The sequence below is a fragment of the Biomphalaria glabrata genome, chromosome 7 (genome assembly GCF_947242115.1).
Source record: "Biomphalaria glabrata chromosome 7, xgBioGlab47.1, whole genome shotgun sequence".
NCBI lineage: Eukaryota > Metazoa > Mollusca > Gastropoda > Planorbidae > Biomphalaria > Biomphalaria glabrata.
This window is the reverse complement of record NC_074717.1, coordinates 19,453,033-19,525,121: the sequence shown is the minus strand read 5'-3', so window position 1 is coordinate 19,525,121 and position 72,089 is coordinate 19,453,033. Positions and strand designations below refer to the sequence as shown.

The following is a 72,089-nucleotide window of genomic DNA, read 5'->3' as shown; positions in this document are numbered from 1 at the left end:
CTTTCTATCTAAAACATGCAAAAACATGTAAAAATCTAATTATCGTTAATATTATGTTCCGATTTTCAAGGAAAACAGAATCCAAACACCAAAGTAAGGTATGAAAATCTCTCCACATGGCTGTAGTACATCTAATTTTTATACGAGACCATCCAAAAAATTTAATTAACGGTTTTACATTTATCTGAAATTCTCTTTTTCTTTTACTATTTATACAAACATCCGGAACGATCTATTATATAAACTTTTCAATTGTGTTCATACCTAAAAATTATTGCGATGTTTTGAAACGTAAAGTAAAGGTAAATTAATTTTTAATAACTTTTAGTTGTTGTTTTTTTATATCAAGATGACGGACAGACCGACTGACAGACAAAACGCAAAAATAATGCGGCTTTGATCCTTTTTAAATAAATTCTATTAGAACTCAGTGCACCAATGTCTATGAACCCTTGTTAAATATCTCGTGTAAATAAAGGCATTTTTTTATGGTACCGGTACTAGCCTATTGTGAGGTAATGGAATTTTTTTTCTTTGACGTCATATGAATGGACTCTTTAAATGTAGGCTAATGTTAAAAGAACGCACTCGGTGTACCAATGTCTATTAACCCTCGAAAAATTGCTCGTATTAATGAAAACATATTTTAGTCTAACTAAGCCGTGTGACGTAGTGTTTTTTTTACCTTTGACGTCATATGGAATGAATTCTTTGAAAGAAATGCTAAAAGAACGCACTCGGTGCACCAATGTCTATGAACACTCGATAAATGGCTCGTAATGATGAAGGTGATTTTTAGTCTAGCTAGGCCGTGTGACGTAGTGTTTTTTTTCCTTTGACGTCATATGGAATGAATTCTTTAAATGAAATGCTTAAAGAACGCACTCGGTGCACCAAAGTCTATGAACACTCGATGAATGGCTCTTATAGATGAAGGCGATTTTTAGTCTAGCTAGGCCGTGTGACGTAGTGTTTTTTTTCCCTCTGACGTTATATGGAATTAATTCTTCAAATGAAATGAAAAAAGAACTCGGTATAGTAATGTTTATTAAGCCTGGTTATGTGATTCGCGTTTAAAAAAGGAATGATATCTTGATTTAGATCTAATCTAGATTTTTTAAAACTAGATCTAGATTTTTATTACAGTATATCTAGATCTGGATTTATATTCTAATTAAAATTATTTTAGAGTCTAGATCTAGAATTTCTAGATCTAGTTTAGACTAAAATAGACTAGATTAAGATGTAGATTTTCAATTTCTAAACTTAAAGTGTAAAAAAAAAAGTGTAGATTTTCATTTCCAAACGTTTTGATCAATATTGTAATGTTTTAATATACTAAAACTAATCTACTATTTTTTATTTAATTTAAATTTACGGCAAATGAATCTTTGAAACATTATTTTTGACCATCAAAATTAAATCACCTCTTAAATATTATTTGCGAATATGCAGATCCGACAGGGATCCGACTTCGACGGGAGCCGCCTCTGAGTTTGTGTAACACAAACTCTCTTTGTAATCTTGTTTGCTTTGATTTTGTTTATTTTGGGTGACATTTTAATACTATACCATCACTTGCCCCAGCGCAGCCAAGGGGTTTTGAGTTAAAACCCCCTACCAGGGGGGTATGAGTTTAAAACCCCTATCAGGGGGTTTTGAGTTTAAAACCCCTACCTGGGGGTTTGAGTTTAAAACCCCCTACCAGCGGGTTTTGAGTTTAAAACCCCCTACCAGGTTTTTTTGCAGTTTAATCCTTCTCTTCTAATAACAAAACAAAACCAAAAAAAAAAGAAGTTAAGGAAGATTTTGATTTTATAACCCCCTATTCAATATAAAAAAGCAAATTACACACTCAAAATATTATGAGCGTAGCCAAAGGGATTTGAGTTTAAACCCCCATTCAGCGGGGTTTGAAGCTAAAAAAATACCTCTTTAATAAAAAAACAAAGCAACTTATACACTCAAAATTCTATGAGTGTAGTCAAAGGGGTTTTGAGTTTAAACTCCCCTCCAGTGGAGTTTGAAGCTAAAAAAATACCTCTTTAATATAAAAAAAGCAAATTACACACTAAAATTATTTGAGCCTAGCCAAGCCAATTTGTTGTTTTGAGTTTAAACCCTTCTCCTACAGTTGGCTTTTCTTAAAAGTTTAAAACCCCTCCAGATGGTTTTGAGTTTAAAAAAAAATTCTAAAGCAAACAGTTACCAAATTCTATGACCGTAGCTAAATGGGGTTTTGAATTAAAAAAAAAAACAACTCCAGAGTTTTTTTAGTTTAAAATCCACAACAGATGATTTTGACGATAAAACTTCCCTTTTCGATATAAAATCTAAAGCAAACTAGTCACCTAATTCAAAGAGCGTATTCAAGAAAGGTTGCACCTTTCTACCAGTGGCGTGGCTCCATTAATAAAGTGCATTAAATAGTCATCTGTCGAAATTGAAAAACACTAAATGTGGCTCAACAAAGATGGCTAAGATAGATTTTAGGAGTCAGTTATAGAGATCGGGTCTAACTCAAGGAAATCCTATGCCGAATTGGGAGTCGACCCCTTTGTAAGTTTGTGACAAAGCGTTGCATGAGGTTTGCGGGTCATGTTCTCCGACAAAATGAATTACGCATACTAAGGGTTGCGATGACATCCTAGTACAACTTGGCGCCAGTAAGGCAGTAAGAATAGCATTTTAGGTTTTTGAAATAAAACTTTTTTATATCAGGAAACTTTAGTGTAGATACCTCAGAATATTCATTTTGTTGGCTTTCAATACCAGAAATAGTGCTTTGCCCCGCGCTGGGGGAGCTCCAAGCGCTCCCCCAGACCCCATTGCTGTCAGTGGCGGGGAGTCTACACTTTTCCCACTAACTCCAGGAAGAAACATTGTAGGGCATAATAAACGTCTATCGAAAGAATGAAGGGTCAAAATGTAATAAAGATCATGTACACACACACACACATACATACTTTTTTTTTCCCCAACCCCCCTGAAAAAAAATCCTGGCTACGCTCATGATATATATATATATATATATATATATATATGTGTGTGTGTGTCAAATGTACTTATTTATATTTATACCAATTGTAATTATTTATAAACCAATTGTAATTATTTATATTTGTATTAAGTGTACCTATTTATATTTATATCATGTGGACTTATGTATATTTAAATCATGCCTGTATTTGTGCATCCTAATCATTTATTGCAATACATTTGCTAGAAAGTTAAAAATACAACTCAAGAACAAAGTTATTTGTCCTCATTGGTGACATAAATTATTATATAAATTATACATACGTTTATACCAGATAATAAGCTAAAAATATACCAAGAACCAGCTATTGTTTGGCCATATGCTTTGCTAAACTAACAATAATTTTTAGAAGCCTAAAATTGGCCTTAGACTGGTAAATAATGTCTTGTCATATTTAGGTTACAGACTTAAAGCTAGGTCTGTGTAGCCACTGGACTTTTCCTTGGATTTCAAATGTGAAAAGAAGCCTTATTATTGTCTCTTTTTTGTTTGTTATTAACAATATTGAAGAGAAAAAAAAATAGAACTATAATTCAAAGAAAAATGGCGGTTTAATCTCCTTTTCACGTCATAAAGTGTGTTAAGGTCAGCAAAAAAACAACAATAAGTTCTTTTGCTTCACATTTATTCTTGAAACCACTTTTAGTTTAAAGAAGAATATGCTCATATAGCCCAAGGGAGTTAAAATTAAAATAAACAAGGAAACACGATAATCATTGCATTTTTTTAATTCTTAAATCGCAGAGTTTTAAAAGAGGGCTAACTGGAGTTTTGTAGTTTTCACGTTTAATGCACTTCATTTCAACTCTGTAGATTTATTACATAAATTTATATTATGTGTTTATACTTGAGCTATTTTATGTGCATATCGAAAATCGTGACATTAAAATTCAAATTTCTGAAGCAGCTCACACAATCACAACGCCCATTGGTTTGTTCTTAGGATTTATACTGTTTATTATAGCCGAAAAAAAAAACTTCTCTGCAGCACTTTCAAATTTTAATAAACGGGCCACATCTTAACGAATAACCTATCACTTTTTGGCCCGTGAATAAATGTGTATTTGTTACAATGAATTTTCACGCCCCCCCCTCTTTCATTTTCTCTCTCTCACTCTCAGAAACCCCATTTTCTTTTTTTTTAACCTTCGCATCCTAATTTTTCCCACATAGACTTATAGACTTTTTACTTGATTTTGAAAACCCCCATATATAATGCGCCCACGACACATACACGTTCTGATATTTTGTGCTCGTTAATTTTAACAGAACTTTTACCTATCCTGAGGCACGGTGGCTGAGCGGTAAAGCACTTCCAAGCAGGACGTTTTGGCGCAGCCGTTTCGGTGGATTACCATTCAGGAATCTGACTTATTATATATTCATGAAATAAGCAAAACCTTTATAAAAATAAACAAAAACAATTCGCTGGACTTTGTTAGAATTCATACTATACGTACAATATTATAGTTGAGGGAAATAAACATTGTTATAAAAGCTAAGTGCTCATTAAATTATCTTCAAATTATATCTCGCGCCAAAACGTCCCCTGCGCCATAATGTCTCTCGTCAGATCGTCACGCACCAAAACGGCTGCGCCAAAACGTCCCGTACCGAAAGTGCTGGGCTTCCGAATCCTGGTGAAGATGGGATTTTTAATTTCGGGATCTTCGGGTGCCTCTTAGTCCACTCATTTCTTAATTGGTACCTGACATTAGTTGGGGAAACATAAATGCAGTAGGTCGCTATGAGAAACAGACCACACAGTCTATAAGGGGAACTTTACTTTACCTATACGCTTCCCTCCGTCTCCATTGCATTGTATTGTTACGTATTTCTGAATTTTCTGGCTAGATGTATTAGTTGGCACACAAATAAAAACACTGTAAAGAACTTGACGACTAAACTTTCAGTTTCATATAACTTTAATGACTATTAACTCTAACAATTCGTTACTTGAACATGTAGCGTAGAAGACTGTACAATATCTGTCAGTTTACAGTTAGCTATACTTCGTTGCAATACATCTCTTCACTTCGTTGCAATTCATCTCTTCTCAACTTTCCTCGAGCCGTATTACACAGAACAGACCAACGACACACTTCCCAGTGTCGCTCCAGGTCTCCTAAAGCTAAACCAAGTCGTACTCAAGTCTACCGAATCAGAGCCGCACACGTCTTACATCGACTGTATCGACTGTAACGGCTCAAGTCCACTGTAGTTCGCTGTATAGACTTTAACTTTAACGACAGTAGTCCACTTCAGTTAACTCTACCCTAGTTAACTTGCATCGAGTCGTACACATTTCTCTTCCACAGAGCCGCACACGTCTTACATAGTCTGTATCGACTGTAACGGCTCACTCACGACTCCATACGACTGACTTTCACATTAACTTTTTGGCTTATATAGAGTCCCTAATCGCTTCTCCAAAGTTGCACAAACACTCCTAGTATTCTCTGGAATAACATGTCAGGAAACGTCACATCCTGTCTTTATTTATACACGTAGATTCCAGAAAACACTCGCTGCAGTGTCATCAAGTCGGGGTCACACGTAGTGACCTTTATCTGTCACTGTTCATTACTAACTGTCCCCCTACTTAGATCTGTTCGTCCCCTGGAACAACACGTGTGGACACGTCACATCCTGTCTTTGTTTGTACATGTAGATTCCAGGGAACACTAGCTGCTGTGTCATCTCGCCGGGGTCATACGTTGACCTCTACCTATCACTGTTCATTTGTAACACTGCCCCCTTCTTAGATCTGTTCGTCTCGAACAGATTCTACTTCATCACGATACTGATGAAATCGATCGACGATCAAGTAGGAAGCTTTGGTGGTTGCCCCCTTCTCAGAGATGTTCTTTCAATCTGGCAGTTGTCCATCTTCTTTCCATAGAAGAATGGGAGCCAAATCTTCATTTTTCAGCAGTTCCTCACAAATGTTTTCATCAATCTTGGTATGGAAACATCGATCTTCAGATGACGACATTGGGCACTCTTGTCGAGAAAATTCATCAGCATTCTAACGAGTTCGTGCTTCACTGGCTGAGTTTTACATTCTCCAGCATCTTTTTACAGAGCTTCTTCAGAGATACACAGGTTCATCACAGTACAGCAATATTCACATGTTCTTCTTACAACAGCAACTGACTTTGGGTTTGTACGATGTCTGTTGGGTTGATCTTCTTGTACAGTTCTGTCACAGATGGTTACTCACTACAGTTCTGACATCTTTAAACTACTTCTTTTCTGTCCTTCTTGCTTCTGACTTAATTAGCGTTCTTCTAAAACCTTTGTTATACTTCATCAAGCTATTCTCATGAGGAATGTTCTTAAATTATTCTTTAGTGGCTTCACACTTTCAACTGATAGGAAGGCTTTCTTCTTTGGTCTGATGGTTCCGGACAGAATCTTTCTAAAAACATGGGCTGTGGAGTTTCATCAGTGCAGGTGGGGGTCTATCAGTGGGAGAAGTGGTGGGCTTGTTTTCTAACAACATGGGCTATGGAGTTTCATAAATGCAGGTGGGGGTCTATCAGTGGGAGAAGGGGTGGGTTTGTATCTTGATCTTGTTGGAGCCATCCACGTTGCACTCTGCATATGTCGCTTTCTCCGCCTCCTCAATTTGATATTTCTTTGGTTGCGTTGATGTCGTTGTCGTTGTCTTGCTTTCCTGTCGATCAATGCTGATGGCAGCGACTTAGCACATAGGAAGGCATTGTATTTCATAGCTGTAGTCATCAAGACTGTTGATCTAACAAGTTGCTTCAGCATTATTCTTTGATGGGTGCTTTGCGAATGAGCTGCAAGTCCACTTGAAGGCAAGTTGTCAAACACGTCATCACCTTCATCCGAGTCTGGAGGACTCGACTGTGGGGCAGGTTGATAACATTCAACGTGCAAAGGTCCATCAACTTCAGCATCAGTTTCTATTGTAATTCCTTGACTATCACCAGGGCTTCTCGCGCCTACCTTGATAGCTGTACAAGCTTCTGTTAGGTCTAGAGCTTGTTGGTGTATTTCTTGGCATTCACAGTCTTCTTGCATAGCTACGTACGTACAGTTCTTGTCAAACGCATGAGTGCAATAATCAAGCTTCGAGTTCCTCTCGTAGACACTGGCAGATAGACAGAAGTCTTTAAGGCCCACAGCAACAGGCTTGGACGCAGACCCAACGTTGTCTTGATCTGTTTGGCTAGTTGCGGTACTCATATCAGGTATATCTATAGCTAAAGCTTCGGTCAAACTATAGGTCTCTTCTATTGTTTCTTCAGCGGTCTCATTCTGCTTCTCGTTGAAATAGTAACAGCTACCGTCTCTTTTCATCTCTTGTGGGCCACATTCATTTGGTTTGCTATCACAGTCAAAGACAGCACAACCATCACCAACATGCCTATCGTAATTGTCTGTATCGCCACATCCTTGGTTGGACAATTGTTCGCTGTTCATCAATGGTGTAGTTCTTTCATCTGTCGACTCAATCTGATACTGTTGGGTGTTCAGCTCGTTAATCATGATTCTAGTTTGATCTTTTATTGTATCTGTTTGTTCTTCTGTCTTGTTGGGCGTGGTAGCTATTTGTTCATTTTCATTCATGGCTTTGGTCAACTGGTTAAATGAAGAAAATCTGGTGTTGATTTCTGATTCTATCTCCTTAATGCTCTCGTTCACCGAGTTCATTTTGTATTGCAAAGTTCTCAGGAGCTCCATCGTATTAGGTTTGATTTCAAATTGACAAGTGTCTGGATTCTCATCTTCCTCCAACAGGGCTTGTCTGAGACGTGCTGTTAGCGTTTCCTTATTTCCGTTAAGCTGTAGACCTCTTTCTCGAAGCTCTTGTCTAAGTTCTTTCATGTCAAGTTCATTAAGAAGTTTGATGGAACACATTCTAGCCAGAAAGATCCCACTTCTGACACCAATTGTTACGTATTTCTGAATTTTCTGGCTAGATGTATTAGTTGGCACACAAATAAAAACACTGTAAAGAACTTGACGACTAAACTTTCAGTTTCATATAACTTTAATGACTATTAACTCTAACAATTCGTTACTTGAACATGTAGCGTAGAAGACTGTACAATATCTGTCAGTTTACAGTTAGCTATACTTCGTTGCAATACATCTCTTCACTTCGTTGCAATTCATCTCTTCTCAACTTTCCTCGAGCCGTATTACACAGAACAGACCAACGACACACTTCCCAGTGTCGCTCCAGGTCTCCTAAAGCTAAACCAAGTCGTACTCAAGTCTACCGAATCAGAGCCGCACACGTCTTACATCGACTGTATCGACTGTAACGGCTCAAGTCCACTGTAGTTCGCTGTATAGACTTTAACTTTAACGACAGTAGTCCACTTCAGTTAACTCTACCCTAGTTAACTTGCATCGAGTCGTACACATTTCTCTTCCACAGAGCCGCACACGTCTTACATAGTCTGTATCGACTGTAACGGCTCACTCACGACTCCATACGACTGACTTTCACATTAACTTTCTGGCTTATATAGAGTCCCTAATCGCTTCTCCAAAGTTGCACAAACACTCCTAGTATTCTCTGGAATAACATGTCAGGAAACGTCACATCCTGTCTTTATTTATACACGTAGATTCCAGAAAACACTCGCTGCAGTGTCATCAAGTCGGGGTCACACGTAGTGACCTTTATCTGTCACTGTTCATTACTAACTGTCCCCCTACTTAGATCTGTTCGTCCCCTGGAACAACACGTGTGGACACGTCACATCCTGTCTTTGTTTGTACATGTAGATTCCAGGGAACACTAGCTGCTGTGTCATCTCGCCGGGGTCATACGTTGACCTCTACCTATCACTGTTCATTTGTAACAGTATTAAAAGTAATCGTCCATCTCACCCCTTTGGAATGTAGCTCAATGACAATAGATCTAGATTGAGCTTTTCAATGTTATTAGCATTTTTTTGTATAGTGTTACAAAGTACCATTCCTTGCTCTCTCTCTCTCTCTCTTTCTCTCTTTCTTTCATTCTTTCTTTCTCTTTATCGACAACAAGAAAAAGATTCTAGATCAATCTTATTTATTAGGATTGTTTTTTTTTAGGCCGCGTCTAAAAAGGAAGCGTTAAGGACGCAAGTAATATTAAAATAAGTAGACTAAGGGGAAACTATGGAATTGTCGTGATATTGTTTAAAATGCTTTTTATGTAAATTTCATAAGGATCTGTGAAATAAATAGACAAAACATTGTCATTTTGGGGTGTCATTCAAAAAGGAAAACGCCAATCGCGATGAAAAAAAAAACAGCAATACCCGTAATTGTGGAACCTGGTGAAAGATCTTCTCACGCCCTAAACTAATGAGAATTACTTGAGGTCAACAATTCTCAAAATAGATTGAAACATTTGGTAATTCTTGCCATTGAACGTGATCTATGTAGAAAACAGAATTTGTATGATATACTGCATGGCTTCGTTACACGCAAGGCTCGCAAAGTAATTCTGTAGGTAGTAAAGAATGAATAAAATGCTAAGACGAATTTTTTTTCTTATACAAATTCTTAATTTGCATTTATCCGTATACCTATCCAAACTTGACCCCGCCAAATCCGTTTCGCATAGAGCATTACAACGGTTGAGTCCGGCCCTGCTATTTAGTGACAGGTAAATACAGAGTAGATTACTTGTTTTCTTCCCCCCCCCCTCTTTTTTTCACTAATTTAAATATATTTATAAATGTATAACAAATGTTCACAACAAATATAAATATTAGTTAAAGATGTTATTTCTGGTCAACTAGCTGCTATAATTAAAAGAAAACATTTATATTTGTTTATAGAGGCTAAGAATGCACTTTGTATGTAAATATCACGCACATTTTTTTAAATGGACTTTTTTATACAGCGACTTTTGTGCAGTAGCGTGACAAGTATCTGCAAGACATGGTGCTATCAGTTCCCTCAAATTTTTTTTAAACAATCAGATTTAATTTATTTTTTGTTTAATGCCCCCATCAGAATTGTGCGTTTTGTCGGTCGGTCGGTCTGTCCATCACGTTTAAATAAGAATAAAAACAATAACTCTTTAAGCTATTGTAAATCTGATTTACCCTTTAATGTTTCTCCCGTAACATCTCAATAGTTTTAAGTATCTATAATTCATTGTTCCGCATGTTTTTGTGCAAAACTAATCAATACCAACGAATGTTTGTTTGCTCTTCTAACCTATATTACATTTAATTCCCATGTTTAAACGTTGCAAAAACACATGATCAATAATATGTTGTTCCGTTTTTTATGTAAATAGCATATAAATGCTAAATCAAAATCTCTATCCTGACTGTAAAATTAACTGTAAAAATGTTACGAATATTGTTTTATAAAAAAATGAATTATGTCAAATGATTTTTTGAAATCGCATTATTGACTAATATTACACTTATATTCTTTGATAATGCGTTACTATGGTTTAATTATCAATATCAAATATTTTCATCTTTAAACAAATTTCAAATATACCGACAATAGGTTGTTCAGGATTTAAAAAAAAGAAAGTTATTTACTAGAAACGATAATTGAAAATCACTTTTTAGTCTTATTTTACATGTAATTTTCTTGCTGAAACATAACAAAAGTTTTTTAATCGATAAAGAATGTTCCGGATTTTGTTATGAAAAGGAATCGACCTAAATTACTTACATTTTCTTACAAATCGTCGCGAAAAATTTCCGAATTTTATATGAAAAATCTACTAACGCCAAATAACTGTTTGAAACCCCTCTTCTAATTAATAAAACAAATAATCTTCGCATTTACGAAAAAAATGTTGTTTCGGATTTTTTATGAAAAATATTTTAACTCTATTTTTATGAAAAAAATCTCACTTTTCTCTTACAATACATTAAATTTTCTAGCTAAGGCGTTACAAAATCTAATTATCGTTAATATTATGTTCCGATTTTTAAGGAAAACAACCTCTAAACACCAAAGTATGGTATGAAAATCCCTCCACAAGGCTGTGGTACATCCAATTTTTATACAGACCATCCCAAAAACTTAATTAACGGTATTACATTTATCTGGAATTCTCTTTTTCTTTTACTATTTATACAAACATCCGGAACGATCTATTATATAAACTTTTCAATTGTGTTCATACCTAAAAATTATTGCGATGTTTTGAAACGTAAAATAAAGGTAAATTAATTTTTAATAACTTTTAGTTGTTGTTTTTTTATATCAAGATGACGGACAGGGGTGACACCCATTTACTGTTGGTAAATTTTAATGTTGAGCAGCAGATAATAGGTATCTCTCACTCAGCGCCTCCTGACCTGCTCACACAATTTTTATCGAATCTATTGAATTTTTATAGCTAGCACCGTAATATTAGGATGCCAAACAATACTTACTGTTTAACCAATGACAACACTCTTCAGGCATAAAATATTATTGAAATCTCACATGTAAATTATGTAAATTTTGTAGAATTGGAAAGTAAATAAGTGGCCATTGAGATTTCTGAAGATAATAATTTTATTTCCTTTTTTTTATAAAAAGAGCTGTAGCCAAGGTGAAGGAAATATTACAATGTGTTAGTCGAATGATATACTTAAATATTTTAGGGGATTTTTCTTCATGGCTAGTGCCAAGAATGGCTCTGATGCTTCCTATAGGGGACGATTTTGTCACTTAAACGCAAAAAAACTCTCTATTCTTTTGTTATCGACTATTTTTAGCGATTTGTGTTGAAATGAAATAGAAATTAATAACGTAATTTATTTGTGGTTGAAATAAAGTCCGAAATTGGAGTAAAAAAAGACGCATGAAGAATTTATCTGGATTGGAAAATTGGAAAACAAGGTCATCTGTCTACAAATACAATTGACAAGAAAGTCGTTTATATGATTAATTTCAAGAAGAAAAAAATGGAAGGATATATTGCACGGACTGTTTCTAATAAAGCTGAATATTTGACATATTGTGACTATATTAACAAAGAGTCTTTATTGAATACAGAATTTCAATGAGATGATGGAAATGTAATGTAGATAAAATCCATTGCTGAAAGTACATCTGTCATGTTAAAAAGTTTATGAATGTTTTAGCAAAACGACGTAAAAGATATTAAGGTCAGTGTGGCACCTTTGTATATTGTTTGACAGCACACCTGACATAGAACACATAACAAAGCACACACTATCCATTAAAATTAGAAATTATATGATTTAAAGGGAGACAAAAAAGCTGATGAGATTAACTTATTATCTTAAAATGTCTAGAAAAGGTTTGGCTTGAATTTTTATGTGAAGCTCAAAGATATGAAAACGCAGCTTCAATGTCTGGAACCTCGGAAGAGTACATGGAGGTGTACTAGTCTAGATCTATATTAGAAGAGAAAAAGAGGTTCATTCTTATGTGCAGTGTTTCTTTTGTTAACCTTGAGCTTCAACTCCTACTGGAAGCAATTATTGATATTGCAATTAAATTTGGAGCGATCCAACTAAAAAATTCTTTAGTTCAACAACCAACGAAATGTTGTAAATGTCAGTTTCAAAATATTGGCGTAAATGATTTCAAAAGGCGACATTCAAACAGAAATACCATGACTGAGAAGAGATCTAAAGGCAACAAAAGCAATTCTTAAAGAAAATACAAGTTGACTGTGCATGATTCATTTGCCACTATAAAGACATTAAAAATATTTCTAAATCATTTATCAAAGCCTTCAACTGTTTTCTATTATATGCTTATTGGTGGTGTCATGTGAAAACGGATTTTTACAATTAAAATTAAAAACTTTTTGTTTGAGACAAAGGAACAAATGACACGTTTACAATGGGGAATTTTTATCAAAAATGAGATCGTTTAAGATATTAAATTCGATGTAGTTAATGATAAGCTTTCAAGTTTGAAATCCAGCATCAATAGTGTAATTTATTTATAATTGCATTGTTGCAAAATGGACTATATATCAATGGTAATTATTCCAAAGATTAAGGATGAGTGCAGAGTTTGACATGACTAGACAAGCCCCAGTGAACTGTAGATAAATTGTAAAAAAACAACTGAAATTCAAAATTTAATAGACACTCATCTTGTAGTTGTTGAAATAACATAGGTAATTATAAAAAGTGCAACAAACAAACAAAAAAAAAAGGGGGGGAGAGGGGGTGACACCCTGAGCTGACCGCACCTGGTGACACCCGCCTTAGTGACGCCACTGATACTATATGTATACTTAAATCTATTGCGTTTATACTTAAAACTATTGCGATGTTTCGAAACGAAAATTAAAGGTTAATCAAATTTTCAATAACATTTAGTTTTTTTTTTATTAACATGACGGACTGACAGACAAAACGCACAAAAAAATGCGGCTTAAATCCTCTTTAAATAAATTCTATTAGAACTCAGTGCACCAATGTCGCTAAATATCTCGTGTTTATAAAGACATTTTTTGGCACTAGCCCATTGTAACGAAATGTTTTTTTCCTTTGACGACATATGAATGGATTCTTTAAATGTAATGCTAAAAAACTCGGTGCACCAATGTCTATAAACCCTTGAAAAATTGCTCGTATTGATGAAGGCATTTTTTAGTCTAACTAGGCCGTGTGACGTGGTAGATTTTTTTCCTATGACGTCATATGGAATTAATTCTTTAAATGAAATGCTAAAAGAACTCACTCGGTGCACCAATGTCTATGAACAATCGATAACTGGCTCGTTTTGATGAAGGCATTTTTTTTTTGTCTAACTAGGCCATGTGACGTAGTGGATTTTTTCTTTGAAGTCATGTGGAATTAATTCTTAAAATGAAATGCTAAATCATCTCGGTATAGTAATGTTTATTAAACCTCTTTATCTGACTCGTATTTTAAAAAGACATAATAGCTAGATTAAGATTAAACTAGATCTAGATTTTTTACAGTATATCTAGATTTTTTACAGTAGCCTATATCTAGAATTTTTAAAGTAGATCTATATTTATATTCTACTTAGAATCATTCTAGGTCTAGTTTAAAATGATATAGACTAAATCAAGATATAGAATCTCAATTTATAGACTTAAAGTGTAGATTTTGGTTTCCAAATGCCTATACCAATATTGCAATGCTATAGCCTAATATAGGCTACTAATATACTAAAACTAATCTACTTTTTAAAAATTTAATGTTGCATTCAGTCTATTGATAAATTATCTAGGCTTTTTATTTTCATAAATCTAATTACATCTAAATTGTTCCAAATTTATATATTTTAGATCTAGATCTAGCAGATGTCATGCCGTAAGGGCTAATATATATATATATTTGTAACCATTTTGTTATTAAGTTAACAGCCATCCCCCGTCGTCCAGCGGGAGGTTTGGACAAGCAAGTTAATTATCTTTAATTTTGAAAGAACATCCGAAACATGTAAGACATAAATATTTTTACAGCGGCAAATAAATCTTTGAAACATAATTACTTTTGAAAATCAAAATAAAATCACGTCTTGAATATTCCTTGCAACGGAAATGGTTTTACCAGGTTTGTCGACATATTGGTAATATTTGATATCTAGAAATACTTCGATAACAGCTTTACCCGATTTGTTAAATAAGTGTCGTTCTTTAATAAATATCAATTTTTGGGTAGTGATAAGGATAATAAGTGAAAATTTTGTATTAAAAAATAAATTCGTCTTTGCATTTTATTCATACTTTACTAAGTACTAAATCACTTTCAATTTAATTTTACGAGCCATCTACAGTAGATAGTAGTTTTCCTAAAAAAAAAAAAAAAAGCTGATAAACATTCAAATCTGCCTTTTAGATTTACTATCAACTAGCAAAATATCGCTTTTTTTTTTTTTTTTTTAAGAGGTCGAGATAGACAATTTTGTCTGTTATAAGGAGATTTGCATCAGTTTTCAGAAGATTTTAATAATTTCAGATTTTCATTACTTTTTCGTATATTTTATAATTTCAGGAGAATTCAAGGAACTCTTTAACTAATAAGTTAAAATGGTTTAATTAATTTAATAATTTACACCTAGAATTCGAATCGCGCGGTGCCTATGAAAGTGCGGGGCCCACTGTGGCCGCATAGGTTGCAGTGGTCTAAGACCGGCCCTGGACATTAAACATATATGGTGATCTCCGCCGTGATCTAAGAAACATTTATCAAGTTTTATCAAGATTGGTGAAACTGGTTTGATTTCTATGTGGGACATACATAATACATACATACTCCTTACATTCTACTTTATAGATATACTAGTCGACCGGCTTCGTAGCATACGCGCTATTTTGAGGGGGCAGCCTAAGACCACTGCAACCTATGTGACCGCAGTGGGCCCCGCACTTTCATAGATCCAGCGCTAATTCAAGGTGTATGAATTATTAAATTAAACCATTTCATAACTTAAAACAGATTTCCCGTGCCCTCCTGTCAATTTACCAGGAGCTCCTGGAAATCTCCCGAAATTGCAAAATATATGAAATAGTTCTTAAAATATACTGAAATATATTGACAAAAATTGTCATTTTGGGCTGTCATTCAATTTGGAAAACGCCAATCCTACGCGCAATTAATAAAAACGGCATTATGCATTAGCCGTAATTGTGTAATCTGGTGAAAGAAGCTTCTCGTGCCTCAAACTAATGAAGAATTACTTGAGGTCAACAATTCTCAAAGATAGATTGAAACATTTGGTAATTCTGGCTATTGAGGAAACAGAATTATTATGATATATACTGTATGACTTTGCTATACGCAAGGCTCCAAAGTAGTTCTGTACGTAGTAAAGAATGAATAAAATGCAAAGACAAAATTATTTTCTAATATACAAACTATTAAATTTCACTTATTGTCCGTATCCCTACCCAAACTTGGCCCCACGAAATCCGTTTCGCATAGGGCCCCACAATGCTTAATTCCGGCCCTTGTGCTATTTAGTGACGGGTGAATATACATAGTAGATTACTTGCTCTCTTTCCGTGACTTCTTGGTCACAATGGTTAAGTCTGGCGCTGCTATTTAGTGTTAAAATGTTTGTTTGGTAAAATGTTTTACATGTTTCGGATGTTCCTTCGGAGTTGAAGATAGTTTACTTCTTAGTCCAAACCTCCCGCAGGACGAAGGGGTATGGGAGCGGGAAGGGTTTGACAGTCCAGCGCGCAGCCATTCGTAGCAACGTGTGAATACCCACTTGTTCTCCCTCTTGCTTTTTCGTGGTGTTAGTATCCGTAGAAATAAGAGAGTGATCTTTCATTTACTTCTTGCTCGTCCAATCTGTTGGGTGAAGATGAGAATTATATATATATATATATATATATATATATATATATGTATATATAGACATGGAGACGCAGTGGCTGAGCGGTAAAGCGCTTGGCTTCCGAACCGGGGACTGGGGTTCGAATCCTGGTGAAAACTGGGATTGCTAATTTCAGGATCTGAGTCCACCCATTTCTAATGGGTATCCTACAATAGTTGGGGAACTTCACTTTTTTACTTTATATATATATATACTTTTTTAATGACGTTACGGCTTACCGGCACCTTATATAAAATTATTCATTTTCTTGTATTTTAACGTATATTATTAATTTTTAGTAGTTGAAAATAAGGCAACAAACTACTGAGTACCGGCACCTAATCACTAAGTACAGGAACCTTTTTTTTTTAAAGCACTGTATATATATATACAAAATGGTATCGCATTATTTCTAAACTTTGGAAACCAAAGATCATAACTTTTTTAAGACACAAAAGTTCGATTTTCCTAGATTCAGGGCGGCTTCCCTTACAGCAGGCATGTCAAACTGGGTGTTCGGGGGCCGCATGCGGCTTGCGACCACCTTGCATGCGGCCCCTTGGCCACCTAAAAAATTATAAAAATAATGTTAAACTATTACGCTGGAAAACAAGAGATGACAAGCTACTTCAATTGAAAAATAGTATTTGTTAAACTGAACAACGAGGGTGAGTCTGCAGTGAAAGCAAGCTACATTTTGTCAAACTTCATTGTAAGCCATTGCAAATCATTTAATAAATGTGATTTTATGAAGGAGTGTGTCGTTAGAGCCGAAGTAATTTGTTCAGAAAAAGTAAAAGCATTTAAAGAAATAGCGTTAACTAGTGACACTGTGGCAGATAGAATAAATGACATGTCAGTCAGGTTGCGTGAACAATTAAAGAACAAAATGGCTGATTTTGAATTATTTTCATTGGCTCTCTATGAGTCAATTAATGTAAAGGGTGTAGCACAGTTGGTTATATTCATAAGGACCTGTGACAGGAATTTTGACATACTCGAGGAACTACTCGAGTTCTGTTCTATTCATAACACCACAACAAGAGAGGATGTTTTTGAGAAATGACAGGAGGTGATAATGCAGTACAATTTATCTTTGGTAAAGCTATCTAGTCTAACAAGGTATGGTGCACCAATCATGAAATGAAATGGTTTTGATGCAAAGTTACTTGCAAAAATAAGAGAGGCTGATGATAATTTTAAATTTGCTCATTTTCAGTGCATCATTCACCAAGAAACATTCTGCGCACAGCAATTACAATTTCAACATGTCATAAGACCGTTTTCAGTCGCTTCTCAATTTTATTCGTGCCCGTGGTTTTAATGCTCGCCAATTTTTTATGTTTCTGGATGACATTGGACATGAATTTGATTGTGTTCTCTACAACACAGAAGTCCGCTGGCTCTCATGACATATAATATTGAAGAGATTGTTTGTACTGCGTGAGGAAATCGTATTGCTTCTGAACATGAAAGTTGAACCTGTTAAACATGTCCATACTGACTAATGGGTTCGGGATTTGGCATTAGAAGTTGATCCCACTGGTCACCTGCAAGACTTGAATTTGAAACTTCAAAGTAAAGACAAAATTGTCACAACTGCGTGTAATCATGTGTGAAAAGCTTTCAAGCAAAATAGGGACTGTGGATAAACCAAATATGAAGTAAAAATCTTGTTCACTTCTCAACGAGCCAGGAACTAAAAAGATTAAATACGGTTGCGACATTTGGTGAATGTCTTACACCTAGAATCGTTAGTAGGTGCTTTCAATGACCGTTTTCGTGACTTCGTTACATAAGAGCAAGAATATTCGTGTTTTGTATCTCCATTCTCATTTGATTCTGAAAATGCTGCTGGAAATGTGCAACTAGAGCTGATAGAATAGCAGTCAGTTTCTTAGTTGAACTCGAAGTACATTGAAATGGCTGTGCCAAAATTGTACAGTTATTTACCCTGAACGGTATGTTGAATTGCGGAAATTTGCAGCCAGAATTCTAGCTATGTTTGCAAGCACATATCTCTGTGAGAAGTTCTTTTCCATAATAAAAGCTACAAAAATACCTCACCGTTCGAGATTATCTGATCAAAATTTGTCATCTGTGATGAAAGCGTCAGTGGCAAACAACTTTCAACCTGACATTAATAAAATGGTATCTCAGAAAAGATGTCAAGCATTAGGACAAAGAAAATAATGCGTAATCAAAGTATTTTTTAATTAGCCAATAGTACTACAAATTTAAATAAGGGACAGGTATGCCATTAATTATTGTATTCTATTGCATTATTTCTAATTTACATAAAACTAGTAGGCTGTTTTGCAACTGATTTTTTTGGGCTGCGGCCCCTTAGGTCATAGAAAGTTTGTTATGTGGCCCATACACCTTAATGAGTTTGACATGCCTGCCTTACAGCTTTAAAAAGAATTTATATATATCATGCTATAAGCATGAAAGTAGCGCAATCATAGACATAAATAAATATAGACTGGCAAAAGGAAGTAACTTCATGTAACTTGAAAACATGTACATCTATTGTTGTCGGATTTCCAAATTCTGAAAAGTTGCATGATGTTCAGTCTTAGAGATTAAAAAAAAAACACAAGTAAAAATATTGTAATACTTATATAGGTTACAGCTGAAATAGATATGAATACTTAACTTTAATACTGCTCATAAATGATCTATAATAAAGTACACAAAATTGCAAGTCACAAATTTTCGTTTCATAAAACTCTTGTATCGGCCAGTCTATATTTATTTATGTCTATGAGCGCAATATAAAAGCAATAATAAATATATATATGTCTGTGATTTGATCATTATCGCTAAGAATTTGTTTCAGTTTTCAATTCTAGGTTTAATATATAGATCTATAAGTCTATGGTTTCAACTTATATTGAAAATCTCATTTTTATTGCGTTTGATTTTTTTTTTTGTTTTCAATTATTACAAAAGATGTGGTTGGCCGGACAAATCTTCTCCAAGGGCAGGACTTGGCCCGCAGGCTGTAGTTTGCCCATCACTGATTACAAATTTAAATAGTCTACAAGATTGATCCAAACTGATTAATACAACCACGCTTAATAAAAGTTTGTTTTTTTTTAAAGTATTTTTATGTTTTTTTTTTTTTGTTGTTTTTTTATTTGAATGATTTCCTACTTCAACGTGCAAATAGTATTTGACAAACTTAATTTGCACGTATGACATGAAATATATTTCATGAATCTAAAAATCTCGTTAAGAGAAACGAAACAATCTTTAAAAAAAAAAACAGCACCCAAAGGCAAAAAACAAGAAAATAATTCAATAAAGTTACAGGTATGATTGGTCAGGAAATCTAGACTTTAGAGACTCCAGATCATTTAGATATGACACAGACACTTATTAATCTACTTTCAGACCTCTATTTATTACTGAATTACGGCATCAAATTGTAAGGCTATTAATATTATGATTTGATATTTGAGATAGTCTAGTAATACTACTACTAGATGTAGTACTAAGTATTATTATATATTATAATTATAGTCTAAGTCCTAAGTATAGTAATAGTCTAAATACTAGATAAATAGTAATATACTAGTATTATAGTATTAAAAATAATATAGACTCTTAACTCTAGATCTATTCTATGTTACAGTTACAATCATAATGACAAAAATGAATAGTAATACTAATAGTAGTAATACTACTACATAGTTAACATAGTAATATATAGTTACATTATCATATCATTTTATGACTATTTATGTACTACTACTACTAGTACTAGATCTAGTAGTAGTACTAGACTAGTAGTAGTAGTAGTACTACTACTAGCAAGATCTAGAGTAGAGTAACTTACGTTTATTGAACAAGTTAAGCTCTGTCGCCGACATTTTTTATGTTTGAATTTGTGTATCTCTGTAAAAATTAGACCTAGAAAAAAAACTGATTGTATCTATGAACTCCTCATCCATTTTTCTTAAAAAGAACACATGAGAAGTATGGTATTTTAAAAGTGTTATAATCTTAAAATTTTGTGAAAAGTATGGTGTTTCAAAAGTGTTATTTATAATCTATTTTTTTTTATTTAAATATCATTTTCTTTTTACGCCATGTCAAGACAGACAGATTTTAGTCATTTTCACATGCTCCACATTAAAGGAATCTATCACTGATCAGCTCTGCTTAGAAACTGACGGTGCTAAGCCCAGTAACGCATTACCGACACATTACTGTACCAGTACTTATTTAGGTCTAAGCTATTTTGAGATATAAGGCCATTAATAAATCCAGAGATATTATTTATTTGGGGGAGAGCCTAATAAGCTTTGGTAGCCAATAGATAATCCCGCCCTCCCCAAGTAATTGCAGGACACAACATTTTACTTGGTTGACCTTAAAACAAAACATACGCGGCCCTACGTAACTAGCCGCCAATCTAGCACGCTCATTGTATGTAACAGCCCAAAAGTCAGTGCTATATATTTTTCGATCAGGGCGGGGAAGGGAGGGGCTGAAAAGCTATGGTAGCTTGCGAGCTGTGTTACCTATAGATGTAGATAGATCCGCCCTCCCTAAACCACCTGGTTGACCAAAAAAACCACCTTATTTTAGAGCACGCTTAGTATTTGTCACACACACACAAACAACATATAATATCTATATATCTATCACGCCTAGTGTTTGTGACCTAATAAGCGTCTTGACCGTAGGTACTCGACTGATGGCTCCTCCCCCTTTCCCCTCAACATTGTTCTTACTACAACTTGAACAATGTTTTGGGGCTGTGTTGGTGGCCTGGTTTACACCTGTGTGTTGAGCTATACTGACCATTTTTTTTTTGTCTGTGTTAGTCTGGTGGCTGCGTTTGGATTGAGTCTTGAAATTTACGTTGTTACTTTGCACTGAAAAGTGTGAATGTTGGAGAGTTGAATTGCGTAAGAAGAAAGCGCGGGTAAGGGGGTGTAGGCAGAATAAGAAAGTGGTTAAATGTGTTATTGTTATTATTTTGTGTATTTGTGATGTTTCAAAGGAATGTCTTTGTAGCACATTATGAGCTTTATCATACTTTATGGCAATATATATAATTTTATAGACCCTGCGCCACACATCTAGATCGAGAAGCACAACTGACTCTATATATTTGAGGCTGACGTCAAATTTTAATGGTCAATCAATTATTGATGATCTTTTGATACAGTGTCTTGACTGTTTCTCTCCCCCCCCCCTTTTTTTTTTTACCTACCAAAGACATTTTTATTTCAAAATACCATATTTACATTCTATACCTCCCCCTTAGCCCTTTCGTTTTATTAATATTTCTTCACATCAAGCACATGCGCTAGGTATTTGTTTATAACACATAATTCAGAAGTTAATAGAATGGGGCATCTGAAAAAAAAAAACAAAATATGCGTTTCTGTATATTTTGAATTCATTGTTCCTGTGTGATCAAACTATATGTGTCATAAAATCAAGCTTTTAAAATGGGTACAATTAGTGCATATCGATGTAAATCTATTTACTTAGAAAAATATAGCACATTTACGGTAAACCACAAATAGCTGATACAAATTGTAACACATGAGTAATTTATGTATGTACTTTGCATTACATTATTTTAAAAAATAACAATAAAAAAATATATAATTTAAATACTTTGTCTTTTTTGGGTTATATCCCTTTGATGTTTATTTTTAACATTAAAATGGTGTTCGATATTTTACGAAGCTGAGATTGCTTATATTAAAACAGCTATCAAACACCCCCTATTTAAACCTCAATTTTCATGTTTGGGTAGCAAAGGACACTTTAAACTAATAGTTGCAAATTATTTCTTAGCATAATTAGAAGCATATTATATAGGTTTTGTTTAGCTGAAGCATCATTGGCATTAAAAAATACCCTTAATCTGAGACTCACTTCACTCTTCCCAAGAGGTCAAAAAAAGTGACATTTTTATACCAATATTACCAATGCACTTTGAATATAAGTAAAAAAATTATCCTCGGGTGAAAATGAAACTAAATATAACTTAACTATAAAGAAATGGACGATGCACAATATGAATGGACTAGTTTGCGGTGTTCGATAAGTACCTTAAAATGAAGGTGTTCGATAGATGTAAGTTACTCTAGATCTAGAATTTTATTTACCACCAATGTAGTTTAACACAAACATGCTTCATCGAACAATTGTTTGAAGTTGACTCAATTAACACTAGTCATGACTAGACCTTCTGAAAACATCTATATAAATTCCAGCAGATGTTTCCCAAATACCTAATTTTAATGGTGTTACTTTCTGAAAAGGTAAATATTTAGTACACTGTACATCTAGTCTTATAAATAATAAGAATATTATTTAATGTTTGAAGTAAATTAGATTATTTTTAAATAATCAAATAAAATAAAAGTCAGTCGCATTTTATGCCTAGAGTGAAAATCTCTTACCTTTACCACTTCTCATGTGGCTAAAGAAGCCAATTCTAAAGATGCACATCTGCAGACACAGATGGAGCATTTGTGATCCAACTAGAAACATTTTTGTTTTCAGCCTTCTTCCTACTTCTGGTGTGTAAACCATCTGCAACCCAGGACCCCTCCTTTATGCTTTCTCTCCATGTGCATCTGTCTGATGCTTCTTTGTCCCAACTGTTTATGTTGATTCTGAAAATGTTCATACTTTGCTAGTATCTATCGATGCATCTTAGATGTGGACTATCAGTCATGATATACACATGTATGTCTTGGAGGGACCATGTCTCCAATCAGGAAGTTTTGAGATTGGCCAATATGAACATCATGTATGCTCTCCTGACACAAAGAAGATTACGCTGGCTCGGACATGTCACCCGCATGCCAGATGGTAGAATCCAGAAAGATATCTTATATGCTGAGCTTGTTAGCCCAAGACTAACATATAGAGATGTCTGCAAGCGAGACATGAGAGCCACAGGCATCAGCGAAAGTATGTGGGAAAACATAGCCAAAGACCGGAGTGCATGGAGACAGACTGTGCGTGCTGGGACAACCCTTGCTGAGAACAAAAGAATTGAAGCAGCCTTAATCAAGAGGGAAAAAAAGAAAGCTGCCCTGTCCGCTAGCCCTAAATCAGAGGCATACACATGTACGAATTGTGGCAAAGTCTGCCGTTCTAGAATTAGCTTGATTAGCCACACCAGATTCTTCCGCGTCTCAAGATTAAGCCAAAACCAGTGACTCATTTGGGCGCATCCATTGCCTTTCGAGACAAAAGGAGCCATATATATATATATATACACACACACACACACATATATATATATATATATGTCTAATGTTTGTGCTAAGAAAGGTTGAAGACTTAGTGCTTAAAAATAAAATGTGTATTGTTTTATTTCTACAAGGTGGAAACAAGAAGCAATGTTTATTTGCTCCAGCTTCTAGCAGTGGGTTCCATGATGTGAACCTAAGTGCCTGTCAAGATTAAAACTTATATTACAGCATCAAATTGTAAGGCTAGGCGACAGGAATAATTTAATGATGGAAGTAGTTACTAGTCAACATGAAAAACTAGATCCCCACATAGCTATATGTGAATCTAAAAAAATGTTAAATTCTTGAAGTACAAGATCATTTCTTGTTAAGTAAGAACAGAGTTGAAATCCTGCTGTTTCTCAAGATAAAATGAAGAACTTGTTTCACTGAACACCATGATGAGCTCACTGCTGACTAAACTGAAGACAAGCTCTCGGGTCTATCAAGACGCAGAGAATAAAAAAAGTTCAGAAGCTGCAGCTGAAGAAAATGCTTTGGGTGAAGAACAAGACACCATTACTGGAGGTATTTCTGGGACTCTGGCTATTTCAGACCTCACCTTGAAAACACCAACAGACACAAATAAAGGTTTGGCCTTTTTACATTTTTTAAAAAATAAATCACCTTTGTGTACCTAAATAGTTTATTCATGAATTCAATAAAAATATGTTGTCAGATCAGGAGTTTAAATAAATTAGTTGGTTATGAAATAAATAAAAAGGTACCGTAACAAAAAAACCTTTACAAGGTAATGCTTTCATTTAAAGTCCTCTCTAATGGAGAAATAACTTATCCTTTAACTATATCATGATTTCTGTTTACATCTTTATTAAAAAAATAAAAGATATACATCTAGAAGCTAATGAGCATAAATAAGAAAAAATAAACTGAGAAATTAAATTTGAACAGCAAAAGCTTGTCAGGTGAACATTGGTCTACAATTTTCTGATTTCTTTGTTTCTCTTGCTTCATTAAAAGTACAATCTGTCACTTTTTGTTGAGGCATGTGTTGGTGCTGTAGGCTGAATTCTTGAACATTTGGTAGATATTTACCCTTCTATAACCTTAGAGACCTCTATTATTATCCTCTATAAATAGATGTTGGGATAAAATGTCATCCACTTGATAATTTCTACAATAATGATAGATTCCAAATGAATGGCAGAGATGGAACTGATAACAAATAAACTACATTATATAATAAAATGAAAACAGGGGAAAAAATGTTTCACTTGTGTTTTTATATCTTGCATTGTCTCCCCTGAACTATTGTTAAAAGGTAGTTGTTTCTTTAAAATAAATCCTTTTAATGTCCAAAACATTGAATTTTATTTTTATTTTATATATTATTTTATGTCATTATTGGAAGAATTCAGAATTACCTAAGCTTGATGAATTCAATCAGGTAGGTGTGGGTTTAAATTTAAGTACCAAGTTTCAACTATTATTTGTGTTTTATTGGGTCTCTCTAGTCATGTGAAGTGCTCTCTAAACAGTCCTTATGATATTCTCAAGTTTGAACCCTTCTGTAGTCATGCAGGACATTTGGGTCAGGCCATAATAGACTTTTAAAAGGAATACTTGAAATTTCAAATAAATTAATTCCTGGTAGCATCCTAATTTACATTTACAGACTTAAACTATTAAGTTCAAAGACTTTCAACGTAATTTAATGATGCTAAAATTCAGTCACAGAGGTTGAAGTTACTAAACTGATCACTTTATGTTTATAGGTTCTCACTGTGTGGCTTGTTCATGCTATAAGTTTTATGCAATTTTAAGTTTTATGCAACCCTATATACCCTGCATGTGCAAAGCCAGACTTATTGTAAACTACCACTTTATAAATTTGTTGCTCATAGAACAGAATTTAAATCCTTCCTCTGTCTAAAATATGAATGAAGTGCCCATGTCTTTTGATATTCTGGCAACTCACACTAGCGAAAAGTAGTTGTGGCTTATTTAAAGAAGGTAGTGAATATGATACAAGTTACAATGGCTTCACTAAATATAATGAGGACAGTGACACTAGTGAGACTGGTGATTGATTGCGAATTTATTGCATTCATTGTATGTTTCTACGTTTCGACTTTATCTGCAAATTTGTTAGGTTGCTTAATTACTTGTTACAATTGATTACTGGTATATTAAAAATTCTCTGCTGCATTGGTACTATTTGTTTTCTTGAAGTTTATAATCAGATGTTCAACAAGCTTTTCACTGTAAATTTAACAACCACGCAGCTAAAATAGGAGTTATAAAGACCCACCGTTTTGTCCATAGTTTCCGATGTGCTATGTTAATGAGTAAAATAAATTGTGTAAACCCCTCACTTTTTGTATACCCAGCACAGCTGTCATTCATTTGAAAAAAACTTGCATAACTTGTGGGTTATATGTGCAAAAATATGGTAATAAACTTAATGTAATTTTACATTTAAGTATTTCAATTTTTGTAACTAATTTCACTGATTTACACTTTTGTTTTAAAGCTATATTTTGCTAACAGCTCTACACGTACCAATTCTTGTGTTACTTGTATGTGTTTTCCATGCCATACATTAGAAGTAGGCTTGGTTTTTAATTTTTGTTAAAAACATACTGTGCTTCACCAGAGTAAATTTTAAACCATGATTTCAGTTATGTGATAAATTTAAATGCCAATTTTTTTTTATTTCAGACTTCCACTATGATGTGCCATGTGATGGGAGTTACACGATGTCTAGTAACGTAAGTTTTGAAGTGATTTCAGCAGAAGTTGTGAAAGAAGGAAGGTCAGGCCATGTGGTGAGCATGTCATTAACTATTCAGTCAGCTGATACATTTTTAACATTTAAATTTTAAACCTTTTTCAAGGTACCAGGGTACCTTTAAAAGCGTTCCCCTTTTAAGCTTGGAAACAAGATCTTATGTTATGAAAGTATCTCCATTTTTTAAATTTTTTTTTTGTTCTAGAATTCTTTGTCAAATATTTTATTTAATTTTTTCAAAAAATAATCTTGCAATGTCTTCAGAACTACACCATTCTGATCAAGCCAGACAAAGATGCCTTGAGGACCATTCCCACAGTGGTCAAGAGAAGATATTCCGACTTTGAACATCTGCACCAACAGCTAAGGAAAAGATTTCCATCAATCATGGCCAACGTACTCTTCCCTCGCAAGGTGCTTCTTGGTAACTTTACTAGTGAAACCATTGCCAAGAGAAGCACAGCTTTTGAGCAATACCTGACTCATTTGTTTTCCTTCTTTGAGATTAGATTCAGCAGCGACTTTTTGTATTTTTTTGTCCTGGAGGATTTCTCAGATGCCATCCGGTATTTTGTCCAAAAAGATTACGGCAAAGCTGTGCTGTACTTTGAGAAGATACTACCTGTCCTTGAAAAACTTTATGGGGACTCACATCCACATGTTTTGAATTGTCTCTGTGGGCTTGTGGTCTCTTATATGAAACTGGAGAAATACGCTGTAGCTGAAGCCTGCTCCCAAGTTGCCTTGAAGTGTATGGGTGCGATCAATGATGAAACCATGGCCTCACTTTTGATGACCAGCATTCGGTTGTGCTGGACATTGGGCAAAGACAAGCAGGACTTAGAAAAAAAGGTTCAGGATCTAAAGTCCAAAGGTGTGAGTGTAATAAGAGACCTAAATGAAGTCTTGAACGAAACATTCCAATTTAAGTCCAATTAGTCAAATATAGCTAAATAGAACTGAATGAAATTGATGTCATTTTTGACATATTTTCTTTCTCTTTTAATCCTTGAACTGTCAGAACTGAATTAAATAGTTGATAGGTTTAAATTGTTCTGTGCAATGCCTAATTTTATCCACTTAGACCAAACATTGTTTCAAAATATGATTATTTGTAATAATAGTTTCTGGGAACTTTTCTTATAAGAAGCATAAAAATATATTATGTTTCAATATTTATCATCCCTTAAATAATGGAGGCTCTATAGATTGGAAGACTGTTGCAACACTAAATGTTAATAAGGATCTGTTCATCAGTAGAAGTTTCAGGTGCCAAGATTTTTATTGCTTTCAATGAGAGTATTAATGATAAACTATAGCATCTGTAAAAAATGACATAATTATAAAGAAAATAATTGCTTATTAAGGCCAGTGTAAAATTGCATAAAAAACAAAAACAGAAAATTACATTAGAATTAGTGTGACAACTTAGGGGTTCTCCTTCACCTGTCCCATTGTCTGTTGGGGCTCTACACATGATCTAACAATGCTCTCTCTCCACTCCTCTCCACAAAAATGATTGACAATTACAATTTCACTTTCTATTATAATGTCATAAGTGGATTATGCCCCTTTCCTATTAAACAGATTTTACATTTTTGTATTTACAGCTCTCTGATCACACATTATACAATGGACTTTTATATTTTTAAAATACTATTTGTTTTTATGAAGTTCTAATTTTATATTTATTTTGGTACAACTTTTTTGCATCTTTAATTTAAGTGATTTAAATATTTACTGCTAATTGATCATTATCGTCCTGCTTATTGCCCCTTGTTCACAACACAAAAGTCTGAAATTTAAGTTAAAAAATTATGTGTGTCTCATTTGAACAAATAAATGAAATTTTAAACTACAGTACTCATTACATTATTTAAAATTAATTTCAAAATGACTAATGTAAAACTCCTTGAATATCATTTTTTTCCCTCCACACTAATCTTAGCAGTAAACGTCATTGCTTTACTGTTTAATAACTATATACTTTCAGATTTTTCTAGGGTTGACATTTTTATTTTTGGTGATTGCCTTTTAATCATGTTATATGTATCATTTTCCTTTTATTTCCATGTGCAATAACTTTATTCTCTACTCTTAATGGAAAAAACTTTCTGAAATGTATTTAAAAACTCAAAAAAAAAGATTTACTGCTGCAGGGGTGAACGGCTGTATAGCCAGTAGGATAAACATGTATATATATGTAACCCTGCCTTGGGCCACGAGGCCTTCATCAGCTATAAAACAAACACAAAAAGACAAACAATTAACACAAAATAGTCTTAAGTTAACTTATCCGTCCGATGTTGTTCCCTATCGAGGCAGAAAAGAAATGAGCTACGCTGGTGTTAAAGTGCGGGAAATCGGAAGGGGGTGGAGATGTCAGGCAAAGACAAATGGGAAAAGGGGATAATGTTAGTGTTTCTAAATGTATTTAGAAAAAAAAGTGAATTTTTTTTTTTTTAGCATTTCACATGGTTTCTTTTATTTCTCAAAAGACTTGAGGAAATCCTATAGGTTTAATTGGCAGATGAATTTTGGTTCATTTTTCTAAGGGGGAAGGTTATTGAGTGATGCCTAAGCTTAGGTCAACACTAACAGAGATTCTTTCATAAATTGTTAGGTTCCTATTAGAAAAGCATGGACATGGGAACCATTTGGATAGTCCCATAAGCTTGCACAAGGACACTAGCTTGAGGTCATCAGTTCCTATTATCACTCAGCTATCATGTCCCTTAAATAGGATGAAATATCAGCTGCTTGTAGCATTCTCTGACATGGAGAATTTCTAGGATACGGAGGCAATGCTATAAATTGCTAGATTCTTAATGTATCTAGTATACAGAATGTGACAGATGAGCTATGAGTGTGTGTGTGTGTGTGTGTATCTTCAAAAGCATATTTAATACTATTTGATCTCTGCACAATTTACTTTAGAAATTGTTTTGCTTGAAACACAAAGTAATTTCTCTATGTAGCATCCCCTCATCTTCCTTTCTTTGTCTTTCTGTTACATTAAATATCACTTCCACAGTTATCCATATCTCTTTCTTTTCTTTCTCTAGCTTGCTGTATTTTAGTATTTAAAAAAAATGTTTTTTTTAAAACATAATCAGATTTTAATAATCAAATTGTACTCATGTGTAAAATATCACAAATGTTTGTTTTAGTGTCAATACTGTGACTACTGTGTGTTACGTACATGTTTTAATCTTGTAATATTTTATGTGTTGTGAGTAATCTCACAATAAGTATATTATCTTACTTGTAAACTATTTAAAGTATTACTTAATAATTTGAGTTTGAAGTTGATAACATATTCAAGTCTAATTTAAACTCCGAAGTCAAACATTCACATGCCTACATAAAACTTTCAATGCTCATTCGCATATTTATTTAAATTATTTATAATTTATTGTTTAAAAAAATACCTTCAGAGGATCGTATTCTCATGTATTTTCTGTGTGAAGAACTATGTCCTGTTGTTGCCATTGTTATAAGATGGAACTCAAAGCTAGCCTCTGATTGTAACTATATTGTGTTCTTTGAAAATAGGGACTTTCATTTGTAAACCTGTGCATCTATTAGGTCCCTTTTTTTTTTTTTATTAAATTGGCATTTTAGTGGAGATTTCCATCCATGGTGGATACTTAGAAATAGCTTGCATTTTGGTTCATTTTTGTTGTATCTGGTGTACAGACTCTTGAAAGTGTTGATAATCTCTGTAGTGTAAAAAGGTTTACTGTTGTTTTTTAGCACAAATTTTAGCACTTTTAAATCAAATTTTAAAGGTCTTTCTCTTGTAGCACAAACAAATTTGTATTATTTAGTTGGCATTAATGATCTTTCAAAAGGGTGTCCTTGACATTGTTTAGTATGTCTGTTACAAAATCTATCCCAATCTTTTGATTTTCTGACTTCTTTTGTTAGATTTCCTGATCACCTCCACAGTTTCTCCATATCATAGAGTCTTCTTTTTTTATATTACTGTATTTTATTTCTTAAAATATTTAAACCCTGATCTTTAAAAATTGCAATGCAAACAAAGAGTAGATTATTATGTTTAAAATTTATTGTGGAAATAATCATTTCACAGAATCTCAGTTGTACCTTTCTGTTATAGATGAAAACAACTAGTTTGTTGTTAGCATTAATATTGAAGGTTTGTTAACTTCTAGTCAAATAGAATTATTATAATTTTAATGCCTGCAAATTTTTTTTTTTTCTATGAAAGACTGGCCAACAAATTCCATGATTGTCACTTCAACCAAGTCTTTACACAACATTTACGAATGGTTCTGGTTTCTTGATGAGGACCACCTTGGAATGTCTTTCTGTATGCGTCAATGTCTAAGGAGATATATATAATATTACTTACACATTTTGGTTTTGAGAATCAAAAATAAAATTGCAAAATAGCTTAAAAAAACAAAGGGAATTTAAAATAAGCATGATAGAAAATTCTTGTCCTTCCTCTATGTTAGAGAAGCTTATTTTAGAGAGGGTATATAAATACCAGGGAAAATAATAAGCAGGATCAGTCAAATTAGTTTCAAACTACATGTTATGTCTACTTTTGTGAATCTATTCTTGAAATTTAGTTCTATTGTGCAGGTTTAATCTTTTTTGTGATATCAGCTTTTGGATCTTAAAACATTTCATTGGTAAAAAGGAAGTCTGGTATTAGTTTACCTAAACGAGTACCTCCAGTAACACATTGGAATTCAGGTCATCAGACTTAGTGTCAGAACATACAGTGACATATTAGGAAATCAACTCTATTATTACAAATAGCAATGGACCTATAAAAACATTAAAAAGTCTGGCATTGAGGAAGAGGTATGATTCATCTCAAATGTAATGTACAAATGTAACATGAAAACATTGGATACTAAGTTTCCTTCTATTTTCTCAGTACGTGCTTTCCTTCAGTTTCTTTTCTTAAAAAAACAACAACTAATTTTATTGGTAAACTGTTAAGCTCCATATCAACATCTTGAAACTTATCACTATAGAACATACAAAGGAAGTATCTATTTTAAAAAATAAAAATAGGTGGCTTATAAAATCTCTTGGGTAAAATAGCTACATCATAGTTATTTTCTTTTTCTGCTTTCGTTTTATAAAATAATAATAAAAAAAAATTGTGGATTCAATTTAAAATCTATATACTAGTAGTTCTGTTTTTTTTTCAAATGTGACTTTGGTCTGTTTTAACTGGACTTTGGTCTGTTTTAACTTGACTTTGGTCAAGCTGTAGACTTTGTAGGCCTATTTGAATGTAAATAAAAGTGTGGTTTCAGATGTTTTATTTGTCTGACTTACAGGTTTTTGTATTTAAAACAATTATCTCAGATTTTTTCTTTTACATTATATTTCTGTTCTTTTGGACCTTTTTAGTTTATAAAATCATTTAACTTATGGCCTGTCTGTAGAAATGTTTTCTTAATGTTCTTTAAATTGCATGCATTGATGTTTTTGTGTTTGGGGTGTATCTCACTAAACTGCTGAATTCACTGTTTTAACTAGAGTTTCTAATTGATATTAAAAACTGAATTTTAAAGTGTTCTATTCACATGATGGATGTGTAATATTTCCTGGTACCCATCACTGACCTATGTAACCACTAACTCTTATTTTATACATTACAGAATTTCCTGCAAGAAATTTTTTTCTTTTTTATTGAATATTTCTTTGCATAAAAGAAAGTTTATTGAAGGTAGATGCACTTGTCTATATAATGGTCCATTACAGTTACTATATATTAAGAAACAGCTAGGGGCTATCTTCAGGGCATTTGGTTGTAGTCTGATTTATGTATGTAGTTTTATGATATCTATGAATTAATAAAACAGAATATTTGTTTATATGGACATAGTTGGGGGGGGGGGGGATAGTTTGTTATATTCTTTATGTTGTTGGTAAACACTATTTGTTGTTTTTACCATTTGGAAATGTAACTGACATTCCAAGAAGTGGTGGAAGTTAAACATAACACCTGGCTGTTCAAACACATTTCTCTCGTACCAAAACTGTTTCTTAAGTGGCATTATCCCACTAGACAAGCTTCTAAGAGAGAGTATTTATATATTCAATACATTGTTATGTAGAAATAAAATGGTGTATTAGACCAAGTAAAATAAAATGAGCTGTTGAAATCAAAATCAAATATCTTATTATTCAATTAATTGTAAACCTTTTTCTGAAACAAACTCAATTATTGCTCAAAACATGTACAGATTGTGTCATGATGTCATTTTAAATGTGGGGTAACTATTGTTGATACATTTTTATATTTGCATCAATTTATGATTTTTTTTTTTGAGCCATGATTTAGTTAACACTTAATCAAACAGGAATATTGTTTGAGCTCTGCATTAGGTCTCTCTCTCTGGCTGTGAGTGTTGACAGTGAAATGGCCTGGATGTACTTGTTGTGAAACATTTGGACAACTTTCCTTCTTTAGAATAAGTCCCAGTAAAGCTTGCCTTCAAGACTAACACCAATCTTTCTAACTATTGGATGACACAAATTAAGTCATCTAGGTAGATACACTTGTTTGAGATAACAAAAATATTTATGGATTTAACTGACAACTCATTCCTTGACACTGGGAGTAAAATTCTATCCTAAAATAGTTTCAAAAACTTCATACAAACATGTTTTATTTCCAGTTGATTGAAACCCAATGTCTCAAATATGTTCATGTTCAGTGACTCACGTTCATTTGCTGGTTCTATTTTGTTGTTTATTTTGTGTATGTGTTCAAAATAAAAATCTTGTTTGTTTTTTTATGTATCTCCAGTTTTCTTCTTTTTTTTTGCTTTTTAATTCGATTCTATGTAAACATTTTTTTTCTGTTAGTTTTTTGTAGTCAGAAAATTGATATATGAATGTAAGAGTGCATAGCACTTCATCATTTGTTCACTTTTAAACCTATCAAAATGTCTCTTGTTTTGTACCTTCTAGTAAATGTAGTCCCCCTTCCCCCATACACACAAACACAAGTGTTTTCAGACCAGCTGTAAAGTGTCCCCTAATGAGTCGCTCTGAAAGCGTAGGATTTCTGGCTGTGACTTGGAATGGGAGATTGGCTCTGCGTCAACCCTCTGTCCGTATTGGTTCTTTGTCAACCCCCTGTCCGTATTTGCTCTTTGTCAACCCCCTGTCCGTATTTGCTCTTTGTCAACCCCCTGTCCGTATTTGCTCTTTGTCAACCCCCTGTCCGTATTTGCTCTTTGTCAACCCCCTGTCCGTATTGGCTCTTTGTCACCCTCTGTCCGTATTGGCTCTTTGTCAACCCCCTGTCCGTAAATTGGCTCTTTGTCAACCCTCTGTCCGTATTGGCTCTTTGTCAACCCTCTGTCCGTATTGGCTCTTTGTCAACCCTCTGTCCGTATTGGCTCTTTGTCAACCCCCTGTCCGTATTGGCTCTTTGTCAACCCTCTGTCCGTATTGGCTCTTCGTCAACCCTCTGTCCGTATTGGCTCTTTGTCAACCCTCTGTCTGATAGTCCCCCAACTACACGATCATTTGATCACATCCGTTTTGTGTAGTCACAATTCTTCGGGGCCATTCCCTTCGAGGAAGTGCTTCGTATTCCTACAATGTATCGCCACAAAATTTGATAAGGCATCCACCGCATCTAGTGACCCTTGTTTAGAACGGCGTCGTAGGCTGACAAGTGTAAGATATCCTTAATTTCATCCTCACCACTTGCAATTCTCTGTACACTGGAAGCCCACTGAAAGTTATGTTTCATTTTCCCTGTTTACAGTTCCTATCATTTTATACTTAAGGACGAATCCACAAGGATGCCACAACGAGGCTGGGAATCGGAATGCTACGATAACTTTGTACTTTTCTGAAATACCAGCGAACAATACTAGAAAAATACAGGGCCTAAATATCAGGTGAAACTCATTCAATTGAAACAAGAAAAACATAACAAATACTAAAAAACAACAGAAGCGTATACGAAGTGTTAATTGCATCAATTCGTTTGTATCGACCGTGTAATTAAATTTGTGATAGATCTACACCAACAACAATAAATCTGTGTAATTAATAATATTTTTACTAATTGTTTTTCTTTAGCGTTATTTCATGCTTTTAGCTTTCTCTCTACGCTAAGACCCTATCACTTATCTGGACCAGTTGGGAAAAATGGGGGGGGGGGGGTGAAAGGGATATCTGGGTGGATTTTATGGTAATTGCTTTTTTTTTAAGTTTACACCAAAAAAATGGGGTAACGACCTGAACTCCTTTGCTAGTGAGATACTTAAGACTATGGAAGATGGTATAGTTATACAAGGTATATTGTTTGTTTCAGTAATTTTGAACGGCGACCTATGAATGGGACTTATTCAGCTTATGCAACCACTTCGGTCAAGTACAATTTCTTTCCTTTGTTCGAGATGCCAAACAAAATAAATAATTACCAATTTTTATGACCTAATCGATTATTTCTTTTTTATTATTGATTCTTGTGTTAAAGAAATAATTTTGCACAATTTCAGCTTGATCCAAGACCTAGTGTTGGAGAAATAACGTGAACAAACTTTTTACTAGACAAACATACACACAGAGTGAGTTGAGAGGAGCTTTATGATAAAAATCAATGATGCCAACCACTTTTGACTTACTGTTTTTAACTCGCGTGTCGTATGCCCCATATCATGCACAAACAAACTTCGTGGTTATGAACCTGGTGTCTGAAGCTTCACTTTGTCCTGGGGGCAGAAGTTTTGAAGGGACGGATTGCATCACTGCCCGACAGGGCCGGCCTTACGAACTGTGGGGCCCAATTTAATGGATGCTTGCGAGGCCTCTCTTTTAATGTTTTTATTTTAAAGTACTAACCATTACAATTAATTAGACCATTATATTAATACTTATTATACAACATGCATAAGGAAGCAACTCAAAAACATAGTGAGTTAATTTAGGTCAATCGTATGATACACAAAATATGTTAACCCTTTTAGTCCTACATCTTAGAGCAATGACTATAGTGATATGCTTTATGTAAATTACGGGGCCCCTGCTAGGCGTGGGGCCCAATTGGGAACATCGGCCTAAGGCCATGTCTTGCTGGCCGAATAAGGCTCGCTAGCCTTGAGCTGGACTTCACTGATAAAAACATTTCTAGTATAAAACCGAACAGAGACATACACACACACACAACTACACACGCAATCCTACAGACTAGTCTTTAAAAGATTGTATTTAGAGAATGCATGCCTAAACGGAAGTTATTCTATCTGCAAGAGTAACATCCGGTTGACGCCATTACGCCCTGATTGTCTTCAAATCTAAAATGTTTAACTACAAAACCATCTAGGGATGGGGTTATAGAAATGTTAAGAACACACATACACACACACACTTACGAAAAAAATTGATTTCAAAATATTTTCAAAACTATTGTTAAAAGGAATATTGATTTCTCGTAACCTAATTCATATCATGTTTATTTTTTTTTTCTTAAAGTCTGTATCATGATCTGTGGTCTGTGTTGTAGCACTCGAAATTTAACATAACAAGAATTTGAGAATTTAAAATAAAATCATCAATTCATACCTTATGTTCAACTTATTAAACATTCATATTTCATTAGTCATTAATTTACAAAAAAATTATAAAAGATTCGACTTGTTAGCGCTACGCTCTGGTGACTTAACTAACTAGTCATACTGTTATGTGCGAAATTTAAAGTTGAAACAAAAGATTCCATATTTTTAGCGGCCTCAGAAAGGAGAATAGCCGCTCTACGTTTTGTGTGGTCTGTCCGTCCGTTCCTCCGTCCGTCCAGTTTAGATCTCTAAAATTAGAAAGATGGAAAAATCCAATATCATGATATTTGAGAACGTTTAAGTTCTGATGCAACACCTACCTTTTTTTCTTTTCTAAAAGCGAACAGTTTAATTTTAAAATTAACTGGGCATGTAGTGGGTTTTTTTTTCATAAATAAACACCCTCGTTCTCATTGTTATGTTGGAGTGCTCACATGACTAGACCAATATACGTAATGAACTGTTTGAGTGTTCAGATGACTAGACCAATATTTGAGATGAACTGTTGGAGCGTTCAGATGACTAAGCCAATATATGAGATGAATTGTTGGAGCGTTCAGATGACTAAGCCAATATATGAGATGAATTGTTGGAGCGTTCAGATGACTAAGCCAATATATGAGATGAATTGTTGGAGCGTTCAGATGACTAAGCCAATATATGAGATGAATTGTTGGAGCGTTCAGATGACTAAGCCAATATATGAGATGAATTGTTGAAGCGTTCAGATGACTAAGCCAATATATGAGATGAACTGTTGGAGCATTCAGATGACTAAGCCAATATTGAGATAAGCTGTTGGAGCGTTCAGTCCGTTCAGATGACTAGACCAATATACGAGATGAACTGCGCAGTGGTTCCCAAACCAGGCAGCTTTCCGTATAGTTTTCTTTCTATAGGGGGTGTTTTGAGGCCTGTTTCTTATTGGGGCCTCTTGATTAAGAATGCAGTTTTGGAGGACATTTTTAGCATTCTCAGAAAACATTCCATACACCATTTAAAAAAAAAAAAGCTACTATTTATAGAAAAAATAAACAGGGGAGACTATAATAATAATAATCGAAATAGCCTCATGGTATATTTTAAACACATTTATGCAAAAAAATGTTTGGCTGCTTTCAAAACCAATGGTATTAAAAAATCGAATTTCTAAACTGAATATATTCTGTCAAACCTGCTACTTACATTTTAAATAAAATGTTTGCTTTTGTTTTAAAAACGAAGAATGCATTACGTATGTTTATAAGTCAAATAGAGTTCAAAACAATAATTAATAATCACAGACGATTATCTCATAAGCAACATCACCAGCAGAATGTGCCAGTTTCAACATTTAATCAAAGGGAAAAGTTGCTCCATTGAGGCCTTGAATGAGAGAGTGGCCTTAAACAAAACCATCAATTAAACAAAGCTACAAAGACAGTTTGTGTTTCCACACAAAATCAAAATCGGCCCCCGAAGTGGTCTACCCAGGCAGGCTTCAATATTTTCAGAAAGAATATCAGGATGAAATTCTATCAAAGGCAAATGACAGAGAAGAAAGGGGAAAGAAGGTTGATAGATCTTGTCTGGTGCCCCAACGGTCCAGCAGACCAAAGGATAGGTGAAAGTGAATGTGAAGTTAGAGATGAACCCGACCTAATGATGCCATATAATGATTATCTAATTGATCTGTTTTGTAAAGGGTCAATGTATTATTCAAAGCCTCAAGGAAAAAAAATTTCCGTCTAAATGTACGATTCCTTTGGTTTATGGTACATGACAGGGGCGTAGCTAGGGATTTGGGGGCCCGGGGGGGATTTACCTCTTTGCATTTTGACATTCGACATATGACATGAGATAATGTACGCAAAAAATATATAAACCCAAAATCAAATTGGTTCAGTATATCAGTAAACTTAACAAAAAGTAATCATCAAGACTCTTATAATGAATAATACCGTTGTTTATTAGTTAAATAATGAACAAATGACAAATCTAAATTGATATCGCTTCACGTCGTGCATTCTGTGCAGCAAAGACATCTATAACATCAACTACATCGATACTTTCTAGTATTTGTGACTTCACTGACATTAAAGTTATGATAAGCCTTTCTTGCGTCACTGTGCTCCTCAGATAGTTTTTGATGACGCAATGGAAGTGGCCTGAGTTAGCGGTATTCGGGGGAGGTTGCAAGGTTTGAGCACACGTAATTACCATATGAAGCCTGTTTCCTCAATATGTCTATTGGTGATTGTATTACTGGTTTGTTGATGAATAGTGCTCGTGCATCAATGACATCATTGAACAAGAGATTTGCCATTTATTTCATCATACAAACAGGAAAAAGTAACACAGTTATAAGCGTGTCATCATCCAACAGGTGTCTTGGTTCAAGAAAAAAACGCCAAAGGTATCCATTTTCTTTCCAGCCTTTGTAATCTGCCCTTCATCTCCATATGAAATCTGTCCAGCACTTCTGTCGCAAACACGTTTGAATTGCAGTTCTATTGATAGTTCTACATAAGAACTCAAGTTCCCATCAAGTCTTTTCTTTCTTATGGTTGTTTTTTTATTACAGGGAATCCATAGTATTCACTACCTTCTTTTGCTTTTTCGATGGATTGGGTTTTTGTCAGTTTCTCATCATTTTGCAGAAAGCATGAAAGGGTACTAATTTCTTCAGCAGCTTCCCGTATATGCAGTCCAGACTTTTGTAGTTTCTTCTGAACTATATTAATTGGGCGAAGGAGCTTTCACCAGATAGGCAAAAAGTTCTTAATTTTCCACTGCATGAAGAAGATTCTGTGCTAATATTATATAATATTACGTCATTTTTGGTTGTTTATGTTTTGTGTGAAAGCAAAAGGATTCAAAGCATATAGAAATACTCCGATAAGCGAGCTGCCATATTCACCATCACAACTGCTGATGAGTAGAAGACTTAGGGATATCATTCCAACTGATCCCAAACTATTGAAACCATCGGTAGCTGAAAATGCTGAGACATTACTCAACGAACGACAGATGAAAAGCAAAGTGAAATACGATGCAAAAGCAAGACTACCTAAAGATTACTCTGTCGGAGAGAAAGTGAGAGTTAGTCTAGGACAAACATGGCAGAAAGCAGTTGTCATAAAAAAAAAACATTCATCACCCAGATCTTACATCATAAAGACAAACGATGGAAAAACATACAGAAGAAATCAACGCTTTTTGAACAAGATTTTCGATGAAGACATCTCTGGGTACTATGATACCGATGAAGACAATGAACAGCAAACTGTTGGAACAAACGACACAGACAGTTATAGACCAACGTCTAGAGAACTTGTTGTGCCAGTCAAGACAACCAGAAGTAGTCCAATTGTTAAAGTTCCTAGTAGATATCAGTCTTAAGAACTTTAAAAGGAAGGATGTGCTAATATTATATGATATTACGTCATTGTTTGTTGTTTATGTTTTGTGCTCAGGCAAAAGGATTTGACGGAAATAAAGAGAGTCTTCTATGTCTACTTTGATAATCACAGTCTCCGTTATTATTATCATTATTATTAATGAATGTCTACAGAATGTTAATGTTAATATCTATCTGTGACAACAGAACAGATTCTGTGCACTGTTTCTAGTGTCCATTCTTTCAGTTGTTGATTCAAAATGTTCTCCAACACTATGATGATTTTGTCGAGGTGCAAGGAAACTGCCGACGTAGCTTCTTCTCATTTATTACTCTTTTTTTTAAATCCCGACTTCACCTTCTTTCAGTTTGGCCCATCTCTGGGGTTAATTTGGAAACAAAAGTTGAACAATTCTTGTACAGTTGCAAAAAAAGGTGACAATTGTTGGATCTATCTCAGCAGAATAAAAAAGTTGCCAGGTTGAGAGAGTGATTATCACAGTTCAGAAATGTTGCTTTTGGATTTATGCCCAGCAGACGTATCCGCAGGCTAGACAGACGGTCATTCATTGTGGCTGTGTTATCATAGGTTTAACCTTTGCGTCATGCTGTTTTGTAGCCCCACTCTGGTCAACGCGGCATGGGGGAAGTTCCCATAGAAAGAATAACATTTTTTAAACTTCACAAATAAAAAATATGCCATGATTGTGAAATTTCCTCTGACAAAAAGACAAATGTAGGTTTTTTATTCATTTTCCCACCTTTGCAATTTAGTCTTTTATCACTCAATAAGAACTTTTTTTTTAAATTTAGAAAAGCATGTTTCCATTGGATTGAGGAAAGATAAATAGAGGGGTAATAACTCGAGTGTGAAGTTTAGTTCTGAAATTATAGAAGCCAAACCCGAATAATGGACAATTCTAGCATTATTAAGAATAACTATTAGATCTGTTGTACCCGATTCTGTAAATTTTGCTTCAAGGTTAATTAGCGTAACCTTAAAATACTCGCCATTTAAATCCATTATTAGTAAAGGTAACAAAATTGCCTGGAATTCGATGTATATTATACAGTTTTATTCGTGGCAACAAAGAGAGAAATATTCTTAGTTCTTGCTGCAAGCACATGTTTGATCTCTTTTAAAATGAAAATAAATCGGCAACAAATTTATTAAAGATTTGCATTTTAAAATGCAAAGCTAACTTTAAACAAGGTTACAAAAGACAGTTTGTGTGGAAACACAAACTCAAAATCGGCCCCCGAAGAGGTCCACCCAGGCAGGCTTCAATATTTTCAGAAAGAACATCCGAATGAAATTATATCAAAGACAAATGAGAGATACGAATGGAGAAAGAAGGTTAACAGATCTTGTGTAGTGCCCCAACGGTCCTGCAGATCAAAACATAGATGTAAGTGAATGTAAAGTTAGATTTTACACCTTGTGGTCTATAGGGCGGATGATGTAAAGTTCATCTGTTTTGTGGCCTACGGTTAGCGAGGGTGTCATGTAGCCAGTACAACGTCCAACCGCCTATACTTTTCCCCAACTAATGTCAGGTACCCATTAGAGCTGAGTGGACTCAGAGGCGCCCAAAAGATTCCAAAGTTGAAAATCCCAGTCTTCACCAGGATTCGAATCCGGGACCCCGGTTCGGAAGCCAAGCGCTTTACCGCTCAGCCACCGCGCCTCCCCTGGCCTAACTGATGTCTTATAATTGATCTAATTGTTTTGAAAAGGCTCAATCACTTATTCGAATCCTCAAAAAATAAATATAATAACATAATTTCCGCAGTAAATTAATGTTTAGAAAAATGGAGTTTATCAGATTACTATTCGATTTAAATTAGGTCTAACTTATAATGCATACTAATTAGCTTTTTCTCTTTAAAAAACTGCTTGCATAACTGATTTTAAAAATGAGATTTTTCGCTTTAAGAAAAAAAAAAGTAGCCGTTGCATCAGAACTTTGAATGGTCTAAAATATTGTGATGTCGGATTTTCAATATCTTTTCTAGTTTACGAGATCTAAACGGGACGGACGGACAGACGGTCAGACGGACAGACATTTCGCACAAAACTAATAGCGTCTTTTCCCCTTTCGGGGGCCGCTAAAAAACAACTTTGATCTCTGTGGGAAAAAATATTTTTAAAATGTCAACAAAGTCAGCGTACTGATCTAGGTTTAGTCTTTGTTATAAATTTAATCCATAAATGTTGAAAAAGAAGACACCCGTTGACACTATTTGTCAATCAAATATACTAGTTTTGTGCGAAAAATTAAATGTTTCGGTTTTAGAAAAGAAAACGTAGCCGTTGCCTCAGAACTTTGAATGGTCTTAAATATCATGATGTCAGATTAACAATACCTTTTCTAGTTTACGAGATCTAAATGGGACGGACGGACGGACAGACACCACACAAAACTAAAAGCCGGGGGGGGGGGCGCTAATAATCATCCACTAACACTAGTAGGCTAATTGTAACTTATAAGATTAGATAAGATAATAAAATCAATATACCTCCGAATACTGTTAACACTTACAATTTGTTGTTCTTAGCTCCAGATAGTCATGCGGAAACTATTGAAGCCTGCCTTTTAACCTGCACGCTAATGCTCCAGTTAATGAAAGCAATGTAAGCTAAACTAGTAACTTTGACTTCAATCATTGCTGAACGCACTGTTAATAACAGATAATATTTAATAACAAATTAATTAAATGAGATGTGACTGAATGTTTATGGTCAAGTCAATAATTACAATTAAATCTCCTCGCGTAAGGCACATCTCACGCACACTCAAAATGACCATACGTCTACGGTCCGTTACAGTCTGCTCCTCAGGGACATCTCCAACATGCTACACGAGCCCTGCACTAACCGTAGCCTGGCTCAAACACGGCTTAAACACTGCTCAAGATCTAATACCCCGGAACATAGAATAGAGTTCTAGCGATACCGCTACCCAAAACTTTAGCGACGACGATTCGAGTCTTCTAATTAAATTTAACAAAAGAGAAAACAGTTGTAATGCTGAAACAACATCAACCTCTCTTTCCAAAAGAAGACACACTGGGAACTAAGGAGTGATGTTTACAAAACAAATTTCATAGCAACAAACACAAAGGCTTATGGGATTAGAAACATCCTTTCTGTAAGCCGCGCTTCTTTCATTCTTGCAAAAAAAAAATAAAAACTTGAGAAAATGGATATAGCCGCACGCGACACTCTTCATTGAACAAAAAAAGCGAGGCTGGTATGAGGAAATGTTTGCTCACTTGAGCTCTAAATCTCGATAAGCGTATTTCTCTACCTCACACTATACATTTCATTTCAACACCAGAACTTCATGTTGCTAGTCTCTGTTCTGGGACTAATCATGAAGTTGCCATAGAAATGTAAACAGGACTATTTTATATATTAGCTTCTAGTACCTTCGAGTTTCTACACAGAAGAGTAAATAATATAGAAATTAAAATTTTTAAGCTAGTTTCCGCTACTAGAAATTTCGGTTTGAAAAACTAAAAAAAGAATTGACAAGTTTATGCTAGGGTCCATTAGTTTGCGTCTCTTTGTTGTGTAGTTTTGTGAATCAATTGACTTGACGTACTTGACTTCATCCTTTTGACTCCCAGTGGAGTATAGGGCCGCACTTCGCCATCTGACTCTGTTCTTGGCAATTTCGCTTAGTTGGGTCCATGTCCATCCGTCTTTGCCTCTTGGTCTACCGATCTCCTCTATGTTTGCTTTGGTCTTCCGGCCTTCTCCTCTGGGTTCCAGTCTGGGGCCTGTTTGCAATGCTTTCTGTTGTTTTTCGTAATGTATGCCCAATCAATTGTTGACTTGGATAACTGCCTGAAATATAGTGTGGGCTCAATATGTCCATGATTTCTACTTGAAGGATTCAATGATTCTCTTTCGTCAAGAGAAATTCTCAATCTTGTTTATTATTGGTAGTCAGATTTCGCTTCTGAAAATGCCAAGGCGTATTCACCCCTCAAAGCCATTATAACAGTCCTCATGCTGCTATACACACACACACGTTAGTTGAAAACTCTTCTGGTCTTAGGTTGTACCGAGACTATCGTATCGTCTTTTGTTGTTTGACTTATTGTTGTAGTCGGCCATGAAAACAAATCTCTTTCTGTAGGAACATCAACCTTGAGGCATTCAAACAAATCCTTTTATTTACTGAACTCCCTCTTTTTTATTGGATCCTATTACTGTCTCAATTCTAAATGTTGTTTCTCAAGAGAAAATGTCTATTTTACACAAAGTTGAAAATAATAATAACTTTCATATTGTCACAACATTCGGATGGTATGATGTCACGATGTGTTGTGATGCCGGGGATTTTACTTGAATTCAATAGTTAATAAAAAATGAAGATCTAGAATCACAATTGACAATTCTTTGATAAAACAAAACTCTGGAACTTTATTTAAATATAACGTAAGTACAACTTATGTACAAATTATAAATCAATGAGCATGAAACATATTACAAAGGCTTTTCAAACAGAGCTCTTAGAAACGTGTCTATCTACAAGAACCTTATTTTATCGACTCGCTTTTCTTTCTTACTACCGCCAATTCTCTGGCGCTAACTCTTTTCAAAAATGTCTTTGTTTAAATTCAAATCAACCAATATATTTCAAACATACTAATTACGTCCCTTGGGTAAATCCTGACTTGAATGACAAGTGTCTAAATTTGAGGATTAAATCCCGAGACTCATGTCGAGGGCTTATATTTCTTTCAAAAATGAAATGTACAAACAATTCTATAATGTAATCTGTGACATATTACCACCCTTCCATTTAGCATTTGTATGGTAATAGAAATGCTCATATGTATTAAAATTATTTAAATATACACAAAATACCATACATGAAATTATAGAAAAATGATTGAGGTAACATATGATAAAATAAAGTCAACTTGGAGATAACAACAATAATAAAAAAGATGTAAATGCAGTGAATAAAATTATTGACTTTGAATATCTGTCTCACTGTTCAAGTAGTTATGAAAATGAGACAATGCTTGTCATGAACAATATCAAAAGTTGTACAAGGCATAATACTTGGATAAATTAAATCTTGAATTGAATAGGTTACTTCTCTTCATGGTGCTTCATGATAATATTAAAATATGACATTATAACTCATTTTGTTAGTACTAATGTGAAAATGTGTACATGGAAAAATATATTGCATATGAAAAATTGACATAGAAAAAATAATTGTGATAGTACATGACAATCTTCTGAGAAAATAATACTCAATGTGATATAAATCTCAATATGTGTGAAGCAATGAAAAATTCCAATTGTCTGTCATGTATCTGTACTATTATAATAGGATATATGCAATAATATTCGACCTGAAATAAAATACTCATGATTTAAAAATTAAAATGTCTGATGCATGTCATATGCAAAGATGCTGAAACATAATAAACAAAGTATCTTGAATGAGTGACTTTCCTCAGTGGGTTGCTTGGTGCTGAAATAAATACAACATCTGATATAGAACTCCTGTGGAAAAAATGAGTAGACAAATTAATTGATTAAGTACAACTGAATACTGTTCTTCCTTGACGAGTATGAATGATAATGGATCAAGTGACACTAAATATGCTATAGTACATATGTAGAGTAGAAATGTAAAGTTCGGAACCCTTCTGAATTGCCGACATGGATGTGCATGTGCGTTTTCTAAACTTGAAGAAAAGGTCTTTCAGTTTATGAAGCTGTTGTCTCCATGTCATAATGATCTCACAGATAATGTCTGATTGAACCACGTTTGAGTTTGGTGAAAATAAGAACTGTCCGAAACCAAAACTCAATTTTCTGGTTGATGAACATTGACGCTGTAGAACAATGGTATCAGAATGCCCTGCATTAGAATGTTCAATAGAGCAATGACTGAACATGTCTGAGTTCAATCCGTCGATACAGCAATGTTGAAGAAGTTCATTTGTTCCTTTCTGAAGAAAAGTTGCCCCTTGAGTGGACGGAGGATGAAACTTGGTGTTGTCAATGTTATTGCTTTCTGAGTTTCTTTCAAAATGCAGTACTGGAAATGTCTCAGAAACACTGGTAAAGAAATCTGCATGGTCTGTAAACACTTTAGTGTCCTTCACTTGCTGTAGTGCTATGTCATCCAGAGTGATGACCTTGGGAATGTCAAATTGATTTGATGACATATCATCCAAAGTGATGACCTTTGGAATGTCAATTTGATTTGATGCTGGTAATGAAACATCTATCTCAGGAATGGGTGTTGATGATGTTTCTTCTTCCTCAGGAATAGTTGCTAAGCTTGTAAAATGTTCAACTTCTGCTTTGATGTCTTCATTATCTGTTTCATGGTAATGTTCAAACATATGAACATGAAATACTTTGGTTGACTTGTTGACATTGATTTCATAAAGCAGGTTGGAAATCTTTCTGGTGATGGTAAATGGACCTTGCCATTTGTAAAACAGTTTGTTACTGAAATCTGGTAACAGTAAATTGACTTGATCTCCTTGAGCAAAATATCTTGATTTCATGTAATATTCTTTGACTTCCAATGTTCTTGGTTGTAATGGCTTCTTTAGTTGACTCACATTCTTTCAAATGAGGAATACTTGTATGAGTGATAGAGTCAAGTTGCATAGTTTTTCTTTTTTCTGGTATAGCCAAAGTTGATTGAATATAAGTATCTGCTTCTGGTTCTTGAGACTTGTCTTGATGGACTTCAGTTTGACCAGTTAGAGTTCTTGTATCATTGCTAGAGACTCTGGGCATGTCGTCTTGTTCTTCAAAGTTCAACAATGGACATTCGGAAATTGGAGGTGGACTTATGACCGGTAGGGATGGGCTTGATGTAACTGGGGGTGTCCATGTTGAATGTTCTTGATTGTTGCTGGCTACTGGACTAGTAACTGGTTCTGTTGCATTCTGCATAACTTGAGTAACTGAGGTAGCCATGTGATTATTTTGGCTAACTTGTTCAGGTGCCAAATGTTCTTGTTGTCTGGACATGGATCTTGTCATTACTGCTAAGCATTTTTGACCTTGCTCTATGGCATTTGTACATTCAGCAAGTTCTTGAGGAGTGCATTCTTTAACTCCTTCTATGTTTCCAATGATTAGGTCCACTGGTAGATTGGGTGTTACTAATGCTTTTGTTTGACCACTGAAGAATGGTGTAGTAACATAAATGATGGCTTCAGGTAACTTGCTGACAGTTCCGTTGAAGGCAGTGGCTTGGACGTGGTTGCCTGTGAAACGGTTTGCGTGTACGAAGCGTTCATGTACTAATGTGGACGTGCTTCCGGTGTCACGAAGAACTTCCACCTTCTTGTCTCCTACAAAGCCTGGATAAAATTTGAGACCATTGGACTTTGCAATGACTGTCATAGTTGAGTGCTCATTGTGATAGCTTCTGTTTGGCATATATTGTGGTCTGGAGTCCTGTGAATGACTTCTGTAGCGAGGTTTGTTGTTATCTGGTTTATTGTTTCCAGGTGCTTTGTTGAGATTGTATTGCTCTCTATTGCTGTATCTTTGAGTTGGTGATGTGGGTCTATCAAAATTTTGATTTTTGGAGACTGCCTGTTTTTTCCAACATTCATGAGTTTGGTGACCTTTTTTATGGCAAAATGAACATTCTGTGGTTCTGCTGCGGCATTGAGACGTGAAATGCCCTAGTTTATGACATTTGTTGCATTTGACTTTGTCATCTGACTTATATCTTGCATTTTTGTCTTGAGCAAAGCAGACAAAATTTTCTTCAACAGATGGTTTGACTGACTTGTTTGGATAGGCTGCTCTATATTGTCTGATGATCTTGGTTAATGTCTGGATATCAGTAGGATTTCTCTCTATAATGTAGGATTGAATATCTTCCGAGTGAGCATGGGTGATGTTGTCGATAATAATATGTTGACGAAGAGCTTGGTAACTTTCTTCTATTTTTGCCATGGATACCCATCTATCAAACCACATTGACATATTAGCTACAAAAATTTGAGGATCATCATTTTGCTGTGGCCTTTCATTATAGAATTTCTTTCTATAGTTGGCTGAGGTTGCTCCGTATTGGCGCAGTAGAGCTTCCTTGATATCAGAGTAAGTGCTGCGTTCATTGATGGACAGTTGTGAGCAAATGTTGACAGCTTTGCCAATCAAAAGTGTGAGGAGTGAGCTCGACCAATGTGCTTCAGGTAGACCGGATGTTGTAGCTATTTCTTCAAATCTTATGAGATACGAGTCCATATTGTCAATGTTTTCGTTGAAAGCCGATATTTTGTTCATTAATCTGTATTAGTCAAACATACTTGAGTGACCTTGAATTGAAATGCTTTCTTTATTTTCTTTATTTTGCCTTTCGAATTCCATTTTTTCTTTTTCATGTTGTCTTTGCTTTTCGGCGTCTTGCCTTTGTTTTTCAGATTCTTGCCTTTGTTTTTCTGATTCTTGCCTTTGTTTTTCTGATTCTTGCCTTTGTTTTTCAGATTCTTGCCTTTGTTTTTCTGATTCTTGCCTTTGTTTTTCGGCGTCTTGCAATTTTTTTTCTTCTAATTGCATGCGTTTTTCAGATTCTTGCAATTTTTTTTTTCTAATTGCATGCGTTTTTCAGATTCTTGCTCTTGGTATTCTTTTTCTTCTTGTTTCTCTGCCCACTGGTCTGGCTTTGAAATTTGCTTTTCTTTGGCAAATTCTATTAATTCGAAGAATCGTTGTGTTCTAGCACTGGAAGCCATATTTAATTTTTTTGTTAGTTTCTTGTATTGGAGCAAAATGTTCGATATCTGGATTTTGGCTTTATCTCAGATATAATAATAATATAGATCTAGTGACAAAGTTCTTGAAGCCTAAATTTGCTAATAAATTCTTGACAGTAGACTTGTAGTTACTGGAGTCGTATGATTGATATATAGATCTATTGAGCCGATGTACTTTTTACTGGTTTAACAGTTGGTTAAATCTGGTCTTCTGTTTACTTTGTGCTGCACAAATGATTATTTACTGGTCTTCTTTATAATGCCAGTTATTTGATTTACTGGTCTTTTTTATAATGCCAGTTATTTGATTTACTGGTCTTTTATATTGCCAGTTATTTGCTTTACTGGTCTTTTTATATTGCCAGTTATTATGTATATTGGTCTTATTCCTTTTGCCAATTACATATAATAATGGATTTCGTGAGTTAGACGTAACTCTAACGAAAATCTTTATAAAAGAATTATCGATAACCAACTGACCTGTTAAACACAGAAATTCTGTCCTCCGTTAAATAAGAATGAAGTTCCTTTGAAGAGTTTAGAAATTGGTCCCAGATCTTGAATAAATTTCGTTAAAAGTTGTCCATGAACTTTTATTAGTCGGAGAGTGCCAAATATGTCACAACATTCGGATGGTATGATGTCACGATGTGTTGTGATGCCGGGGATTTTACTTGAATTCAATAGTTAATAAAAAATGAAGATCTAGAATCACAATTGACAATTCTTTGATAAAACAAAACTCTGGAACTTTATTTAAATATAACGTAAGTACAACTTATGTACAAATTATAAATCAATGAGCATGAAACATATTACAAAGGCTTTTCAAACAGAGCTCTTAGAAACGTGTCTATCTACAAGAACCTTATTTTATCGACTCGCTTTTCTTTCTTACTACCGCCAATTCTCTGGCGCTAACTCTTTTCAAAAATGTCTTTGTTTAAATTCAAATCAACCAATATATTTCAAACATACTAATTACGTCCCTTGGGTAAATCCTGACTTGAATGACAAGTGTCTAAATTTGAGGATTAAATCCCGAGACTCATGTCGAGGGCTTATATTTCTTTCAAAATGAAATGTACAAACAATTCTATAATGTAATCTGTGACACATATAAATATTTGTCTGGGAAATAGTCACCAGAGGGACGCAAAGGGAGACAAAAGGAAAGAAAAAAAAGACTTTAATTACATTATATATGTTTGTCTCGTTTTCAGAGCAAAGTGGAGAATGAAATAGCTCTGTGGAGGGGGGGGGGGCTTGCGGACAGCACCGACAAAACCCATCAGGGGGGGAGACACCCAAACGGAAGATAATAGCACTGAAGTGCAAGCAGACTACGAGTGTTTTTTATATCTAATGTGACATTAGCTGCTAATTGTAACCCAAGCATGTTTATGTACGTTCAATATATAGTTTTGATCTATATAGTTTATTACATTTTATTTCTATATTTACTTACATTGTGTAATATCCAAACAAGTTACGAATAAAAAGAGATAAATCAGTTATATTTGAATTGTAGCTATTCCATGTTAAAATGTGACTAAAGTAAAAGGGACATTACTCTCAAAGCTTAGAAAATAAATAATCAACTAAGTTGCCCTCGTCTCATATTCAAAGTAGAACCTTTTTACTTAGCACTTATTCAACGCTTTCTGTGTCCTCTCCACTTCTGCTTCTATACTTCACTTTCCTGCCTACGGACCCTTCAGTTCATCACGAAAGGTGTGGCTGGAAACTGTATCCCCGCATCAACGCCAGCTCTTGGAACCTTCTCGATTATTGTGGTTGTTCTTGCCCGTTAGAGTTGATGATTTGACTGGCTGGTTGGACATCGAAATCGATTAATGATTTGCGTCTAGATCAAGCAAGTTTTTCGATTGCTGGAATGCCGAGGGGCTATGTCGATGTTGGGAAGGATAGAAACGACGAGGGAGAATGCTGTCCACTCCACTGGTAGCTGCCACTCTTTAATCATCACCCCCCGTGCCTCCTGCATAAAACGCTGCTGACCCTTTCCACTCGTCTACTGTCCGTCTGAGTGGGCAACTAGACCTAGCCGTCTGTATCTCTCGTGGGCTAAAAAATATATTGGCTCGATTCGGAAGAGCAATAAGCACACTAAAGATGTTTGCGATGCAATGACCTGAACATAGGGCAACAAGCTGTCTCCAGAAAGATCTGTCACTGGCAATGTCTGAAGCCTCTTCCCTGAGAAAATAGAAACGTAAAATATAGACAAATAAAATATAGACAAATAAAATATAGACAAATAAAATATAGACAAATAAAATATAGACAAATAAAGTATAGACAAATAAAATATAGACAAATAAAGTATAGACAAATAAAGTATAGACAAATAAAATATAGACAAATAAAATATAGACAAATAAAATATAGAAACTTATAATATGATCCGGCGGTCTGAAGACACAATGACCAAGCTGTGTCGGAGATATTGGTGCGTGTACAGAATCAATGGAAATGTTCATTAAAGAATTGAATATATTAACAATCAGAATAGAAATATTTTGAGATGTAAAGAAATCAATACTGTTGTTGTGTGATGTTAAAAGAGAATCTGGGATATGAATGTATATTTTGTATGCTAGCGTATAAACTGATTGCTCTAATTAATAGTAATTATGTATTGTTATTTGCAATGCACAATTGTAAAACACATTTACTCGTGGATAATATAGATTATTATTATAATTGTTCCAAGGAAGAAAGAATTCACCATATAACATTAATTTAAAAACCAAATTTAAAACACACCCAAGAAAAGGTTCAAAAAGAAGTTAACTATGGATGCACTGACCTCAACTTCACCATTCTTACTTCCTATACATATTATCATTATAGCTGTTATATAGCGCTACTTTCATGCTTATAGCATGCTCAGAGCGCTTTTGGTCCAATCTCATTTGTGGACCGGTGGGGGGGAGGGGGTATCTAGGAGTTGGTTTTCCGTGCTGCCTTTAGGCGCTCAGTAAACACAACTCTGCCCGAGTCGGGTGTCGAACATCGAGCCCCCTTCTAGGTAGCCAAACCAAGCCAAGTTCAAGCCTCTCGACCACGCTTCCCACCATATCATCGATTGCAATTATTGTGTAGTCTGATTGAGTCATTATTTCCCCTGGATTATTTCTAACTATAGATTTTGTTTCGAGGCCAGATCTAAAGTTCAACAACGTATTGAGATTTGGATGACCTTGACACGCCTTATTGCCAGACATTATGAGTAGCTCTTTCATTTCAATGATCAATGGTCATCACAAATAATATTAGCATGTTGTTTCTCCAGGCGCAGCGTTATATTGAATGCGCACTGAACTGTCATCACGATAGTTGACCCTGACCTCTGCCATCTCTTGGTGTCGTGCACAATGTTTGGGCTTCGATGTGATCATCTTCAGAAAACTTGTTCAACAAACGACGCTCAGTATCGGAGCATTAAACCATTTGGACGCACACCAATTCCTCGTTTGTTTTTTTTGTTTTTTTGATCAACTCCCTCCGTTTGTGTATTTGTCTGATACACATTTTGTACACGTTTTTTTTCTCCCACTTCCAATTATTAGATCAAGTTGAAATTTTGCAGTTATCTGTTGTCGACAACAATTCACAATTAATTAAAATAAAAACAATTTGTTAATAAATTGTCGTAATTAATTAATCTTATTTCATATAGAAAGAAGAGGGCGTTAAGTCTTGCAGTAGAAAGATTCAGTGATTTTGCGTTTCTTCCCCCTAGATAAGCTTCAATTTGTTTGTTTCTTCTTCATAACGCAGTAGACATTAAGTTTAATTACAACGCTTGAACTAGGTTCATCTGGGCACGGATAATTTAAATGACATGCACAGTACCACAGAAATAGAAGTCCAATGTCTTACAAATAGGTTTTTCTTATACTTTTAAGATTGCTATTTATTTATTTTTGCCGTTAGAACTTGGTGACTTGTCCACTTCATATTCTGGAGCTCAAGAAATTGACCGTCCAGTAGTTACGCGGCCATATAAAGCAAAGAAATTGAAATACATATGTCGAATTAAAGCAAAGTGTCAACAAGAATACTAAATATACGACTTCATACATTAATTATTTCGAAGGTAGAAACTATTATTAATTAATTAAAGTTTGCTCTAATCATAGACCTAGGGTTCTGATGCTAAAAAGGTATAACGCAGTGCGAATACTTTCAGGACCCTTATGTTAGCGTCTGTGGCTGGCGACGTGAGAAAGCCAATCTATGGCGAAATGTGGGGGAGTAACTCTAACATTATCTCTTTAATTCAACTCGAAAGAAGTGGTAAAGAGCAGATACAGCATACACTATTGCGTTAGAATGTATTTCACTATCTACATGGTGTTATCAACTTTATTATTTCTATGGTGTTATCAACTTTATTATTTCTATTGTGTGATCAGCTTTATTATTACTGTGGTGTTATCAACTCCAAGATTTCTATTGTTATCAACTTTATTATTTCTATGATGTTATCAATTTTATTATTACTATGATGTTATCAATTTTATTATTTCTATGGTGTTATCAACTTTATTATTTCTATGGTGTTATCAACTTTATTATTTCTATGATGTTATCAACTTTATTATTTCTATGGTGTTATCAACTTTATTATTACTGTGGTGTTATCATCTCCTAGATTTCTATTGTGTTATCAACTTTATTATTACTTCGGTGTTATGAACTCCATTATTTATATGGTGTTATCAAGTACCTAATTAATATTGTGTTTTCAAGTGTATAACTATTGATGCATATTGAACTTGTAATATAAGAGCAGCTAAATTGGTATTCCATTTTAAAACCCACTGATCTGTTTTTCTAAATGTTCACCGTTCCAGGAAAATGTCAGTGTATAAGGTTTCAATCCAAATCAAAAACTCACTGTCACGTGTTTCTAAAGACGAATACACTCAGGCATTACGCATCAATCAAAACTTGAAATTATAAACCAACAGATGAACGAATACACATTTATAGATCAAACATGTCCACTTGATAAAAATTAGCATTTCGTTAATTACAACAGTAACTAGCAAAACTTAAAATAAAAAAAAAAAAAAAGCTTATATAAAACGTAGCTGTATCAATTAGTTTGTATCAGCCATGTGATTGAATGTGGAATAGATCTAGCCATGTGATTGAATGTGGAATAGATCTAGCCATGTGAATGAATGTGGAATAGATCTAGCCATGTGATTGAATGTGGAATAGATCTAGACTTACAATAAATCTGTGCGATTAGAAATATTTAACCCATTGTTTTTGTTTAGCGCTATTTCAAACGAGATGATCCTGTCATTTAACTGGACCAGCTAGGTAAAGGGGGGGGGGGAGAGAAAAGGATGTTAGGTCGAATTTTACCGTCATCGGTTTTGAAATGCATTATGAAAATGCTTATAAAAAGAGAAAATTGTATTTATTGTTTGTTTCAAACTTACTTTAAGCAGCGACCTATGCAGAGAAATAAAGCAGCGTATACCACCATTTCAGTCAAGTTTAATTTCTTTCCCTTGTTCGAGATGTTAAACAAAATGATTGATTACCAATTGTTAATTAACTAATTGGTTAATATTTTTTTTATTGTTTCTTGTGTTGTCAGGTAAAAGAAATAATTGTGCGAAATTTCAGCTTAATCCGAGATTGGGTGTGGGAGAATTAACGTGTACAAACCTTTTACCAGACAGAAACACAGAGTGAATTGATAAAAGCTTTGAAAAAAACAAAACTAAAACAAATAATTACCACTAGTCATATTCATGGTACATCAGTTACACAGAGACTAAAAACTTAAAATACCTGGTGTTATAATGAAGGAAAAACTGCCATATTGATGCGATTATTAAAAACAAACAAAAAAAAACAACAACAACACTGGGGTTCACTAAAAGAAATTTCTGCAAATCAAAAAAGAACATAAAACTAAAATGTTACTTAACTTTGATTAGGCCAGTAATAGAATATGCATCCTCTGTTTTGGACCACTCAACGCAAAAAAACATTAAGAAACTAAAATAGACACACAATATAGCTGTCGGATTAATAACAAATGAGTACTCAAATTTGATTAGAGTAACACCTTTAGTAACTAAATTTAGAAACCCTTCAGGATAGAAGACTTAAAAGTAAAGTAACAATTATACATAAAACACATAATCTTCATATATAAAAAAAAAACTTGATAAAATACTTAGATAAAGGAATAGGCCTACCCCTTCTTCCCTAGCTATTAAAAGATGGAATGGGTTGCCTTAGTCAGCCAGCAGTGTCTTGTGCAAATAAGTCATTCAGAATTTCGTGGAAGTCGGGTGGGCGAAAATTTAAAGTTATCTCAAAAAACGGCTCCAATGATTTTTCTAGAAATTTAACACTTGATGTATATTGCTAAGAAAAGAATGACTAGCTCGTTGGCCACACGGGGAATACTCTAGAGTCTAGTTTGACAGTTATAATTTTGTATAGTAAAAAAATAAATGAACTTTAATGTGGCTTGAGTACAAGACTTAGATCTAGAGCCAATATCGGTTTTGAATCGCGTTCTTACTTTGCATTCGGAAATACCCGAACTTTAACTATCGCGTTGGGGTATTTCCGAATGTAAGGCATTATTGATTCAAGAATGTAATAAATTTATGTTCAGGAACATTTGGTGCATCGTCTTCTAAGTCTAGTTTGAAGGCCTAGGCCAATAGCAACGGAATTGTTCAAGAAAAAAAAAGGAGTTTATTAAATTTAGGACTAAAGTTGCTTTAACTTTATGGATAGATTATCTAAGTTTTGCTTATATTTGTACGTACATCTAATGTAGATTACGTATAGATTCTAGATCTAGATTCTAGAAGTAGGCCTAGATCTTGATCTTAACTAGATCTTAAGAGTTCTACCTGATTTAAAGCTATCAATAAATAATTGGTTTCTTATAGAGGGCCTAATTCCCTCTGGCCTAATTGGTAGAATCATTTGATCAAGAAGCTAATGGTGTCAACATCACGCGCTCGATAGGCCTACCATAATTGAGCTATATTTTTGTAATGTTTTTCTTATTTAACGTAAGAATGCTTAAGGCTGAACCAGCCGAAACGAAAAAAAAAAATAGATATAGATTTATTTTTCTAGTTTTAAACCCAAGGATAGAAAGTGAATACTGGAATTCAAAAATGACTTAATATTTATCATTTCAATTTCCGATTTAGTCTGCTATAGGCTATAATTTCCATACGATTCATTTAGGAACAGGGAGAAAATGGCATTGCCAGTTTGGACGTTGAGCGTAATCGTCACTAAACTAAACGGAAATCATGAGATTTGTGACCAGATTTCAGAGCGCTCACAAGCCAAAGAACAATTTCAATTACATAGAGATTTAGCTAATCCCAGTTGATGTCGTCTGCACATGTAGCCCGCGGCGAATATTAAAAAAAAAAAAAACGAAAAAAAAAATAAAAAAAGCAAAAACTTGAGAAGCTACATACATCGAAAAAAAAATGATTTGTTAAATAACAAAATAAGTTATTCACTACTCTTATAGTGCAATAGAAAAGAGAGTTGTGCACACTGACACGGTCAAAGCTTTTCTTAAAATGGGTGTAGAATAGGAGTGGTTTAACTTGTTAGAGAGAACAGGTACAGAGTAGATACAAGATAGAGGAAAGAATGGGAATGGGAAGGGAGAACATTTGAGTAATAATAATAATAATACTGGCTTGGAGATTAAGCGTTTATGGAAATTATCTAAAACAACAATATACCCCATTGTTATATCAACAGAGGGGATAATAACAACCGACCTCAAAGATACCTTCAAGGCCCTTGGCATTCCTAGGAACATTCTCGTTGCCTGTCAGAGGGCGGTACTTCTGCAGACCTGCCACACCAGAAAATTCCTCGGTGGAAACTGATAAAGAGACTACGATGAATTTTGTTTTCCTTTAATGAAACTCGACCCTGACTTCGCCAGAGAATGCATACTCGTTCTTTTCTAACATAATAATAATAATAATAAACAAATTAAAGCTTATAACTGAGCATTTTAATATCTTTTCAAGATTTGTCTCTCTGTCTTCTGTCTCTAGCTCTCTCTTTCTTTCTATATATTATTTCTGTCTCTGTTTTTCTCTACGCTTCTCTCTTTCTCTATCTGATTCTGTCTGTTTTTGACTCTGTCATTGCCTGTCTTTGTCTCTCACTTTAAGCCTACCTCACTCTGTCCCTCCCTCTGTTTTGTCTATTTTGCTCTCTCTCTCTCTCTCTCTCTCTCTCTCTCTCTCTCTGCTTTCAACAAATGAGAACTGCCCCAGCAGTCTAAAACTAGACATTGCCACTATTTTGAGCATGTTAAAGTGGGATTCTCAATAGCACTTTTAGTTTGTCAAATCTAAATGTGGCGGACAGATGCACAGCACACATAAAAAAGTGGTTTCTTCCTACGGGGGCATGATACCAAAATTATTGAAGCAAAACATGAATAAAGAAGAAATGGCTGATTTCACATCTTAACGCTCCTTAATGTTTATTGTTTATTCAAGGCATCACCATGAAGAAAACTTAACCTTGAATTATAATCTAACAGATGAATTATGTCAAAAAGACAATAACTCTAATATCATTTATTATACACAAAAGGTCAATTTTTTCAAATGTAATAAGACTACACTTATGAGTTTCATCTCGTTCAATAATTATTTCATTTTTTTTGGGGGGGGGGAGGTGAGGGGGGCTTGTGCTTCTTTTTGGAGGGGGGGGAGAGGTGAGGGGGGCTTATGCTTCTTTTTGGAGGGGGGGGAGAGGTGAGGGGGGCTTATGCTTCTTTTTTTCGTCCTCCTCCCGTTTTGTTTGGTGGCGATGCCGAGATAAATTGTTTCCAATAAATAACGGGAAGTTTCACGTTTTGAAATTCTATAGAGCAGTAACATCACTATAACAGGATCGTAAAACAGGGAAATTATGCTCAAGCATGTGAAACTTTTTTCTAGCTTTAATATTTTTTAATAGTATCATGGATAACTTTTTTTTTGTCCCAATCCCCATTTTTTTGAAGAGAAATCAAACATAACCTTTTTTTTTCAGAGTCCAAACTCTTCATCGATTAAAAAAAAAAGGGTGAAACCTGGGAGGGTGGACACGTTTCTTGAAAACGGCTCTAACGATTTGCCCTGTAATTTGACAGCTGATGTATATCTTTGGGAAATGAATTACTAGATGATTGGCCACACTGGAAAAACTCTAGTTCTCTAAGCCTATCATAAGAATTGTATATACTGGGTAGATGTATACATTCGATGAACCAGGATATTGTTTGTGAGAAAAGGGGAAGGGGGTATGAAAGCTTGTGTGTGTGTGTGTAGAAAGTCACATTAGTTTGAAATGTAAAGACTGTAGTTCATGATAAAACTACCAGATCTAGATCTACAAGTAGAGTACTACGGTTATCATCATTTGAGCTGGACTCAACCCATTTTCTATCGGCGTAGATTGATACATTAATAGACTCATTTAGAGATATTGAAACTAAAAATACTGCAGATGTGAAAATGGTCAAACTGTGACAAGGCTTTTTCGCTAACATCAAAGGAGGACATATTTCTTAGTAGACTTAATCTTTCATGCCCTTTTTGCTAATGCAATCTGTGTTGGTTATGTAATCTATGTTTGTGTTGTAGTCTGTGGTTGCAGTGAAATTTAATTTATCATAAAAGTAATAAGACAGTTCCCAGGTGCTTGAGAGTTTGAACTATTTCCATATCTTGTTTAATGCTCTCCCCACCTATTGAAACAATATCATTGTTTTTCTTTTCCTTATGGAAGTCGATTATCATTTTTACATTCAATATAAAAAAAAATTGTCATTATAGTATTTTGTTTGATGTCGTTTCTTGCTCTTAATAAATTATTTAGGTTGGAGCTCTCGGAGGGCAAGAAGAGCCTCACATAATCTGTTATGGAAGAAAAAGGAATAAATAATTTTGGTCTATAGAATGTACCCTCATCACGAACCTTGAGGCTTTAGATATTGTGTTGTTCACCCTAATTATCTGAGGTCTTTGTGTCACAAAATCCATTAGCGCATAGAATCCTAGGCCTATATGGACTTAAATATTGCTTTCATTTGTCACAATAAGGACATGGCTACGTACAGAATCAAAGAGACTATTTTGTTAGCATACAGATATATGAACTCGGCCCAGAGAGTCAGTCCACAATGCTAGGGTAAGTGGCCTGATAATGTATGGTGTTTTCGGGTCAAGCGATGGAAACTCCAAGTGTAGATGTAAATCTAGAGCTTTGATAGTGTCGTCTAGATTTATAGCTTCGAGGTGAGGACATGAATACTGTCATGAAATACCGGGGGAAATATAACGCCGTCTTCCCTCGCTAGCTGCAAGCTGTTCTACACCAGGGGTTCTCAACCTGTGGATCACGACCCCCTTGGGGGTCGATTGACCATTTGTCAGGGGTCGCTTAAGACCATCGAAAATATGGATTGTTATTGTCTACTCTTCTATTGCTGTATGTGTGTGTCGGGGGGGGTCGCGGCAGAGTGGGGGATTGTAAAAAGGGGTCGCTGAGCTTAAAAGGTTGAGAACCGCTGTTCTACTCAGTGAGATAGGTGTATAGAAATGTGTGTGTGTGAGAGAGAGAAAAAGAGAGAGAGAGAGAGAAGAATGACAAAGTATTATTTTGTTGACCAGATAATTAGAAAAATATTAATAAAATTAATGAGTCAAGACAGAAATAAGCAGGACATAAAATAGAAGCGAGACACAGAGCAGACATAAGCAAGGCATAAGACAGAAATAGGCATAAGCAAAGCATGAAATAGACATATGCAAGACATGAGAGAGGCGCGAACAAGAACTAAGGGGTACAGTAATCTAATCCCAAACTTGAGTCAGAGACAGGAGACCTAGTCACGTGACACGTTCAGTTAATGGCGTATGAGGATTGACAAGTAAAATAAAAATATAAAAATACTTTTAATTTTTTTTTATTTAAAGCTTATTATAACTATATATCTAAATAAAGTAGAAGTTATTTCTCCTTTTCAATATCAAATAAAATTATTAATTGCCAATAATTAATTGACTATTGGTTGATTTCCTGTATTGATTCATATTTTGTTAGGTACAACAAATAACTGTGCAAAGTTTCAACTTGATCGTTGACTTGTTGCACCAAACTTCTGGTAGACAACTAAACCGTTGTAGGGTAAATAATAAAATTTCAAATAACTTGAATAACTTCCTTTTGTGAACGAAACTAAATAGAACTTTATTTATAATATAAACAAAATCAACTTGTGATCAAATGAAATAAATGTAGTAGACTTTAATAATAATATCTTTGACAAAATCTAACTCACTACAGTAACACCCTTGTCTGCGCTCATGGTATTCGTTGACTGTAGTTTGCTGAAGTTTTTTTTTCATATTGATATTTCACATTAAAATCTCTCCTCCGTTGGGCGGCGGGCGGGAGGGTTAATGCCGAGCTGACCCCCCCTCCTCTAACCCCTCTCCCTATATTTGTACAAGAAGTAAAGCAACTAATAACAACCAACAGAACACACAGTTCAAAGAAGGTAACACACTTTCCTAACTTCAGAAACTTCATTTACACGTTTATAAATGGACACTTTGGCGTATCCGGTGTTCAGAATATGGACAATTCAATCTGTAAACTATACAAGATGTTCACTGTAAATCTGACTCTTTGTTGCACTTTAATGTTCCGTTTATGTTTTTGAGCTAAAAAACTCAGCAAGAGTGAAAAACTAAAGGAAAAGCGATATTAAGATATGTGATGGCGATGTAATGGAAGCTTACGGAAAACGGATAAAAATCAGAGAGTTCTAGAGAAATGGTTAAAAAATTGTGACTCTTAATGCAACTAGCGTTTTACGTAATGCTAGAGAACGTTGAATTGTATACATGTCCATATCCTTAGTGTTTGCTATGCAGCCAATAGAGAATCAAATATTATTATCAAGGGTAACGAGAAACCATTTTGTGTTAAATGTTTTGAATCTACCGTAGAACCTCAATTGTTCAAACACATGTAAGTTATAAATATATAAATAGAAATGACTTTCTTAAAATTATAAATGGTTGACTCCAATTTTAACCCACAAACGCCTAGAACACAATCTAAAACAAAAAGAAACACTAAAGTAAAAAGCAAAAGAGTTTTGGCCCAGTCACTTTGAAAAGATTTTATTTCTGATAAATGTGTGGGCTTTTTTTTGTGAAATATTTACCTGCTTTTATGGACATTTTTTGGGCTTTACAAACTGGTAATTTCCGGAGTCTAGGCATTTCTAAAAATTTTATTTTTCAAACAAATAGAACAAATGATCAAACTTTATATCTGTGTATTATTTTCCTACAAAGTTTCAGGTCTGTGCAGAGTACAACTTCTATTGAAAGCAGTCGATCGGTCTCCATTTCCTGACTCCTATTCTTTAAATGTAGGCTACGTCTGCTGTTTTGAACGAATGCAAACCGGAAGTTGCGTGCCACCATTGCTAGACATTTCTCGGTGCACTTCAGAATTCAACGCCACTTCTTTTGTTGAATGGAAATAATTCATTGTATTATCGAAAAATCGAGTCAAACAAGTTTCCATATGTAAAGACCATCCTACAAAAATGACGTTAGGTTTTCTCCCTTGTCAGAATTTGCAACGGTTGAAGTAGATGTTGCATGCTATAAGTGAAAATTTGTCAGGAGACTTCAAGGGATGTACAGTAGGCGGAAATGACGTAATGTCTGCACACGACACACAAAGATTTGTGGGTTTCATCCTTAGTAGAACAACTAGAACTTGTGTATGTGTGTGTGTCTCTTTATGTTTTTTTTTAGGTTACATGTCTTTATCAAAGCATGTCTTTATCAGAGCATTTGTTTTTGTGCGTTTGTGTGTATGTGTGTTACTGTATGTGTCTAGACAACTCTCATAATACCCAAAGGTCGGAGGTCAAATGAATAATCAAAGTTCCAATCAAAGTTTTTTTTTTTTTAACGTGCTCCTCTTATAAGCGGTTGTACTAGAATGTGGACCTTTGTGTTTGTGGACCTCTGTGTTTGTGGACCTCTGTGTTTGTGGACCGCTGTGTTTGTGGACCGCTGTGGTCCCATTATAAGCTTAATAGATAATAATCCAAATTTCTAGTTGTTCTTTAATGCTGACCAGTTACCTGTACCGCATTCCACCTTTATACTATTGATAGCCTACAGTTTGAATGAACGATATGTATTTGACTTTGAATAGCTTAGAATCGTATCGATTCCAATTTGTCAAACCTGAGCTGTGGATTTGTGCTTTAATCACGTGGTTGATCTGATGTCACTTAGCCTTGTTGCAGAAGTCAAAGATCTGATTACAGTGAAGAAGTAAAAAGTATGGCTTTATAAAAGTCAGTTTAGTTTTCATGTGATTTAAAAGTCTGTAACATCGTTTATGCATCTCTCTCTCTCTCTCTCTCTCTCTCTCTCTCTCTCTCTCTCTCTCTCTCTCTCTGAGGTGTTTAAGTATTTTACCGCAGTCTTCACAGTAAAAATAAATTCATAAAAATAGACAAAAGTTTGCTTTTTTTTCATGACTGTTTAAAAATCTGAACTAAATATGTATGTATTTACAAAGTTCTGCTAAATATTTAACAATGCTAAAGAATTAACAATGTGTTCACAACGCTATGCTAAATATTTAACCATTTGTTCACAATGTTCTGTTAAATATTTAAGAATATGATTACTACTATCTGCTAAATATTTAACACTGTGTTCACAACACTTTGCTAAATATGTACATGTTCACATTACTATACTTGCAACTATTTACAACGGAGGTAACGACTAACCAGAGTATGTGTGGGAGGATTTTGCATCCAAAATGTTATGTGTTTTACATGCACCAGTTTGACCCCTAAAGTGTCACCATGACATTCTCCTCTATTCGTCTCGCACTCCAGGGGAAGACGGAGGACCATCTGACACTTTTTGTTTTTAGCTTTCGTACATGGGACACAAAAATTCTGTTGAGGTGACACAAATCTGATGACATAAAGTGTTGATTAATTACAATTAAAAGTGAAACAAAGTTTATGACAGTGAAAATGTTTTAATGTTTGATTTTCTCAATAACTAATTGATTATTATTTTAATTTTTTTTTTCATTTTGTTTCTATTTTAGCATTGCTACTTTACTCATTCTAAGAGATAGTTATGGCTACTAAAATATATTATAGGGCACACTATTCACAGCAAAGTAAAATTAAAATAATCATTTCAATTGTTAAATAATACATTTAAAACTGAAATAGTTTTTTGAGCTGGTCTAAAATGTTTTATTTTGTAAAAGCTAGATATAATTGATGCACATACTGGCTGCATCATAAAGATGTACTCATTAAATGTTAGATTTATTAAACCTTTAGTAGCTAGAAATCAGAGCCACCCTCGTAAGAGATGTTATTCGTGGATGACGCAGATGTAGTGGCACACACGCAAGAGAAGCATCAGTCACTAATGTCCCGCTTCTCTCAGGCCTGTAAAGAATATGGCTTAACTATTGGCACGAAGAAAGCAAATGTTACGGGACCACCTGCTACAGCACCACCCTCCATCCTCATAGACGATAACAAGCTGGACGCCGTAAACGAATTCTTCTATCTGGGATCCACAATTCAAGATGACCTGTCTCTAGAAGAGGAGATAAAAAAAACACACAGTGAACATCAATACTGACCATTGGGAAGACAAAGCTCTAGACCGCACCAGATGGAGAGAGACAGTGACGATGAAAGCTATGGACAGTGAAAGAACATGGGTCTCAGCTCAGGAAGAAAAACGTAGAATGTGAAAAATGGCCAGCTCCTCTACCACCGAAGCCAAAGCCACCTTAACCTGCGATATTTGTGGACGGGAGTGTCTCTCCAAAATAGGGCTCCACAGCCACAAGAGGAAGTGTGTGAGATGAACCATAGTCGTTCTACGACTGAAGAAGGCCAACTGAGTAGCTAGACCCATTAGCTGAATATACTAACTAGAAATAAATATCTAGACCTAAGCCCAATAGCTGAACATACCAACTAGAGATAAATATCTAGACATAGGCCCAATAGCTGGACATACCAACTAGAGATAAATATCTAGACATGGGTCCAATAGCTGGACATACTAACTGGAAAAAATTATCTAGACCTAGACATTGGCCCAATAGCTGAACATACCAACTAGAGATAATTATCTAGACAGGCCCAATACCTGAACATACCAACTAGAGATAAATATCTAGACATAGGACCTATAGCGGAACATACCAACTAGAGATAAATAGCTAGACATAGGACCAATAGCTGAACATACCAACTAGAGATAAATATCTAAACATAAGACCAATAGCTGGACATACCAACTAGAGATAAATAGCTAGACATAGGACCAATAGCTGAACATACCAACTAGAGATAAATATCTAAACATAAGACCAATACCTGAACATACCAACTAGAGATAAATATCTAGACATAGGACCAATAGCGGAACATACCAACTAGAGATAAATAGCTAGACATAGGACCAATAGCTGAACATACCAACTAGAGATAAATATCTAAACATAAGACCAATAGCTGGACATACCAACTAGAGATAAATAGCTAGACATAGGACCAATAGCTGGACATACCAACTAGAGATAAATAGCTAGACTTAGGACCAATAGCTGGACATACCAACTAGAGATAAATAGCTAGACTTAGGACCAATAGCTGGACATACCAACTAGAGATAAATAGCTAGACACAGGACCAATAGCTGGACATACCAACTAGAGATAAATAGCTAGACACAGGACCAATAGCTGGACATACCAACTAGAGATAAATAGCTAGACATAGGACCAATAGCTGGACATACCAACTAGAGATAAATAGCTAGACTTAGGACCAATAGCTGGACATACCAACTAGAGATAAATAGCTAGACTTAGGACCAATAGCTGGACATACCAACTAGAGATAAATAGCTAGACATAGGACCAATAGCTGGACATACCAACTAGAGATAAATAGCTAGACATAGGACCAATAGCTGGACATACCAACTAGAGATAAATAGCTAGACATAGGACCAATAGCTGGACATACCAACTAGAGATAAATAGCTAGACTTAGGACCAATAGCTGGACATACCAACTAGAGATAAATAGCTAGACTTAGGACCAATAGCTGGACATACCAACTAGAGATAAATAGCTAGACATAGGACCAATAGCTGGACATACCAACTAGAGATAAATAGCTAGACATAGGACCAATAGCTGGACATACCAACTAGAGATAAATAGCTAGACATAGGACCAATAGCTGGACATACCAACTAGAGATAAATAGCTAGACTTAGGACCAATAGCTGGACATACCAACTAGAGATAAATAGATAGACTTAGGACCAATAGCTGGACATACCAACTAGAGATAAATAGCTAGACATAGGACCAATAGCTGGACATACCAACTAGAGATAAATAGCTAGACATAGGACCAATAGCTGGACATACCAACTAGAGATAAATAGCTAGACATAGGACCAATAGCTGGACATACCAACTAGAGATAAATAGCTAGACATAGGACCAATAGCTGAACATACCAACTAGAGATAAATAGCTAGACATAGGACCAATAGCTTGACCTAATAGCTATATATAATAATGGGATGCATTCAATGCCTGACCTAAAGTTATATACAAACGATAGAGTTATTACCTAGATGTCATGTCTCTCTTCTATTTGTAATTCTTGTATATCGGACATTATTACGTAGATGTCATGTCTCTCTTCTATTTGTAATTCTTGTATATCGGACATTATTACGTAGATGTCATGTCTCTCTTCTATTTGTAATTCTTGTCTATCGGACATTATTACCTAGATGTCATGTCTCTCTTCTATTTGTAATTCTTGTATATCGGACATTATTACCTAGATGTCATGTCTCTCTTCTATTTGTAATTCTTGTATATCGGACATTATTACGTAGATGTCATGTCTCTCTTCTATTTGTAATTCTTGTCTATCGGACATTATTACCTAGATGTCATGTCTCTCTTCTATTTGTAATTCTTGTATATCGGACATTATTACCTAGATGACATGTCTCTCTTCTATTTGTAATTCTTGTATATCGGACATTATTACCTAGATGTCATGTCTCTCTTCTATTTGTAATTCTTGTCTATCGGACATTATTACGTAGATGTCATGTCTCTCTTCTATTTGTAATTCTTGTATATCGGACATTATTACCTAGATGTCATGTCTCTCTTCTATTTGTAATTCTTGTCTATCGGACATTATTACGTAGATGTCATGTCTCTCTTCTATTTGTAATTCTTGTCTATCGGACATTATTACGTAGATGTCATGTCTCTCTTCTATTTGTAATTCTTGTATATCGGACATTATTACGTAGATGTCATGTCTCTCTTCTATTTGTAATTCTTGTATATCGGACATTATTACGTAGATGTCATGTCTCTCTTCTATTTGTAATTCTTGTATATCGGACATTATTACGTAGGTGACAACAACGCTGTATATGGTCCTCTAAGTTTCTATCGCATGTTCCCTGCAGTTTAAAAGTTTAAATTCCTTAATCGCAGCCACAGTCACAGGCAATGAATTATTAATTAAACCAGATTACACAAACTCAGAGGAGGTCCCCATCAAATTCACCAATGACAATGGACGAGAAATATATTGTTACGTATCTCTCCTACTATCCAGGCTCCCTCCAAACTGCACCACACGACACAACGAACTTAAAGAACCTCACAACTCAGGGCTCCAAGGTATCAGTCAGTTTAATTTCAAATGCATCGCAATTGGCAACAACATCAACACTGTCTTTACAAAAACCTAGCCTTGCTCCGCCTGACTTCACACACCGTGCTGGTTCTCGCCTCGTACTGGTCACATTGCGAGGTAACGTGAAGTGAAGTGATTCTGACACACTCGCTCTTATATAGTGTCTCTACTGGCCTCGAACCTTCTTGACCACTCCAGTTGATCACTTTTGCCGTGACTTGCGTGCGTAATATTTACGATACTGGTCCTTGCCGAACTGGCGTGTACTGTCACTGGTCACGGTTGACCGCTCGTCCTGCGCTGGACTGTGGCGATTTGGGTAGGCTAAAAACACACAGCACTACCCCCATCTGTGTCACCACCAGGTTTACAACAATATTCAAGCTATATTCTTGTTTTGATCGTTTAAGAAAGAAATTTAAAGAAAAAATGGCGTTATTTTTCCCATAAAAGCAAACAGTGCAACACGTCGTCTTTGATAAGACTCTTCTAACTCTTCAGGAATAAGTAACGTTTGGTGATCAGCTAAGATCACCATGGAAACCTCCCGATACAGTGTCGGTGGCACCTAGTGCCTAGTCTTGAAATATGTTCCAATCAACACTATAGCTATTTTTTTTTTTACGTTGAACCAATACAGTGAGCGGATTACCTACTTTTATTGATTTTTACTCAAATGTCAACAGACTCAACATCATTTGAGCAGTTTCTTTTGTTATACTTTAAGACAGAAATGGTACAACGATGTGCTGTATCATTGACACTTACACTACCATCTAGATGTGTCTAGGCATATTTGGGCATATATCTAGAGATTTTATTATTATCTTTTCCCATGTGTCTGCTTTTAACAAGTTATAATTTTTCCAACTTGGTTGTCACCCTCAAAATGGTGTCGACCGGTGAGGACCGCACCCCCCCCCCCCAAGTGACGCCAATGCTCCAAGATATATCTCGAGATTTTATAATTATCCTGTCCAATGTGTCTGCTTTTGCCAAGTTATAATTTTTCCAACTTGGTTGTCACCCTCAAAATGGTGTCGACCGTTGAGGACTGCACCCTCGCCCCCCCCCCCAATGACGCCACTGCTCCAAGATACCTACTTTTTCCCAACAATTTCGATTAATATATTGGAGTAGTCTAGATTTAGAATGTAGATCTACATCTAGACTTGATCTAGATAGAACTAGTATCTAGAACTACAATTCAAACTAGGGCTAGAATTGGAATCTAGGCTAGAACTAGATTTCTAGACTAGTTCTAGATCTAGTTTAGATCTGTATCTAGAATCTAGATATCGATCTACAATCTAGACTAGGTATATAAGCTAGATCTAGACTAGGTTTGGGTCTAGACTAAATAGACTCTAAAACAAGATCCAGAACTAAATCTATAGCCTAATCTAGACTACAATCTAAACTAGATATAGAAATAGAATCTAGATCTACTAGAGCTAGATCTAGGTCAATATTATGATCAGAATCAGTAGGCCTACTACTAGGTTATTGTGCATTTATGCTGTTCGCATCAGATTCACTTCTTGGTGTGATACTACTGCTTACATAATAAATAAATCTGCCCCCCTAAGCTGTTAGAAGATAAACTATTTTCTTAATGGATTATAAATGTAAATTTTGTTTAAATTGTTTAATACGATTAAATCTAGATCTATGTCTGGCCTCTATTTAGTTTGTATTTATATTATTTCTAAGTGTATAGCCTAATGAGGATATGTGAAATATGCGCGCTATAAAAGTAGTTCGTTTTATTTTCAAACTTACAATTGAAACGAAGTTCGTATCAGAATTCTTTTTTAAAAACAACATTTCAATCAGTATTTCATTCAATGAGCAAGTCAATAAATGGAAAATATATTATGCATAGTACATTGATTCTTTTTCCATTGTGACCTTAGATGCAGATGAAGTTTGTAACCTTTTCAAAAAACTTACCTCCCCTGAAGTTTTTCATTGAAAAGTGGTTTAATTTTTTGAAAAATCTCCTTGCATATATATTTTTTTAATCTTTTAAATTACATGATTCACTTTCGGAAAAGAAAAAAAGTAGCCGTTGCATCAGAACTTTGAATGATCGAAATATCATGATGTCCGATTTTCATTTTCTTATCTAATTTCTGATATCGAAACGGGACGGACGGACAGACGGACAAACAGGTCACACAAAACTAATAGCGTCTTTTCCCCTTTCAGGGGCCGCTAAAAATGAAAGGACAATCTGACATTGATAATGAATGTGACGTCTACACGTCTCCAGGACGTCTTCAGGTTACAACATGTAACACTTGCTGACGTACCAAGCATTGAGCATTACAGACATTTTTTTTGTGTCCGTCTGACCCAGTGACCCATAACTCTGGACTAGAAAAAAATTTATATTCAACAATTAAACTAAAAGATATACATGTAATAGGATAATTAATCTGTGTCGCTTTAAACACACACACACGCTCACAAATGCACTCAAAAGAAAATGATGAATGAAATGAGTGTTACACAAACTCATAGGCGTATCCTCATTATCCTTATTACAAGACACAAACATGAATTTGGATGACTGCCTGATCGTGTGGTAGGCGCTCTGTATGGTAGGCATTGTGGACTGTCCTGTCAATGGAGCTGGGTTCGAACACTGCCTGCTACCATCCAACGTCGCCCTGCGAGAAGTTTTAGCTAGGATGAAAAAATCTTCAATTCTGAATGAACATCTGAAGTATTAAAAACAAAAACCAAAAAAAAAAGATAAATTCTGAATTGCATTCATAACATAATAATGATCATAAACTAACCAATAACAGGCAATTATTACAAATTACTTTTATTGTAGTGAAAACTAAGTATTTTGTCGACCGGAATTTAAAACCATACGGACACGCCTTCGTAGGACTTTTTTTTTTAGGAAACCTAATTATTTGTGCTTTTCATGAAACTTTTTTCGTAGGGCTTTAAGTAGCCATTACAGATGATTTCCTGTAGGACATTTGAGATCAAACAATGATAAGCACGAATTGGCTTTTTCAAGTTTTAAAAATGGTAGATAAGAATATGCAAAAATTATTTTAAAAAATAAAACTACTATTTCGAAAGATCCAAAGTAGTTGCTCAAACTATTTCGAGTATAATAAAGGCGATGGTGAAATTAAATTCACAAAGTCCTTTCAATGTTCTAGTTTTAACGTGAGAGACACTCAGACACACATAAACAACAAGAGTTTTCTTACAAGAAACGCTCCAATACATGTCCAAGACAATAAGAACTGCAGCGCCAACCATCCTACAAAATACATTTTATTACTAAGAACACTGACTAAATAAGAAGCCGACAGAATATTTAATTTCTCTTTTTTTTTGCATTGTATTCGCTTAATATCTTACAAAATCTATTTTTAACTTAAATACTAATTGCAACTTAGAAACGCTGCAGAGACATAAACACTATTACAAAATCAACCGAAGCAGTGGAAAATAACCAATCATCACAGGTTTATTCTAAACTTCGAACTGTAAATCCCAATGGAACAAAGTCAATTTAATATCTCAATATCCAGTATCCTTATTACCAAGCTAATATCAAGCCACTCCCTCTGTCTGATCCAAATCTTGTAGAGTTAATTCTCCCACTTCCCATTCTCGGACAAGTTGAAACTTTACATAATTATTCATTATCGATGACAACACATTAATCAATGAAATAAATTATCCAATTAGTTAATTAATTAGTCGTTACTAATTTATTTTGTTTTAGATGGGAAATGTATTACGCTAACGATAGATAAGTAATGGAATAATGAGAGATATGGTAGCAATTGCACGGTGACTCCTCCCCCCCCTCCCCCGCAAAGCGCGAAAGGAATATATTTTTCTACATGTAAGACAGTAGACGCATGCGAGTAACTTACACAATGGGCTTTGTTGCGCTTCTGTGTTTCGTTACTTTGGTTTAAAACTAGAATTATAAATTGGGCCGGAAGTTTCATTTTCCTTATATATCTTTTACATTTTTCAGTTCTCTTTTTAAATTAAACTGACATTATTATGCTATAATTTAAAGTGTGCCTGATAGAGAAAAAAATTCTGCACAAAAATACGGGTAGTTGGGATAAAACCCGATAGAGGCTATAGAAAGAAAAGACCTGAAACTAGCGCCTGAAATTACACATTTACAGTATGAATATATCCGGCTAAACGGGTAAACCCTATTTTTATAGTCTACTTTCATTTTTGTGTATAAAATACTTAAGTGTTAAGGGAACAACTCACCATGTTTGACATAGATCTAATCCAATGTACTAGATCACTGATACTCAAACTAAGGTCTACTGGTCATTTCCAGTTCATAAACTATAAAACTTAAGTTTGCTAAGTAATTGAGCTCAGCAATGTTGTTACTAAAATTCAGCTTCTTTTGTCCTAATTGACTATCGATCTGTGAATGTGTTATTTAGCTCTGTGTTATTCACCTCTAATATTTTTTTTAATAATAGTGCGAATGGTATCTATGTGTTTGACATCTTATACTAGTTCTCCTCTATACTTGTTTATTGTATCCACGATTGCGATATGAAGCCTTTATTTTGTATAACTAACATTTGACAACATCTATCGTACCTTGTTTGATGAGCTCTGCCTGGGACCTTCTAGGACATAGTGCGTGGGAGGCGGAATGATGCAACAGGAGAAAATCGTGTGGGCAGTAGGTCAAATGGGGCGAATCAATTGAACCTATAATCTACAAACTCATTAATCACACAAGTCTATACCTTACATAAAACATTTACTTCAAACTACTTTAGCTTATACCCATGCTAGAAACAGTACACGAAACATATAGACACTCAATTGGGAAAGATCATAACGCTCGTTCCTCCTCTCTCTCTCTCTCTCTATTTGTCGATCTCTCACAAATTCTGTCTTTTTCTCTATCGTCACGCTCTCCATTTCTATACCCCACTCTCTTTCTACTCTCCCTATCTCTCTTTATCTTTCTCTATCCTCCCTCTCTCTCTCTCCTCCCCCACCCCTCTCTCTCTCTACTCCTATCACTCTCTTCCCGATTTTTCTCACTCTTTATATATATCTTATATATATCTTTCTTACCATTTCCCCTTCTCTTTCTCCCTCTCTTTATCTCTCCCTCTCTTTATCTCTCCCTCTCTATTTCTCTCCTCCTCTCTCACCATCGGTCTTTCTCTCCCTTTCCATAGTTCTCTTTCTACGTCTTTCTTTTTTACTCCACGCACACACACACACACATATACACACACACTCTTTAATGTTTGTACTGTTTTCTCTTGCTTTTTACAATGCTTATACCAACTCAGTCAGTCTGTCTGGTAAAAAGTTTATACACCTTATTTCTCCAACGTCCAATGTCAGATTAAGCTGAAATTTTGCAAAAAAATTTCTTTTACTAACACAAAAATCAATGTAAGAAATTAACCAATTGTAATTAATTATTTAATTATCTCGAACAAGGGAAAAAATCGTACTTGTCTGAAGTGATGGTATAAGCTGAATTAGTCCCCTTTATAGGTCGCTGCTTTTAATTAAGTTAGAAATAAACAATACATAACTAGCAGAATGGTTAATATGTTGACCAGATGAGGCTTGAGCCTAGTTAAATGTTTGTTGTTTGTTTTACATATTTCGGATGTTCCTTCAGAGTTGAAGATAGTTTACTTCCTAGTCCAAACCTCCCGCAGGACGACGGGGGATGGGAGCGGGCAGGGTTTGAACCCTCGACCGTCGATAAATCCGAACGACAGTCCAGTGCGTAAACCGCACGACCAGGCAGCCATCCGTTAAAAGTTCAGGCTGTCCCCCCCCCCATTTTTTTAAATAAATGCTTTAAAAAACGATTGCTGTATAATGGACATAGATATTCTTTTCTCTCTATACCCCCCTCTTTTCTCTCTATTCCCCCCTCCAAAATCCCCAACTGGTCCAGATAAGTGATGAAATCATAGCGTATTTGTAACAGCTTGAAATAGCGTAAAACAAACACCATTGGGTAAAATAGCACAGTTTTATTGTTGTTGGTCTAGATCTATTATAAATTAAATTACATGACTGTTGCA

The 72,089-nt window shown here is 34.9% G+C and overlaps 2 protein-coding genes across 6 annotated transcripts; one reads left to right on the top strand and one right to left on the bottom strand.

Annotated features, from left to right (window-relative positions):
- Positions 1-19,564: 19,564 nt before the first annotated feature.
- Positions 19,565-33,151, top strand: LOC106072123 (sorting nexin-21-like). Of its 5 annotated transcripts, none has more exons than XM_056036235.1 (5): positions 19,586-19,639; positions 22,473-22,617; positions 23,694-24,192; positions 26,284-26,390; positions 26,618-33,151. In XM_056036235.1, the coding sequence occupies exons 3-5, from the start codon at positions 24,000-24,002 to the stop codon at positions 27,290-27,292; spliced, it is 975 nt and encodes a 324-aa protein (XP_055892210.1). In that variant the 5' UTR covers positions 19,586-19,639; positions 22,473-22,617; positions 23,694-23,999; the 3' UTR covers positions 27,293-33,151. The 5 variants fall into 5 exon arrangements, with proteins under 5 accessions (XP_055892208.1, XP_055892210.1, XP_055892209.1 ...); XM_056036236.1 differs by having other exon boundaries at positions 19,628-19,754; XM_056036233.1 differs by lacking the exon at positions 22,473-22,617 and having other exon boundaries at positions 19,565-19,639.
- Positions 33,152-44,321: 11,170 nt separating this feature from the next.
- LOC129927383 (uncharacterized) lies at positions 44,322-45,857 on the bottom strand. The gene is made up of 2 exons (XM_056036237.1): positions 45,533-45,857; positions 44,322-45,484 (listed from the first exon to the last, which is right to left on the bottom strand). Exons 1-2 carry the CDS (start codon positions 45,692-45,694, stop codon positions 44,927-44,929), a joined length of 720 nt encoding a protein of 239 aa, XP_055892212.1. The 5' UTR covers positions 45,695-45,857; the 3' UTR covers positions 44,322-44,926.
- Between the last annotated feature and the right edge of the window lie 26,232 nt (positions 45,858-72,089).

Excerpts from the sequence above, each read along its gene's own strand:
- LOC106072123 (XM_056036233.1), top strand. The coding sequence starts at position 24,000 with ATGATGAGCTCACTGCTGACTAAACTGAAGACAAGCTCTCGGGTCTAT. Across the intron at positions 24,193-26,283 it reads ACCAACAGACACAAATAAAG|ACTTCCACTATGATGTGCCA; the intron begins GTTTGGCCTTTT and ends TTTTTATTTCAG. Across the intron at positions 26,391-26,617 it reads AAGGAAGGTCAGGCCATGTG|AACTACACCATTCTGATCAA; the intron begins GTGAGCATGTCA and ends CAATGTCTTCAG.
- LOC129927383 (XM_056036237.1), bottom strand. The coding sequence starts at position 45,694 with ATGTTTGAACATTACCATGAAACAGATAATGAAGACATCAAAGCAGAA. Across the intron at positions 45,485-45,532 it reads ATCAAATTGACATTCCAAAG|GTCATCACTCTGGATGACAT; the intron begins GTCATCACTTTG and ends GACATTCCCAAG.